This window comes from Dermacentor silvarum, chromosome 10, assembly GCF_013339745.2.
Source record: "Dermacentor silvarum isolate Dsil-2018 chromosome 10, BIME_Dsil_1.4, whole genome shotgun sequence".
Lineage (NCBI taxonomy): Eukaryota > Metazoa > Arthropoda > Arachnida > Ixodida > Ixodidae > Dermacentor > Dermacentor silvarum.
In genome coordinates this window covers 92,740,477-92,812,565 of record NC_051163.1, presented here as the reverse complement: position 1 = coordinate 92,812,565, position 72,089 = coordinate 92,740,477, and the positions used below count along the sequence as shown (strand labels likewise).

Genomic DNA, 72,089 nt, shown 5'->3' with positions numbered 1-72,089 from the left:
TGAATACGACAAGAGCGGAGCAGCTCTTGTATCACGTTGGACAAAAACACACGGCCTCTGTCGCTCAGCAGTTCCCGTGGGGCTCCATGACGGAGTATGAAATGGCGCAATATGAAGGAAGCGACGTCACGAGCACCAGCCGCAGGGAGTGGAGCGGTTTCTGCGTATCGCGTCAGATGGTCCACCGCGACAATTATCCAGCGATTTCCAGCAACAGAGCACGGAAGCGGTCCATAAAGGTCGATTCCAATGCGTTCAAAAGGGCGGGCAGGACATGGTAAAGGCTGCAGCTGACCGGGTGTATGGTTAAACGTCTTTCGTTGTTGACATGCGGAACAAGACCGTATATATTTACGGACAAATGTGTACATCCCACGCCAGTAGTAGCATTGGCGGAGCCGTTGATACGTTTTCAGCCCGCCAGCATGGGCATGTTGCGGATCAGCATGGAAGTATGCACACACATCGGCTCGCAAGTGCTTGGGTATGACCAGCAGCCATTTACGTCCGTCCTCCAGGTAGTTGCGGCGGTACAAAAGTGAATCGCGTATTGCGAAATGCTTGGCTTGTCGACGAAGGGCACGGGGTTGGCTAGTGGGTGAAGAGGCGCAGAGAAATTTCAAGAGGGACGCGATCCATGGGTCCTTGCGCTGTTCCGAAGGCATGTCGGTGATGGTCAGAGCGTCCAGAGAAAAGTCTACCGCTGAAGGAGGTCCTGCTTCGGATTTGACGGGTGAACGAGAGAGCGCATCCGCGTCAGAATGCTTGCGCCCGGATCGGTAAACGACGCGAATGTCGAATTCTTGAATACGAAGAGCCCATCGACCGAGACGACCAGAGGGATCTTTGAAGGAAGCCAGCCAGCAGAGCGCATGATGGTCGGTTACAACATCGAAATGCCTGCCGTACAAATAGGGGCGGAATTTTCCTAACACCCATACAATCGCGAGGCACTCTTTTTCGGTGACCGAATAATTCGCTTCCGCCTTGGTGAGGGCGCGGCTTGCATAGGCCACAACATACTCAGGGAAGCCGGGCTTGCGTTGCGCGAGAACTGCACCAAGACCGATACCACTGGCGTCAGTATGTATTTCGGTTGGCGCAGCAGGGTCATATTGTAGTGAAGAAGAAGAACAGGGAGCAAGCAGTAGTGGGGCGCTCTCATAGATGTAGGGCGCGAGCGCAGATCACGAGTTCAGACACGGTGCGTGGGTCCTTGGCCAGCAACATCTGAAAGGCGTCGTCGTCTATGCGTTTCATGATGTGCTTTATCCTGTCTTGCTCAATCATAGAAGGATTCACGCGCTTGCACAAGTCAATGACGTCTTCAATATAGCTCGTGAAGTTCTCGCCCTGCTGCTGCGCACGTCCGCGTAGACGCTGTTCAGCGCGAAGCTTGCGCACTGCGGGGCGACCGAACACTTCCGCGAAGCTCGTCTTGAAAGCCGTCCAATTGGCGAAGTCTGACTCATGGTTACGAAACCAGTGGTTTGCGACGTGTGTTAGGTAGAACAGGACGCTGCGTAGTTTTGTAGCGTCGTCCCACTTGTTGTGCGCGCTCACCCTTTCAAACGACGTTAGCCAATCTTCTACGTCATAGTCATCGGTGCCGCTAAAGAAAGCGGGATCGCGCTGACGCAGCGCGCTTGACACGATGACCGATGGAGCTTGGGCCGCGTCTTGCTGGTTGGCGTCATCAGGCATTGTCGGAGCAGTGGTGCGCAGCGTCCGGCTTCGGAGTTCCAGGTTTGAAGGGGGTACCCAGCACCTCCACCACTTTGATAAGGAGATTTACTGACGGCAAGCGGCAGGCGAAAAACCAGTTCAGTCGCCAGAGAGCAACGGTCTCAACGCCAAGAGCTCGTGATCTGCGCTCGCGCCCTACATCTATGAGAGCACCCCACTACTGCTTGCTCCCTGTTCTTCTTCTTCACTACACTTGTAGTTTCTTGCTACGCAACACAAATTAAGGCTGCCTGAAACAGCTACGCTGTTAAAATTGTGAGCCATGAGCTAACCGGGACAGAATGGTGTCAAATTTTCGTGCTCAATTCAACGTGTGTGCTTGGGATGCGGTTGGTGGTTCAGGTGGTTGCGTTATACTCATAAGAAATAACTTGGGCATCTGTGTGCGGTCAGTGTTTGCGTGTGAAACTGGGCGCCTCTTAGTTGCTGATATTTTTTCTTGCGATTTGCGTTGCCGTGTCACTTGCGTATATGCTCCAACTATTAAAACGAACTGGCGATCTTTATTTGAACACTTTGAGGCGTACCTAAACTGCCACAAGTTGGTAATACTGCTGGGTGATTTTAACCACTTGCATTGGAAGATATCGGTAGTGTTCTTGCCAGCGGTACCCATCGTCAGTGTACCCCCTTAAAGCGTGATAGCCACACTCGGTTAGATAAATTATGCATCACCCATATTAGTGCGCTTGTGTTGTGAATATGAATTGCAACCTATATTATATAGCGATCACTGGTAAACTACCACCTTTGGAAAAAGCCAGAGCAAACATACCTCTAACTGAGTTCTCTGGAAATTGAACACGCAGTTGTTGGATGGCAATGTTTTTGTCGATGCTATTACGAAGGAAGTAGAAAACCTGATTTCAATCAAATCAGCAAGCTTTGCCATGCAATGGGAAGAACTTAAACAGAAATAGAAACAGTGGCCATTGAAAGATGCAGTGTCCTTCTGCATAAGCTGAAACAAGCAGAAACCAAGCTTGGCCAGCAAATGCAATTTTTCATCAGCATGGTAAGTGTCCAGCCTGGTGTGTATGAATAAAGAAAGTGAGAACTGAACTGGAAAGTAAAGATTCTGAGAAGTACAAAGCGGCAGTTGTGAGATAAAGGTTTGAGTAGCTGTGGGTGGGAGAAACGCAAACAAAACGTGCTCTCTCAGATGTGAAAATGTCATCATCATCATCATCAGTCTATATTTATGTCTACTACAGGACGAATGCCTCTCCCTGCGATCTCCAATTACCCCTGTATTGCGCTAAGTGATTCCAACATGCGCCTGCGAATTTACTAACTTCATCACTCCACCTAGTTTTCTGCCGTCCTCGACTGCGCTTCCCTTCTTTTGTTATCCATTCTGTAACTCTAATGGTCCACCAGTTATACATCCTACGAATTACACGACCTACCCAGCTCCACTTTTGCTGCTTAATGACAACTAGAATATCGGCTATCCCTCTTTGTTCGCTGATCCACACCGCTCTCTTTCTCTCTTAACGTTAGGCCTAACATTTTTCATACCATCGCTTTTTGTGCGGTCCTTAACTAGCTCCCGAGCTTCTTTGTTAACCTCCAAGTTTCTGCCCCATATGTCATCACCGGTAGAATGCAATGATTGTACACTTTTATTTTCAACGAGAGCGGTAATCTCCCAGTCAGGATTTGGTAATGCCTGCCCTATGCCCTCCAGCCCAATTTTATTCTTCCATAAATTTCTTTCTCATGATCAGGATCCCCTGTGAGTAATTGACCTAGATAAACGTACTCCTTTGCAGATTCTAGAGGCTTACTGGCGATCCTGAATTCTTGTTCTCTTGCCAGGCTATTGAACATTCAGGCTATTGAACATTATCTTTGTCTTCTGCATAATAATCGTCAACCCCACTCTTACACTTTCACGGATAACGTCCTGAATCATTTGCTGTAATTCGTCTCCATTGTTGCTGAATAGGACAATGTCATCTACAAAGCGAAGGTTGCTGAGATATTCGCCGTTGATCCTCACTCCTAAGCCTTCCCAGTCTAAGAGCTTGAATACTTCTAAGCATGCAGTAAATAGCGTTGGAGAGATTGTGTCTCCTTGCCTGACCCATTTCTTGATAGGTAACTTTCTACTTTTCTTGTGGAGAACCAAGGTGGCTGCAGAATCCTTGTAGATGTTTGCTAAGATATTCACGTTTGCCTCCTGTACTACTTGATTACGCAATGCCTCTATGACTGCTGGTATCTCTACTGAATCAAATGCCTTTTCATAATCTATGAAAGCCATATAGACAGGTTGATTGTACTCTGCAGATTTCTCGATTACCTGATTGATGACATGGATATGATCCATCGTAGAATATCCCTTCCTGAAGCCAGCCTGTTCTCTTAGTTGGCTGAAGTCAAGTGTTGCCCTGATTCTATTGGAAATTATTTTGGTAAATATTTTATACAATACTGAAAGCAAGCTAATGGGTCTATAATTCTTCAAGTCTTTAATGTTTCCCTTCTTATGGTTTAGTATAATGTTGGCGCTCTTCCAGCTCTCTGGTACACTTGAAGTCGTGAAGCATTGCGTATAAAGGGCCGTAACCTTTTCAAGTATGATATCTCCTCCATCCTTGATTAAATCGACTGTTATTCCATCTTCTCCAGCAGCTTTTCTCCTGGTCATGTCTTTCAAGGCCTTTCTAACTTCATCGCTAGTTATTGAAGGGGCTTCTGCATCCTGTTCATCCCTACTTCGAATGAAAGTAGCTTGGGTGCTCTGAGAACTGTATAGGTCAGTGTTGAATTTTTCCGCTGCTTTTACCATGTCATCGAAATTGCTGATGATATCACTGCGCTTATCTTTCAGTGCCTACATTTGCCTTGTCCTATGCCAAGTCTTCTTCTCACTGATTTCACGCTGTGTCCATATTTTACTGCTTCCTCAATCTTTTCCACGTTATAATTTTGGATATTTCTTACTTTCTTCTTGTTGATCAGTTTTCACTGTTCAGTGAATTCTGTCTGACCTCTCGAGTTTTACACTTTCATGTTTTGCTATTTCTTTATTAGGTCCTTTCTTTCTTGGGAGAGCTTACCTACTGGTTGCCTTGGTGCCTTACCTCTCACTTCAATTGTTCCTTCTGAGAACAACCTAGTTACAGTTTCATTCATTGCCTCTATGTTGCCCTTATCTTCCTGTTCTAAAGCTACATATTTGTTTGTGAGCATCAGCCTGAATTGGTGTGCTTTTACCCTTACAGCCTCTAGGTTGGCCTGTTTCCTCTTGATAAATTCCACTCTTTCTCTATTCAAATTGAGAGAAATCCTACACCTCACTAACCTGTGGTCACTGCACTTTACCCTACCAAACACTTCTACATCCGGCACTATGCTGGGATCGGCAGAGAGCATGAAATCTATTTCATTCCTTTTTTTTGCATTTGGGCTTTTCCAAGTCCACTTCCTGTTGCTGCGCTTCCTGAAGAAAGTATTCATTATTCGGAGCATCTTCCTTTACGCAAACTCTACCAATATCTCCTCCTCTTGTGTTCTTATAATCGATGCCGTAGTTGCCAATTGCCTGCTCGCCAGCCTGCTTTTTCCCCACTTTTGCATTGAAGTCGCCCATGACTACAGAATACTGAGTTCGCACATTTGTCGTAGCTAATTCCACATCTTCATAAAACTGTTGTTTTCTTCATCATCGTGACTGGGGGTTGGGCGTAGGCTTGTACAACCTTCATTCTATACCACCTATTCAGCTTTGTAAAATAAAGGATCCCAGACTGGTCAACTGTTTACTGATTTCATTCGATCCTCTTCTTCTTCTCTCTCTTCACTTTCTCTTCTTCTTTTGACCAGGACGTTACATTCTCCGGGTCTCTTATTGCCATCCTTCCGCGGATGGTAAGGCACTAGGTTCTTCTTCTTTCTGGGGTTTTACGTGCCAAAACCAGTTCTGATTATGAGGCACGCCGTAGTGGAGGGCTCCGGATTAATTTTGACCACCTGGGGTTCTTTAACGTGCACTACAACGCAAGCACTAGGTTACCTACAGTTGTAACTTCTGTCTTGCCTGCTGGTCCTTCAAAGTGCACAGACTTGAGTATACCTTGCTCCTTTACCATTTTGAGGACGACATAATGGCCCGTGAAAGCAGTCTTCGAACGATCAACACCTTTTCGTACTAGCACCATGTCTCCAGGTTGTACGTTGGGCATATGTGTTGCATGGCGCGAGTCGTAATATTTCTTCATGGTACGTTTATACATATGGTATTCTTCGGACGTCTTCTTGCGTTCTGGAATATGGATCTTCCCTACTATGCCAAGTTCGTGATCTGCTGGTAACCACGTTGTCTTCTGAAAGGCAGCAAACTGAGGGCTACAGCCAAGTCCAGCTGGGTGGGATTGATTGTGATGCCTAACCGCTGCCTCAAGAGCACACTTCCATCCTCCACGAAATTCTGCGTATATAGAAATGAAGGTCTTCAAGTCACGTATGAGACGTTCTGCTAGAGCATTTCGTTCCGGGTGATATGGTGCTGAAAATCTCAAAGTGATACCCTTTTCTTCTGCCCACCGACGGAGCCTCTCGCTGCGGAATGCAGGTCCATTATCAGACACAATCACCTTGGTGTGTCTTAATGCCTCTCTTTCCATCACTGCAATCACACTGTTTGCATCTTCTTTTCCGGGCTTGGCCGCCGCCATACGTGTGCACTGGTCAACAGCCACCATAAAAGACTGAGTCCGGCGCACACCCTCCTCTTTCTTTTTATTTCAGCGAAATCGAGATGGACGACTTCGAAGGGGACATCTGAATACAAAGGAATGACCATTTGGTTTCCTTTTGGGCGGAACTTGGCTTTGATAGTCTGACATTGATGACAGGTCTTCACATAATTATCTACATCGGCTTTCATGTTCTTTCACGTAAAACGTTTCTGAATCTTCCAGTAAGTCCGCCAAAAGCCATCATGCCCCCCTGAGTGTGGACTGTCATGATAGAGCCGCAATATTTTGGATATGCAGCTTTGAGGTACAACAAACTTTCCGTCGGTTAATTTTAGTTCTTCAGTATCTTCTCATACACTTGCGACGTGTGCCCCTTGGTCGTTGTTTATTGGTGGTATGTGCAACCTTGATAACGCGTCCGCGTCAGGTAGCTTTTCACCAGGTCTGTGGCTAACATCAAACGTGAACTGCTGAATTTCGCTAATCCATCTTGCCACTCTTCTCTTCGGTTGTGTAAGGCTCAGAAGGTATGTCAAAGCCTGATTGTCCGTGAAAAGCTTGAACCGACAACCCTCCAAATAACTCCTGAAGTATTGTAACGCCAGCACTACTGCTAGGGCCTCCTTTTCCGTGGTGGTGTAATTTATTTCCGCTTTTGAAAAGGTGTAGGAGTAATAGCCAATGACCTTTAACTGGTGGCTTCTGTCTTGGCTGGAATCTCGTTGGTATAACACTGCTCCTGTGCCATAATTGGACACGTCAGTGCAGAGTTCGAAGGGTTTGGCGAAATTAGGTAATATCAAGATTGGATCTGAAGATATTGCGCGCACCAGTTCTTCATATGCACGGTCGCACTCGTCGCTCCACACAAAGGGAACTTCCTTTTGAGTGAGCCTTGTAAGACATCTGCATATCGCTGCAAAGTCTTTAATGCAACGCCCGAAAATGTCCTGCCAATCCCAGAATACACGCAGGGAGTGAACATCGTAGGGCTTATGCATTTTCTTGATTCGTTGGACGGACTGTTCCTTTGTCGTCTTCGTGAAGCCGTCCAGGACTCTGCCAAGGAACACCACCTTTCTCTGAAAGAATTCACTTTTCTTCTTGTTTATTTTTAGTTGTGATTTGCTCAACGCTTCTAGTATTTGAGAGACGTGGGAACAGTGCTCTTCCTCGGTACGGGAGTAAATAATGATGCCATCGACATAAACATTGCAGAAATCTCCGATGAAATCTTTAACTACCCCGTTCATCATGCGCTGAAACCAAGTACTCGAGTTCTTCCAACCGAATGGCAGACGGTTGTATTCATATATATCAAATGGTGTTATAAATGCCGTGTACTTCTTTGATTTTTCTGGAGAGGTACCTGCCAGTAACCTTTGCACAAATCGATTCGTGAGAACCATTGGCATCCTCCAGTATCATTAATGATGTCGTCAATCAAAGGCATAGGGAATGGATACAGTTCCGTTTGGGTGTTGATTTGCCGATAATCAGTACAAAGTCGCAGTGAACCATCTTCTTTGGGAACAATAGTTATAGGAGACGCAAAAGGTGACGTTGAGGGCCTTATTATTCCAGCGTTCAGCATTTGTTGTAGCTCTTGTTTCAGCCATACTTTCTTTTCATGAGAAATCCTGTAGGCTCTCTTCCGTACAATAGTCGTGTCGCGGAGTTCAAAAGGCACTTCGGGTACAGAAGCTGCAGGTGAATATGTATCGAGGCAAAAATTGTCCATATGTCATTAGCGCATTTGCCAGTCCTCATCTGTGGCGGTGTCTGGACATTTGAAACCAGGGAGTCTAAAGTCACTTCATCTTTCCAAGAAATGTTCATTCGTAGCTTCTTCATGTCGGGTCTTGAAAGTATAAACAAGAATTCGACATCACGCATAACCAGCGCTTCTGCTGTGAAGTCCTCCCCAGCCACATGTATACTGACTCTTGTCCAAGTGTGCAGTGTTCGAGATGATCCATCGTAGCTCTTAACCGTTACCACTTTACCTTGTCGCACGTCATCTGCTTTTACCATGGTTTGATTAATCAGACTTACTGAAGCTCCTGTGTCGACTAGGGCACTTACTTCCTTTCCGTTAATAAGCAGTGCCGTTTGTAGAACGTTTGATCGAATCAAGTAGACAGCCTCGTTTTGGTTACACGGGTGGGGCTGTGCACCCACGTTTATTCGTTTTTTGTTTCCTTGACGTCTCGGTTGCTAGGGAAATAGTCAGAAGCTGCGCTTCTGGTAGATGCTGTCATTGCTGTCGCTGTATTATCCGGATGAACCCTGGCTGGATAGATCCAATTGTGCTGCGCAACGGGCCCTGGGGTTTCATGGTAAACGTCCTTAAGACACCCCAGTAGGTTTTCAACTGTCTTAGGCGACCTTATTTGCACTTGCTTTTGGCATTCCTTTGTCATACCGTGGATGACTAACGGTACAATAGACGACTCAGGCAAAGTAGGATCTGCTAACAGCAACAGCCGTCTCTTCTCGTAGAAATAGTCAATTAGTGAACTTGAGCGTTGTTTGAAAAATATAGCTTTGTCCCATCGGTCGACCTGGTTCTGATCAAAAGCCGAGATAAAACTTGCTCTCCAGTGATCCCAGGCGTCGTCCGGATGGTCTGTTATGCGGAGCTCATACCATTTCTTGGCATTGTGTACAAGAAATAGTCTCATATTTTGCACTTTATCCTGTGACGTCAACCAGCAGTTCTTTTCACAAGCATATTCAAAGAACTTCAACCAAGTGGTTGCCGACGCCGTCGTCCCATCGAACATATCCGGCTTCACTAATTCAGCTTTGGGACCACTGTTAGCGCGCAGTCTCTGTTAGCACAGCAAGCAATTGTCCATGTTGCTCAATTTGAGACGCCTGCACTTTCAACATCCGCTCCATAAGCATAGCAATGTCCTGGCTATTATCATTTTCAAAGGGCTTGCTACTTGATAACTGTCTGAAGTGCTTTTCATAGTCGGACATTTTGATATTAATCTTCCACGTACCTCGGCTGACGAGATCTGCCTCGGTGACTTTAGCCTTACTTGCGATGAACTGGAGCAGGCTCGATCGGTGACGTCGCTGTCTCTTGGACTTCGACTTGTTCTTCATCTTCGGCTTGGTATGACGTGACGTACGGTTGTCCCGCTGTAGTAGTACCAACTCGTACTTCTATCCACATCCTGTCGGGCTGCGCCAAATGTAAAATAAAGGATCCGAGACTGGTCAACTGTTTACTGATTTCATTCGATCCTCTTCTTCTTTTCTCTCTTCGCTTTCTCTTCTTCTTTTGACCAGGACGTTACAAGCTTTATTGCGATGACTGTTACCCTTTCTATAATGCTGTAGGATTCATCAATGTTGCCCGCTATGTCCTTATGGACTAGAAATCCTACTCCGAATTCTCTCCTATCTGGAAGACCTCTGTAGCAGAGGACATGGCCGTTAGTAAGCGCTATATAAGCCTCACCAGTTCTCACCTCACTAAGGCCAATGTTGTCCCAGGCAATAGCTGACAATTCTTCAAATAGCCCTGCTAAACTAGCATCACTCCGTAGGGTGCGCGTGTTCAACGTTGCCAGGTTCAGTTTCCATTGGCGGCCTATCCGTACCCAGAGATTCTTAACACCCTCTGCCGCGTAGCAGGTCTGACCGCCGCCTTGGTCAAGTGCTCCGCAGCCGCTGGGGACTGAAGGCAATGGGTAAATTGTTGGAGTCATTGTGGAGGTAGCGGCCGAATACTGCACACACATGTCGAAAGTAAAATACGAGACTTAGCTAAAGGCAAGGAGATTACGTCCGACAAAACATCACTTTAAAGCATTGTCAGGCAATCCAAGATGGCTACCAGAAAGAACTCCTGGAATTGATGACAAAGCACGATGAAGTTAAAACACGGCTGGAACCGCCAATTACCCTGAGTGAGTTTGAGTGCGCAATATGCGAGTTGGCCCCCGGTGAAGCGCCTCGGCCTGATGGTTTAAGGGCCACTTCCTATAAAACGTTCAAGTCTGCGCTGGCTCATGTTCTTCATCTGGTTATCAACGAAGCCTATGACCCAAACTGATTGCCTTTGTCCTTCACAACCTCGCAAATCGTGCTAATCGCGAAGGGTGATGATTAAAAAAAACGTTCAATGCCTAACTATTATATATCTACGAAACTATTCGCGAAACGACTGCAAGGTGTAATGAAAGCATTGGTAGGGCCGTACCAGACCTGTGGCATTAAAGGCCGCAGTATTGCAACAAATGTACATATGGCTCGAAGTGTGCTGGAGTGTTGGAATGCGATTGGCGATAACGCCGTGGTAATGCAGATCGATTTCGCAAACTCCTTCGACCTCGTCCCGCGCAAGGCTTTGCTCTGCATCCTTGAACAAGCGAACGTTGGCACAGTCAAGACGGAAGGCGTCATGACGGCGTACAAAGCCTGATCAACGCGAATCATTGTCAATGAAGAACTCGCCGATAGCCTTAGCGTGCTGTCATCGATCGGTGCTGCAAGGATGCCCGCTGCTGCCCCTTCTGTTCGCTGCTTATCTCGAGCCACTCTGTTTGGCTATTAGAAATAGTGAACGTATAGCACGCCATTGGCTGCAGGCAGTACACGTAAAAATTTTGGCGTATGCAGAAGCCATCGTGATTTTGTGCACACACAAAGAAAGAATTAAAGAGGCAACTACTGTCGTTGAAAAATATTGCACGAACACTAAACGTTTAAAGTATTTCGGGCGGCAGCAATGAGTGGTTCACACGAAATGTGGTATAGGTTATTTTTACACATTTTAAGCATTCTGCCTTAATTGCAAGATCTGAAAAGGCAAAATGAAACAAAGACGAAGATGACAGCCTTCTGCCGTATCTTCCATAAGCAAAATTTATTGCTTTAACAAACCTTCTATACATCATTTAGGCTGTTATGAAAAGGTAATACATGACAGAATAACTCCACAAAACTTACATTGTCGAGACGCGGTAGGAACATGAGTGACGATTCAACAGGGTCTTGTTCTGGTTGAGTTATGACGACCACGCACTCTTCGGTGGCATAACAGCCGTCGTGATATGCGCACTTACTTTCGTTAAGAACAGAATGCTCAATCCTATCCGAGCACGAGTTCCAACGAACCACTTTCTGGAAGCAAAAGGAAGCTTGGTAAATGGTGGCATATTACAAATCACAGACACGATTTAAAATACTTCCGTCTGCCTACCACCAAATGCATTGCCGTTATGCACAAACGAAGCACGTGGGCTACCGAATAAAACATGCTGCTGTTTCCGTCACAAGTGGAACAAAGTAATGACACAAATTACAAACAGATGTGTGAACATGTTTGAACCGTATTAAGTCGAATAAATGTTTACTGCGTCAGAGATGAGCATTGTGGCAGAATGTGGCGCACTGTGTATACAGTGTTTGTATTACGTGACATGTACCAATATTTTACATTGTAGGTAGACATCAGCAAGAGCATATAATTAGCAATTTTTTTATTCACTCAGAGTCAGCATGGTAAACGCCGCTAGGGGGCAGCAGAGAGCGGACGCTCTTCGCATGGGCTCCGCCAGCTTTCAATGATTGTGGCGGAAATACGCACTTTTGGACAGCGATATTATCACCAACGATTCGGGAAGGTCAACGAACCTCAGCGACACCAACAGTTCATTCAGGTGAGCCAATTTTAGGCCACTACAACTACTTTTTGTTGGTGCCACGTCGACGGCAGTGCTAACCCTAAGGCACGACTAGGCGGCGCCGTTACTCCCGCCGCAACTGCGACCGGAGGTTAAACGTAACGCGGGGAGTGCAGGCCCCCTTACTCGCCTCGCAGCTTTACGCAATGAACGACGAAGACGAACAAGTTGAGGGAGAAAAAATCTCTTCAAAGGAAATTCAAGACGAACAAGGGTGGAAAACGATCCATGCGCGTAACGAGAAGAATCGGGAGCCCGATGAGGACATTAACCCAGACAGGCAAGTGGACGCCAAGTCAGCAGACGAGGTGGCGTATCAAAGAAGAGCATTAAGGAACATCAAAAGGATGAACACGACACCCAAGAAGCCGCACTTGCCGAAAGAAGACATCAAGATCATTATCCGACCCAGGGACGGCTTTAACACAGCAAGATACAGCGTTGCCCAGATTGGCGACTGCATACTGAGAGCAACAGGGCTGAAACCCGAAGAAGTGGTCAAGGACTCCATTCGCATCAACGAGAGGCAGAACATCATCGTAGTGAGCGCGCCCACCCTCGAAAGTTTCGAGAAATACAGTGCCCTTAAGGAGCTCCGCATCGGAGACAAAACATACCAAGTCACCGCGTACATGACGGCGCCAGAAGATACATCCGAGGGATACCGGACTACGATACTCCCGAAGACATAGAGAGAAGCTTAGTGAACGAGAGGAACCCCGGCTTATTACACGCCAAGAGAATGGGTCGCACTAACCTCGCGATCACTGTGTTCCGGGGGACGTACGTGCCGCATTACGTCTACTACAGGAGTTATGAGTACCAATGCGTACTGTACAAGAAGCAATACGAAACATGTTACGCATGCAGAAGACTAGGACACAGAGCGGACTTGTGCCCACAGCCGCAAGTAAGGAGGTGCCGCGGATGTGGCAGCGCTGAGCCTACCGACGATAATCGGTGCGAGCCCAAGTGTCTCCTCTGCGGCAGGGACCATCCGACTGGCGACAGGAAATGCAAGGTCAGGTTCAAGACCCCGTACTTGGTCAAGAAACGCCAATGGGAGAGAAAGCTTCAAGACGAAGAAACCTTGAAAGAACGACAACGCTCGGAAAACGCAAATCGCGACGCCGACGGCGCCGGTATCAAGAAAGACGACTTCCCAGCGTTGGACGACGGACGCCAGCATCGGTCTCGCTCGCGTTCCCGCTCCGGCGCCCACTCTCGGTCGAGAAGCCGCGAGCTGACGGATCCAAGCCAAGGGCCAGTTCCGAACCCAGAACCCGGCGCAGGTCAGCCTCCCGGCCTGGAAACAGACCACTGGAAACGAAAGAAGCAAAAGCAGAGAGCGGACACCCCAGACCGTTACAGGCGAGCTGGGCAGACGCTGTCTCCGGCGGGCGCTCGAGGATCGAGGCTGCTCCCCCAACGCGACTACCGAGGCCAACAAGGAGTTAGCGCAGATTAAGCAAATGCTTCTGCAGCTTTCTAAGGACAACGCTAAATTGAGGGAGGACATTAAAGTACTCAAGGAAGAAAACGCTAGACTGAGAAATGGAGTCAAAGACAGCAAAGAAGTAGCACAGATCGCCAAAGATACGGAGAAAATATTCGAGGGTGAGGACGAAGTGCCCGTACCCACAAAACGAAGGGCTATAGAAGTAGATTCAGACTGCAGTGAAATGATAACATATAGGCGAGAGAGTAAGACCAAAAGACTGCAGGAAGAGTTAGAACTTAGAATGGAGGAAGATAAGAAAGGACTTGAAAAGAAAATGGACGATATGATCGGTCAGATCACTAAATTAATGCAACAGCAATTTGGCACGATTCAGCAGCAGATACAGGAGCAGTTAGGCTCCATGCAAGCGCGCGTGGGAGAGCTAGAAGCGAAATTATTGGTGGCAGTCAGTCTACCTATGAGAGCCTCGCAAACAAGCAGTTGCGGCCCCATTAAAACGGCTGGCAAACCGTACAGTCGGCCTGCGGTAACAGAGACCAGCGAGATCGCCGGAAAACTTTAACACCATGGATAAACACAGCAGATACACGATCTGGCAGTGGAATTGCAGGAGTTACGCTAAAAAAGGATGTTATTTACAGCAATACCTGATTAACAAAGAAAATCCAGACATCATAATATTACAAGAAACTAACGGGAAGGGATAATTATCGGGCTACAAGTCCTACAGTGGCGCCGCGGGGGAGAAATCGGCCGTTACAACGCTGGTCAGACGAAATCTCACGGCCGTCTAACACGACACAGACATTAAGGGAATTGAACACGCTTTAATAGAAATAATACCGACTCGGAAAGTACCTAGCAGCACTTTCGTTCTCAACGTCTACAGCAGTCCGCGATGCAAACACAGATTCCGCACGCTCATTCGGAAAAGGATCGCTATCGCGAGCAGGCAGGCGGTACTGATTGCTGGGTACTTCAACGCTCAACACACCGCGTGGGGTTACAAATTCGAAAACGTCAAGGGTAGGAACCTGTGGCTCGACGCGCAGCAAGAGGGGCTCACCCTCGTTACGAATCCCTCCTTGCCAATGCGCAGAGGTAACAGCGTTAGCGTAGACACCACACCGGACCTAACTTTTACGAAAAACATTGGCGATTCGCAGTGGACTAACACGCAACAGGACCTCGGTAGTGATCACTTTATAATAGAGATTAGAGTCACGGCGGGACCGCGCGAGATCAGAGGTAAACAGCTCAAATTGGTCGGGTGGGACAAATTCAGAAACATTAGGCAGACGGAAGATTCGCAGGAAGCAATTCAGGACACCGGGGATTGGACCGACGCGGTGAAGCGGGACATTGCCGCGGCGACACGAACGGTCCCACCAGAGGCGCAACTCGAACTCATAGACAGCGGACTCTTACACATGTGAGAGGCCACACAAAGTTTGCAGGAAAGATGGAAAAGGCAAAGACACAACAGATCACTTAGGAAAAAGATAGCGAAACTAAACAGGGACATTGAGAGTCACACACAACAGCTGTGCAAGCAACAGCGGGAAAACACCTGCAGTAACATGGAGAATCAGCTAGGGCTCGCGAAGACGTGGAACTTGCTTAGGTACATGCTTGACCCAGAAGAGACGAAAACCGCGTATAGACAGAACATCAACAGAATCATACATGCGTATAAAGGCTCCGAACAGGAGATCTTACGGGAGATCAGGGAACGGTACATTAGTTCGGTCCCACCGGTAACGCATCCAGAATACGAAGGCGCAATCAATGAAGAGCTAGACAGACCGATCGGCGAGTCCGAGATCAGGGCAGTGTTACATAAGCTCAACACTAAATCGGCGCCCGGGCCCGACGGAATCACAAACAAAACGCTCAGGAATTTAGACGATAAATCCATAAAGAAACTGACGGAATACGTCAATGCGTGTTGGGAAACCGGACGCGTACCGCAGCAATGGAAGACAGCGCACGTCGTGCTGATACCGAAACCGGGCAAGCGACTGCAGCTAGAGAACCTCAGACCGATCTCCCTGACTTCGTGCGTGGGGGAGGTAATGGAGCACGCGGTCCTCACAAGGCTGACCAACTACCTCGAGGACCGCGACCTGCTCCCCCACACTATGTTGGGCTTCAGGAGAAACCTCTCTACGCAGGACGCGATGCTACAAATCAAACACCAGGTCATAAACAGCCCGACGAGGTCCACTAAGGCCACACTCGGCCTGGACCTGAAGAAGGCCTTTGACAACGTAACGAACCCAACCGTACTGGCCAAACTGCAGGAACTCGGCCTTGGTGAACGAACGTACAATTACGTTCGAGACTTTCTGACGAATAGAAAGGCCAAGCTTACTCTCGGGGCGCTTACTACCGAAAAATGTGGTTGATCCCTCTTATATAGGAATCGGTATAGAACACGAAAGTGAAACGTGTCTTCACAGAAGTAGTGTAATGTTTATTGCACATTGATATATAATGTCTATTGGTGTTTTGTGGCTAAAGCGCCCTTAGGCGTTGATGCACCCACGTTGACGCCTGGTGGCACGTCTCCTCCATCACGACTACCAACGTCGATGACCATGAGCAACCGTCGTGCATATGGAAGCTGCACTACGCTGCACACGCTAGCACAACGCGAAAGACGAAGCACGTAACTGACACACTAATACAACGCGCAAGACAAAGCACGTAACTGAATCGTCACCGAGTCAAATCAGCGCGTACAGCGCGTCGTAATTGCAGCCTCCGCGATCAACTTCAGAAACATTTTCAGAGCTAATTGCGGAGGCCACGCTCCGCTGTGCTGAGTACGGTGAACGCCACCTAGGTGGCGTTGGTAGTGCTTCTTGATGCCAGCGTCCCTTCGAATGCTGGCATCGAGGCGTCGTAGTGCTGAGACCACCGAAGCGTTCACTGTCGGTGCGCGTTAGTGTCATAATGCAGTACTTCTCTTTTCTGCTCGTAGGCGGCGGCACCGCCCCGAGCAAGAGCGCGGGTACACGGAGGAGTGTTAGATATATAAGGCGCGTCTGTGTAGCTCTCTGCAAATGCGTTTGTGGCGCAATGGGTTAAACGCTCGGCGATCTATCGTCGCGGACCGAGAGGTCGTGGGTTCGATTTACAAATTTTGCATGTTTGTGGAACCTTTTCTTCTGGTTTCTTTCTTTGTATTATGTTCGTGTACATTGTAAGAACGTCATTCCGTATTTCCGTATGACGTATTTCCGTGACGGAAATACGTCAGTGAAGTCTTGGTGGACCCCGGCATAAAACACTTTCGTGTTAAAAATAGAGTTGGGTAGCGCCGGCCCCCCGCAGGGATCGGTGATATCGCCCATGCTTTTCAACCTAGCTCTCGTGGGGTTGCCGCCCAAGCTAAACGAAATCCAAGGGCTCAATCACACCCTCTACGCCGACGACATTACGTTGTGGGTTGCCGAGGGGTGCGACGGCCAGATAGAACACACGTTGCAACGTGCTATCGAGACGGTCGAACAACACTTGGAGAACACCGGACTGACCTGCTCCGCAGAAAAGTCTGAACTGTTAGTTTACAGACCTACGCGAAGAGGCCGCAAGCCGAACGGCGAGACGAACGACGAGGATCCCGGTAGGGACATACGACTAACGACGTCCGACGGGCGCCCCGTACCCAGGGTAGATAGCATGCGGGTTCTGGGCTTACACATCGCGGCCAATGGACATAATGGCGAGACCATCAGGAGACTGGAAGGCGTGGTCGCACAGACCGTCAGGTTACTTAGACGCATATCCAACAGACACAGCGGGATGAAAGAATGGTAGCATGATCAGACTAGTTCAGGCCTTCGTAATTAGCCGAATAACGTACGTGGCACCATACCTCAATTGGCACGTTGCGGAGAAGGCAAAGATGGAATGCTTAATCAGAAAGGCTTACAAACAGGCAATAGGGCTACCGATCAACACAAGCACGAACACGTTACTGGATCTAGGTCTACATAATACGCTGGGGGAATTGATAGAGGCACAGAACATAGCGCAATACGAACGTCTTTCCAAGAGCAGGACGGGCAGATACATATTAGAAAAGTATCATCGGGTATCACGCTCAACACGGCATCAAAGTCGACGTACCCAGCAGCCTCAGGGACAAGTTGGTCGTCCCTCCGCTACCAAAGAACATGCACCCAGAATACCACAGGGGTAGAAGAGAAAAGAGAGCGCAGGACGTACAGAGGAAGTACGGCAAATGTGAAGACGCGGTGTTCGTGGACGCGGCCAGGTACGCGCGCAGGCGCGCCTTCACGGCCACGGTGGTAGATCACGAGAACACTTGCAAAACTAGTGCCACGGTACGCACGGTGCACGCGGAAACAGCGGAGGAGGTAGCCATCGCGCTAGCGGTGGCCACCACCGAGGCCGAAGTGATCATCAGCGACTCCCAGACGGCAATTCGCAACTACGCCAACGGCCGCATCTTCCCCGAGGCGTTACGAATACTACTCGCGGGCAAAACCGGGAATAAAGAAGTTTACATCGTATGGGCACCCGCCCACACCACACCACTCGCCGGCAACGAGGCGGCGCACGGGGCGGCTCGAGGGCTTACGGACCGAGCCGCCAACCACACTACCGCCGCCTCGGCCACGACATCTGGTGAGGGGTGGGAGTGGGAGGATCGCCTGACGAGTTTTAGAGATATAACGCAACACTACAGACTCGCGAGGTGCAAATTTCCGCCACCACACCAGAAACTGAACAAGAGACAGGCGGTCGCATGGCGACAGCTGCAGACAAGAACGTTTGTAAACCCGGTGATCTTGAATCTCTGTTACCCAGAGCTTTATTCGTCCAACCAATGCAAGTTTTGTGAGGCCAGGGCAACCCTGGAACACATGTTATGGGAGTGCAAACAAGGGGGGGTGCCAGACGGGGACGCAGCCTCGAGCCGAACGCGCTGGGAGACTACGCTGCTCAGCTCCGCCCTCGAAGACCAACTCTGGGCCGTCCAGCGGGCCGAGGAAGCCGCCAGAGCTCAAGGGCTCCTGGCCGACACCTAGGCAAGGGTATTCGCCCAAATCCCCGAATAACTCGCCGGATTATAAATAAAGTTATCATTCATTCATTTAGAGTCATCATCAGCCTATATTTATGTCTATTGCAGGATGAAGGCCTCTCTCTCCCTGTGATCTCCAACTAACCCTGTCTTGCGTTAGCTGAATCCCCAACTTGCGCCTGCAAATTTCCTGACTTCATCCCCTCACCTAGTTTTCCGCCATCCTCGACTGCGCTTCCCTTCTCTTGGTATCCATTCTGTAACGCTAATGATCCATCCTACGCATTACATGGCCTGCCCAGCTCCATTTTTTCCTCTTAATATCAACTAGAACATCGAATCACCCTGTTTGCTCTCCGATCCACACCACTCTCTTCCTGGCTCTTAATTAACGTTAGGCCTGACATTTTCGTTCCATCGCCCTTTGTTCGGTCCTTAACTTGTTCTCGAACTCCATTGTTAACCTTCAAGTTTCTGCATCATATGTTAGCACCGGTAGAAAGCAATGATTGTATACTTTTCTTTTCAACGACAGTGGTAATTTCCCAGTCAGGGTTTCGTAATGCTGCCGTATGCACTCCAACCAAATTTTATTCTTGGATATATATTTTGGCATGGTCAGGGTGCCCTGTGAGTAACTGAACTAGCTATATAATGCACTCCTTTACACACTCTAGAGGCTGACTGGCGATCCTGAATCCTTGTTTCCTTGCCAGGCTATTGAACATTATCTTTGTCTTCTCCATAATAATCATCAACCCCACTCTTACACTTTCTCGGTTAAGGTTGTCAACCATTTGGCGTATATTTGTCAGCATTGTTCCTGAATAGGACAATGTCATCTGCAAACTGAAGGTTACTGAGAAATTCGCCGTTGATCCCCGCTCCTAAGCCTTCCTAGTCTATGAATACTTCTAAGCATGCATTGAATTGCATTGGAGAGATTGTGCCTCCTTGCCTGGTCCATGCCTCCTGTACACCTCGATTATGCAATGCCTCTATGACTGCTGGTATCCTACTGAATCAAATGCATTTTCATAATCTATGAAAGCTATATAGAGAGTTTGATTGTACTCCGCAGATTTCTCGATTACCTGATTGATGGCATAGATATGAGATACCGTAGAATATCCCTTCCTGAAGCCATATTCTCTTGGTTGAATTATGTTAAGTGTTGCCCTGATTCTATTGGAAATTATCTTTGTGAATATTTTATACAATACTGGAAGCAAGCTAATGGGCCAAGAATTCTTCAATTTTTTAACGTCTCCCTTCTTATAGATTATTATAATGTTGGCGTTCTTCCAGCCCTATAGTACATTTTAAGTCGTCATGCTTTGCGTATAAAGAGCCGCAAGCTTTTCTAGCATGATATCTCCTGCAGCTTTGAATAAATCGACTGTTATTCCGTCTTCTCCAGCAGGTTGCCCCTGGTCATGTCTTTCAAGGACTTCCTAACTTCATCGCTAGTTATAGAAGGGGCCTCTGTATACTGTTCACCACTACTTGGAACGAAAGTAGCTTGGCTGCTCTGGATACGGTACAGGTATGTATAGAATGCTTCCGCTGCTTTTACTATGTCATCGAAATTGCTTATGATATTACCCTGCTTATCTTTCAGTGCATATACCTTGCCTTGTCCTATGCCAAGTTTTCTTCTGATTTCATGCTGCGTCCATACTGCTTCTTCAATTTTTTCCACGGTATAATTTCGAATATCCCTTACGTTCTTCTTGTTGATCAGTTTTGACAGTTCAGCTAATTCTACCTGGTCTCTCGAGTTTGACACTTTCATATTTGGTCGTTTCTTTATTGGGTTCTTGGTTACTTTGTGAGAGCTACCTACTGGTTGATTTGGTGCCTTACCCCTCACTTCAACTGCTGCTTCTGAGGTCAGCCTAGTTACGCTTTCGTTCATCACCTCTATGTTGTCTCATCTTCCTTTTCTAAAGCTGCATATTTGTTTGCGAGCACCAACCTGAATTGGTCTGCTTTTACCCTTCTTGCGTCTAGGTTTGCCTGCTTCTTCTTTACTCGTTTTTTTCTTTCTCTGTTCAATTTGAGAGAAATCCTAGACCTCACTAACCTATGGTCACTGCCCTTTACCCTGCCTAGCACTTCTATATCCTGCAGTATGCTGGGATCAGCAGAGAATATGAATTCTTTTTCATTCCTTGTTTCTGCATTAGGGCTTTACCAGGTGCACTTCCTGTTGCGGCGATTCCTGAAGAAGGTATTCATTATCCGGACCCTATTCCTTCCCGCGAATTCTACCAACATCTCACCTCTAGTGTTCCTAGAATCGATGCCGTAGTTGCCAATTGCTTGCTCGCCAGCATGCTTTTTCACCACTTTTGCATTGAAGTTGCCCATGACAACTGTCTGCACATTTCTCATTCTTAATTCAACATCTTCATAAAACTGTTCTATTTCTTCATCATCTTGACTGGCGTTAGGGCGTAGACTTTAATACCTTCATTCTGTACCTACTATTCAGCTTTATTACGACGACTGCTACCCTCTCAATAATGCTGTACAATTCATCAATGTTGCCGGCTATGTCCTCATGGACTAGAAATCCTACCCGAAATTCTCTCTTACCTGGAAGACCTCTGTAGGAGAGAACGTGACTGTTAGTCAGCACTGTATAAGCGTCACCAGTTCTAACCTCACTAAGGTAAATAATATCCCAGGCAATGCCCCATAATTCCTCAAATAGCCTTGCTAAGCTAGCCTTACTCGATATGGTGCGCGTGTTAAACGTTGCCAGGTTCAGTTTCCAGTGGCGGCCTGTCCGGACCCAGAGATTCTTAGCACCCTCTGCCGCGTCGCAGGTCTGACCGCCGCTTTAGTCAGGTGCTCTGCAGCCGCTGGGGACGAGGGCCATGGGTTAATTGTAGGAGCCATGAGGGAGGTAGTTGCCGAATACGTCACCAGGGAGGCCAATTCCTGTTTTGGCGAGGTAGTTACTTTGTGGAAGCTTAACGGGCCCTCCTAATTTGGTTGCACCTGTACTACTATAGCCCCACTAGCTCACGGTGGTATACATACACACACACACACACGCCCACACACACACACACACATATATATATATATATATATATATATATATATATATATATATATATATATGAAGGAGCTGAAAAGATAGTTGATTGGTGGAAGATTTTAACTTACGGCCTTCAGATTAGAAGCCGGGTGGTTGCACCTCTTGTCCGCACCCCCATTTCCACCACCCTTCCACCACTTCCGCGTTCCCCAGGGCCGGACGCTTATTTCGGATACAGTAAATTGCCGCTGGGCGGACCTATTCCAATTCACTTCAGAGCATCAGATGACCTTCTTAAGGGGAGACACTGGTCTGGGAGGCCGAAAAATTAAAAAGATATTTGAACAATTTTTAATATAATCTTGAAGGGCTAAAGACGCTATTTATAAAGTATTGTTATGGAAGGATAAAAGAAGAGAAAGTAAGAAGAAGATCGCGAGGCGCTGGCCGCTGCGTGTTGTTGCTGGTCAGCCATCTTGACCACATTAACTCTGATTCTATATATAGTACGATGAACGGAAAGAAGGTGACATTAACAAAAGGAAGACGATGACTCTGGCCGTTGCCTGAACGCCATACACGGTACATCGCTTTTAAATAGAGATTATTCTACGCTCGGGGACCTGATTTCTTCCTTCAGCATTTTCCTGGAAGGTACAGGGTACAATCACGGAACTTTGCAGGGGGGTCATCTACTTGCCGCCACAATGGCAGGTCAACCGGCACAACCGACAACGCCTCACCAGTCCATGCCAATGGTCATCCCCACTCATCCGCGGGACCCGGAAACATTTTGTGGCACGGACAACGCCGACGTCGAGGATTGGCTTGCGATGTACGAGCGAGTGTGCGACAACAACAGGTGGGACCCAACAATGATGCTAGCAAAGCTGATATTTTATCGGAGAGGAGCTGCTAAGCAATGGTACGATGCAAATGAAGCTGACCAAACGAGCTGGGATGTCTGCAAAGAAAAGATGCGAGTCCTGTTTGGCAGACCTGTCGGTCGTCAGTTGGCAGTAAAAAAAGAACTTGCGTGCCGCGCTCAGACGTCAACAGAATCGTATGTCGTGTGCATACAGGATGTGCTGGCCCTCTGTCGCAAGCCTGATAACATGACCAAGGCAGACAATATTGGTCACATACTAAAAGGTATCGCAGACGATGCGTTCAATTTCCTGATGTGTAAGGATTGTGGCACTGTGGATGTAATTATAAAGTATTGCCGGCACTTCGAACAAGCGAACGGCCGCCGCATCGCTCAAACTTTCGACAAATTGCCCAATACCTCCGCGACAGCTTCGTGCGAAGACCAGCCACGGTTTGTTCAGCCGACAGGACCGGACGAGATAACGTGCATAGTTCGCCGTGAGCTTGAGGCCATGACTCCGGCTCCAGTTCGTTCCGACTGTCGGGAAAGCGTGCCCCCCTTATACAAGCGGTCGTTCTGGAGAAAACAGCGAGTTTGGGCATTCCACCTATCTGCTCGGCCCGCCGTATGAACACCTACCAGATTTCTCCTGCCGCTCGCTCGCAGACACAAAGCTTTCCGCCCCTCCGTCACACCGCAGCTGACTGGCGCAACAGCGGATGATAGATCCATCTGTTTTAATTGTTACGGCATTGGACACATCGCCCGTCATTGCCGCAACCGCTGGTCGTCGCCTCCTCGGTGGTCGTCTCTGAGTCACTACCGCCAAGTGCCAGAGAATCGCACTTTCTCGCACTAAACACCGACTAGGGGACATCAGCACCGACAGTGCTCTACCAAGATACAGTCGCTCCCCGTCTCCGCAAGGTCGTCGGTCCCGCTCGCCTCTCATTCACCGCTCTTCGTCCCCGTCTGCAACCGGTCGCTTCCCTTCGGCAAACTATAGGCGGTGCAGCTCCTGGAGGTGAAGCTGCAACTCCGACCTGGCCCACTAATCCCCTGTTGACCCTGCCTGCACGTGGAAACCTACTAGTCATTGAAGTTTATGGTATGCCTGTAACACGTCTCGTTGACACAGGAGCGCAGCTTTCAGTTATGGGCGCTGCTGTCCGCCAAAGGCTCAGAAAGGTTCTGACGCCCACCCTACCGTGCGCTGTGCGAGTCGCCGATGGGAGTACTTCACCTGTTCTTTGAGTGTGCACAGCACGTGTGACCAATGGGGCCGTTATGCCGTTGTTTCATTTATTGTCTTTGAGCACTGTCCGCACGATCTGATTCTCGACCTCGACTTCCTTTCGAAACACTCTGCCCAAGTTACCAGCTCCACAGGTGTTGTACAGTCGCTTCCTGCCGAAGCCTCAACTTGTGCTTCACACCGCTTATATTCTGCTGAGTTGGCAAGGCTGTGTCCGCAGGCGGCTACAAATGTCCTCATGACGCCCTATCGTCCCGTACCTGATGGTACGTCGTGTCGCCGCTTACTGACGTGGTTGTGTCGCGCAATATAGCCCTACCGAGCACCATAATCTGGATGCTCAAAAACTGCGCTCGCGTGCCCATCCACAATTTTGGATTTTCGACGCATATGCTGCCAAACGTTATCGGCATAGCGCATATCACCTCTTTGTACGAATTTGAGATCCCTTCTTTGGCTTCTGAATCCTTCCACAGTACCAACGGACCTTTGTTACCCACTCCTTCGTGCTCGACGCCTGCGGATGATGTTGAGAAGATGATTGCCCCTGACGTTCATTACAAGCAAACAACAGCTCTTCGTCACCTTTTTTAATCTTATCGGGATATCTTCGATTTGTACGACTGTCCTGTTGTCACGCAATTGCATCAACACCGGTGACGCCAGCCCCTTTTTTAGGCGGCCCTATCGTGTCTCCGCCACCGAAAGGACGATCATACAGAAGAAGGTCGACAAGATGATGGACAAGGACATCATTGAAATTTCCAGTAGCCCGTGGGCATCACCGGTTGTCTTAGTAAAGAAAAAAGACAACTCGTGGCACTTCTGCGTTGACTACCATCACTTCACAGCAGGATAACGAAGAAGGATGTTTATCCACTGCCTCGCATTGACGACGCTCTTGACTGCCTTCACAGATCCCAATACTTTTCATTAATTGACTTGCGTTCCTGGCTATTGGCAGATTAGCGTCGATGAGATGGACCGCGAGAAAACTGCCTTCGTCACACCGGATGGTCTTTACCAGTTCAAAGTCATGCCCTTTGGATTACGCAATGTGCCAGCTTCATTCGAGCACATGATGGACTACCTCCTGCACGGCTTCAGGTAGTCTACATGCCTCTGTTACCTCGACGATGTGATTGTGTTTTCGTCGAACATTCAGAGATACCCGGGGCGCCTCACAACCATACTCTCCGTGTTTCACAGTGCGGGCCTTTAGCTAAACTCCTCCAAGTGTCATTTCGGTCGCCGTGAAATTACCATGCTCGGCCATCTCGTAAACGCCACCGGTATCCAACCTGATCCACAGAAAGTTCACGCCCTGCGAAATGTTCCTGTACCTTGTTCAACAAACGATTTCCGCAGTTTTCTGGGCTTGTGCTCTTATTTCCGGCGATTTGTGAAAAAATTTGCCGACATCGCTCGCCCTCTCACTGACCTTCTTAAGAAAGATGTCTCTTTTTCATGGGGCCCACTGCAGGAGAAAGCGTTCCCTACCCTCAATGACCGGCTGACAACCTCCCCAATTCTGTCACACTTTGATCCTTGTGCGCCCACTGAAGTAGGAACTGACGCGAGTGGTCAAGGCATCGTGGCTGTCCTCGCTCAGAGCCAACAGGGCCAAAACCGATCCATGGCTTACGCCAGCCGCCTTCTTTCCACGCTCGAGCAAATTTATTTCATTACTGAGAGCGAATGTCTTGCGCTCGAATGGTTGGTCGCGAAATTTCGACCGTACTTTTGCGGTCGGAGCTTCTGCGTCGTAACCAATCATCACGCCCTCTGCTGGCTCTCCTCTTTGAAGGACGCCACTGGACGACTTGCACGTTGGGTATTGCGTGTACAAGAATATACATTTTCTATTATGTATAAATCAGGGTGCCTGCATAAAGACGCTGACTGCCTGTCCCGTAATCCCGTGGATCAACCGGACGATCCCGATGCAGACTCGGACATCAGTATTCTGTCCCTCTCCGGCTTTCTCCATATTGGCGATGAGCAATGCCAAGATCCAGTTCTTCGAGCACTTATGGAACGCCTAAGCTCCTCCCCCAGTGACCCTTCCCTCCGGATGTTCACCTTGCGCGATGGAACTTTATACCATCGTAGCGTTCGCCCTGATGGCCCGGAGCTCCGCCTAGTCGTTCCGAACCACCTCCGACTGGTCATGCTACAGCAACTTCACGACGCTCCTACTGCTGGACATGTGGGCATCACTCTTACTTACGACCGTCTGTGTCACGCCTTCGGGCGCGCCATTTATTGCTCTGTGCGCCGTTATGTCACTTCGTGCGACTTGTGTCCTCGCCGGAAGACGCCTGCTATGCCTCTTGCTGGTTTGCTTCAACCAATTGATATCCCTACATAGCCTTTTTTTCGTGTGGGCCTCGACCTCCTTTGCCCCTTTTCAATTCCCATGAAAGCAAACAAATGGATTGCTGTAGCAACAGATTATGCCACGGCATGAGCGATCACACGAGCGATGCCAACCAGCTGCGCTACAGATGTCGATCGCCGACTTCTTATTATACGACGTCATCCTGCACCACGACGCCCCTGCCAGTTACTTACGCATCGAGGCCGCTACTTTCTATCGAATGTCATCGATGATCTGCTCCGCTCCAGTTTTACAAAACACTAGATTGCTACCGCATACCACCCTCAAATGGAAAGCCTCACCGAACGACTCAACCCCACACTAACTGATATGCTGGCCATGTACCTTTCCGACGATCACCGCGACTGGGACGTCGCTTTACCATGCATCACTTTTGCATATAACCCGTCCCGTCACGACACCACCGGATTCTCACAATTTTACCTTATGTATGGGCGCGGCCCCACCTTGCCCTTCGACACATTGCTACATCTCGTAATACAATCACCCAGCACTGTTTACGTTCGCGATGCTTTTGCCTTAGCCGCCCAGGCCCGAGAGGGCGCCCGTCATCGCCTCACAGTCTCGCAAGCTTCTCAAAAGCAACGCTACGACCTTCGGCACCGAGGCCACCATTTTTTACCTGGTTCCCTTGTCCTTCTCTAGACACCTTCACGTCGCGTCGGCTTGTCGGAAAATATACTTTTGCGTTATTCTGGTCCGTACCGGATCTTACATCAACTTTCTCACGTGACATACGAGATCGCCCCAGCAGGTCAGTCTTCATTGCCTCCCAACGTTACCAGCGACGTTGTTCGCGTCACTGGGCTCAAGTCCTATGTCCCCACATTAAGTTGAATCTATAACCAGCACTGGGATGCAGCCAACCCCACCGAGAGGGTGATCTTACGGTGAAGGGAAAGAAAAAGGTGACATGAATTAGAGGAATACGAAGACTCTGGCCGTTGCCTGAAGGCCATATACATAGCTTGTAAATATAGATTATTCCACAATCGTGGGCCTTCTTTCTTCCTGCAACAATATATTGTAAATACATTCTGTCTATACTCCCAACACCCTCGCAACATACTGGTGGGAAGTGCTGGGCACCACGGCTGGAAACGGAGCTCCGCAGTGGACGTTGCATCACCGTTAGAGCACTGCACGGGCCGATTTTTTCAGCCCGGGCCCGGCCCGGGCCCGTTTTTACGTTGGGCGGCCCGCCCGAGCCCGATCAAAACTTTTATGGCGAAATAATCTACGTTACCCGCCTGGCCCGGCCCGCTACCCCTTTACCTTAGGCCCGAGCCTGGCCCGAGCCCGACTCGAAACCGGTCCGAACCCGGCCCGAGACCGAAAAATATTGTTCTCAGAGTTGAGACGCCCGAGAATAACTCGCTGCACGTCACATGCACACCACCAGAAAGCCCGAGCCCGGCCCGGGCCCGCGTCAAAAAAACCCGAGCCCGGCCCGGGCCTGGGTCAAAAAGCACGCGCCATGCCCGAGCCCGGCCCGAGCCCGTGAAAAAACTGTTCTGCCCGGTTCGGCCCACGGGCCGGGCCGGGCTCGGGCTTTCGTGTAAGCCCGAGCCCGTGCAGTGCTCTAATCACCATACTCACCATGACTGATGGTAAGCGCGCGAAATCAAAGTCATTGCCGCCTCCAACGTCACCATCACTAGCTACGTCGCCATACCCATCGGTTGTGGATCTGCAACCCAAGGATCCTAGAACATTCTGGGGGACCGATCGCGCCGACGTCGAAGAGTGGTTGGCTATGTACGAACGCGTGACTGTACTCAACAGATGGGACCCTGCGCTTATGCTAGCTAACCTGTTCTTGTACCTAAGAGTCGCGGCATAGGTGTGGTACGAAAACCACGAAGAGGAGCTAGGCAGCTGGGACGAATGCAAAGAGAAGTTAACAGAGTTGTATGGCAAACCAGCCGGCCGTAAAATTGCCGCTAAGCAGGGACTGGCCTCCCGTGCCCAAGCCCCCACGGAGTCCTATGTCTCCTACATCTAGGACATGCTGGCGCTTTGTCGTAAAGAATATCACCACATGACAGAAGCTGAGAAGGTTGGGCACGTGCTGACGGGAGTTGCTGGCGACGCCTTTATTCTGCTCATATGCAAAACTTGCTCTACAGTTCATGCTATCATCAAATAGTGCCGACAATTCGAGCAGGCCAAAAGCCCACGCGTCCTGCAACCATTCGCCAGACTTCCCAATACTGCCGCAACGTCGACGTGTGACGATCAGCCTGCACAGCAGCATGCGTCGCCATTAGAGGACGTGGTACGAATCGTTCGACGTGAACTGGATGCGATGGTGCCCATAGCTTTCTGTTTGCGTAGCCCTGATGCTATCCCTTTTGCCATTTTATTAGGGAAGAAGTTGCATTCCCAAATTTTTCTGGTGCCGTCAAGAAACAAGCAGCCTAGTTGTCTGGAAGAGATTATCTCTTATTCTAACCTGTTCTTGCTTTCAACGATTCGAAAGACGCATACGGGATACGAAAAATACATGATTGGTGGTTTGAGGTTCCAGCGAAATGTTTTCGGGCGCCTTTAGAAGAAAATATACCCGCTTTTTCGCTGCAAATTGGTTCAAAGTGTTACGATTGAATTATTTACCATTATAGCGGGGGATTCTCATGTTCGCATCGAGAATGCTGTTGAGGCTAGCTCGCTTACACTGCATTTTAAGGCTGAACGTTTTCAAGCTATGGTGGTAGCTTACGCTGAGCCGAGCTGCTAGAACCGTGTGCTCAATTCCTTCCTATTTACCGCTCTGCCAACTTTCGACATTTCACCTCCCTTCCCCACGCTGCCAACATGGCAGTCGACAGGCTTGCCCCTCTTTTTCTAACGCAACAAATATCTCTCTCTCGCTCTCTGTCTTTATCTGTCACTCAGTCTTGGTAGATAGGCGGACTTCTACTAAGTGCACCCATTATTGAAAGCACTGTTATTCAAAGGCACGAGTGCACAGCGACCTCATTGTAGAAATTTAGTATTTTTTTTGTGCCGGTGGGGGGTGGCGGGGAGTTGACCAGTCGCCTCAAATGGTGCATGGTGCTAAGCAGGAAAACGCCCTTGGGTTCGCGTGGCATTCGAACTCACGACACTTAGGATAGCGTGCCAATTGTAAAAATCACCGTACCAACGCATTAACATTGAAGGGTTGGCACAACAGGATACCGTTTTTCTGCTCGACGGACGTGTGGCAAGGTAACTAGGTATGCCATTTGGTGCCTGCTGCATCGAAACACTATCTCGAAGAACGAAATTACACGCACTACGCCGTGCCGTTTCAAGTTTCGTAAAGCCAGGCGCGACAGGGAAATGGCGGCTGCGAGGATTCAGTTGCGCAAATTTCTGCAAGCTTCGCGAACAACTAAAGTCCAGCATAAGCGACCATGGAGTAGTTTTCATTAGTGTGACAGGCAGACTTATCTAGCAATTAAGAATAAACCACAATTGTTTGTCAGAGGGAATGTCAATGCCAGTCAGGGAATTGATATGGTGCCGGTACACGTTTTTATTGAGAAGTAACTTGACATTTGGTCAGGTCATCTCCTTTCTTCACTATACTGAATAGGCAAGCTGACCGTAGTACATAAGCAATGCAGTGCGCTACACACAAAAATAAAATGTTGGGAGCCCACCTTATTACAACACGGGCAGTAGGACAGAGGGTACTTCTCGTGTCCTAAGCGCCCGTACTCATAAAAGACACCGTAGCGGAAATGGGCCCATTCATTCACGAAGGCGTAGGCTGAAATGCAAAAGAACACATACTTAAACGACCAGGTATTCCGTTTGGTGCGGTCGAAACCATATGCTGCATTTATACTCCTACAAATTCTGCATGAAGTCGCGCCTGACACCGACAAAAAAAAATATCGCCGAGAACTAGTGGCGCTATACTACTCAACGTGCAACCAAATTAGGAAGGTCCACTAAGCTTCAACAAAGTCACTCCCTCACCAGTACAGGAATTTACCTCCCTGATGCAGTATTCGACCGCTACATCCCTAATGAGTCCTACAATTTACCCATGGCCCGCAGTTCCCAGCGGCTGTGGAGAACCTGACCAAGGCGGCGGTCAGACCTGCGACGCGGCAGAGGGTGCTAAGATTCTCTGGGTCCAGACAGGCCGCCAATGGAAACTGAACCTGGCAACCTTCAACACGCGCACCCTATCGAGTGAGGCTAGCTTAGCAGGGCTATTGGATGAATTATCAGTAATTGCCTGGGACATTATTCGCCTTAGTGAGGTGAGAAGAACTTGTGAGGTTTATACAGTGCTGACTAACGGCCACGTCCTCTGCTACAGAGGTCTTCCAGATAGGAGATAATTCGGAGTAGGAATAATCAGTGTTGCCAGGTTTGGTTATATATAGCCAAATTTGGCTACAGGAAAAACATTATGGCGTCGAATTGGACGAGTTGGCCATGTGGCTATATTTGGGCTACTGAAAATCTGCGTCTTGGCTTTGTTTGGGCTATAAGTGGCGCCCTAATCCATGTTCCAGTACGTTCCAGAGGTGGCTCTGATCGGGTAGAAGCAAATCTTGAAGGCTATGTTTTAGCTGGCTGAGCCGGCCGCGTGGATGTGCATGTGTGCCTGTGCCAAATGACCACTCCTCCCCTTCCCTGTCTGCGCTGTTGTCTGAGCCGGTGGCTTTGATCTTTGATACAATTAAACTTACACTCCACTTGACCGTTATGCAACCGATTCCCGGGCATCGGGAAGAACCAGGGGTAGTGGGTTTTTCACTGTACTAACATGGCTATGCTCATGCTCAGGAAGGGAGAGCCATAACATAGGGTCGGGGCTGTCGGGCGATCTTGGCGCCGACACGAAAGAAGGGAAGCACGGGTGGATGACACACTCCAGTGTGTTCATGGCCATGTCTTCTGGGTGAAGTATCGCGCCGGGCATAGCTTTCGACCTACTCCACGTTTCTCGCGCGAAGCTTTACCGCCACTTTCCTTCCACTGCTAGATTAATTTTCGTTCGTGCTTACATTCGAGATACATTTCGATCGGTTGGACGTAAGATCAGATCCTCCCCAGAGAGGAGAATCCAAACAAGGAGAAGGGGGCCAAGTATGCGAGAACGTACAAAATAGAATGGGAGCAAGATACCGAGCCAAAGGTGGGTTCTGGTGATTTTACTTCTAGATGGTCTGCCCTTAACGTCACCGATGCAGCTATTCATTCTGCTAATATTGAAACATGTTTGCCACGATGATATCAGTGCACCACGTCACATGAACTTCACCCACCGTGTTGTATTAGCTTGTGAGGTGTCGCACTGCTGGCTCGAGGACACGGGTTTGATTCCCGGCCCTGGCAGCCACATTTCGATCAACGCGAAATGCAGGAACACCCGTGTACTTATATTTAGGTGTACGTTAAAGAAACTGAAGTGGCCAAAATTCATCCGGAGTCCACACTGCGTCATCTCCCAATCATATTGTGGTTTCGGCACGTAAACCCCCAGCAATTATTAGAGACTTTTAGAATAGGGGCTTCAAACGTTTTGAGGCCCCAAAGAAATAGCGTTGAAGCCACTGAGCATCCGCAAGACGCAAACTGTGCTTGGGTTTTGCGTCGGGCACGCTATTTCATTGATTTAGCGGGAGCCCCAAAAGCTTTCATCAGCAAACATGGCGGCGCCCATCGAAGCGACGACTCAAACCTAGCACCAAACTGGGCTCGATTCGTGTAACGCGTGAAGTTCGTAAGCTAGGCGTGATTGCGGTTATGGCTTTCTCTCATCTAACATGTGTAATGAAGATTTATTCATTAGACGCCGCTGATTCGGAATTCAATTGTCGGTTTCATGGCTCGTACGCCTAACGCAGATTGAATTGCCTGGGTGAAGGTACGTAAAGTTGGATACTCAAAACTAAGCGCAACAAGTTGCTTGCTGCTAATAGAATAAGTTCAAATTGTAGTTAAACGCGAAAACACGAAACTCTAAGTTGCTCTTCTTATAAAATGGTATACTTTATTTTAATGTTTATAACAGCTTTTCATTGCCGCCGTAGTGAAGCTGCAAGCGCAACACGCTATCCGCAAACTCAAAACGAACGCCTATTCTAAAACTCTTCACTCCTGCATGCCCCAACGCTCACACCTGCAAAGCCCTTTGGGGCCTCAAATTTTGGGGGCCCCTAATCTAAAACTTTATTAGTACATTCACATGGTTTGCTTTTTGACAGTAGCTGTTTTCACATCCCAACCACTGTTATCAATTTGTTGTTTACCTTTGGTCTTTGTGCGGCGTCGCAGCTTTTACCATTGCGATCGAGTTACGTTCGGGACATGATCGTCGCCGAATACGACTGTGCGCTTCTTATATTGGGGTGCTGTTTTGAGCAGTAATCATTTAAAGCTTCGCTTACAGCGATGCAGACAGTGAGTGGCTTTTGTTGTCTGTCACTTTATTTTAACGCATGTTCTTGCCCTCCTAGAGACCTAAGATGGGTGCCAGGTTGATGTACATGAACAGTACATAGAACATGTAGCAGCTAACCCGGGCCAAAATAACTGAAAAAAAACGAGAAAACAAGATTGGACGATTAGACATTCAGCACGATATATCATAGCGCGAAAGACTTGTTTTAGCACGTAAAAAAGACGCCGTGAGCACGTCACCGTCGCAGATCGCTGAGCAGCTGTACTTCTTCGCCGTAGGCAGAGATGACGTGATAGATCGGTGATGTTGAACATTATTTTGCGTTCACGTCAGCTAAAAAGCAGAGTTCGTAGTTAATATTACTGTACATAACTGAAACTAACAACTTAGTACTATCTGTCATAAAATAAAAACACGAATAACACTAATTTCGACCTCTGCAGCGATTCGCTGGAACGTAAGAGCTTTATGGGGCCAACCGAAAGTGTTCTGTGCAAGCATAATGTCGCTGTTGTTGATGTCAAAGGCCGACCGCCACGGCGGCACGGACATTTTGTTACGACGGGTTGTACAAAAAAAAAAGAATTGCCGTAGTCGAATGCGAAATTGTATACACAAATAAACCTGCAAATAAAAATGTCTATATTTGTCTACAAAACGTTTTGTACTTCTTTTATGTTTGGCTTAGAGCATTGCACGGGTTCGGGCTTACCCGAAAGCCCGGGCCCGGCCCGGCCCGTGGGCCGGGTCGGGCCATCTAGGGCAGTTTTTTCATGGGCTCGGGCCGGGCTCGGGCAAGGGCATGTGCTTTTTGACCCCGGGCCGGGCTCGGGCATTTCGACGCATTTTGCGCTATTTGAACCGAATGTAAAAGTCCAGAAAGACCGAAGTCACCTCAACCCAAAGGATGTCATTGTATTTCTTACCTAAATCAATGTAATTAATGCTTCCAGCGCGGTGTAAGCGCGTTCGCGACTTGCTGATTCTTCAAAAACGAATTGGTAAAACGATGACTGGTTAGATAAGATAATTCGTCACACGCCTGAAGTATGGCACTGCATCCATCCATGATTGCACGCATGTTCTCAACCAGCCGCCTAGCAACAGCGCATTACGCTGCACCATGGAGGAACGAGAAGCTTTCTTTCTCTATTGACTCCATCCATGCGCTGCGCTCACGACCGGTCGTGGCTACCCTTACGAAAATGTCAGATATGGACTGATATGAAAATGGCCATATATGGGCATATTAAAAATTGGGCAGATATGGCCATATATGGCATATAAGGGCCATATATGGCCATATCTGCCCAATTTTGAATATCCCCATATATGGCCCCCTTATATGCTATATATGGCCATATCTGCCCAATTTTTAATATGTCCATATATGGGACCCTTATATGCTATATATGGCCATATCTGCCAAATCTTTAATATGCCCATATATGGGAAATTTCTATATAAGCCCACTTCTAAAGTTTTAGTATGTCTATATATGGCGCTCTTATATACAGGGTGTTTCAGCGAACACTTTCAAAATTTATTTAAGGTGGCCTGTGGCAGATAACCCAATTCTAGTTAAGGAGCTGGCCTACTCGAAGAGGCGGACATTACTTGCACAAAAAATTGAAATGCATAATCGACTATAATCAACAAAATTTCGCTAATTCACTTTTTAACTAATTACCTGATGGTCCATATTGCAATTTACAAATTGTAGCCGGGGAGTTCGCAAGGCGGATCCACTTGGAACGAATTCTCGGGATGACACCAGTTTCGGGATATTAATTCGCGAACTTTGCGGAGAAATGCATTGGCGTTCCAGTTAATTTGGTGCTTCAATGCATAAAGCAACGATTTGTTAAGAAACTAACTGGAACGCCAATGCGTTTCTCCGCAAAGTTCGGGGAATTTATATCTCGAAACTGGTGTCATCCCGAGAATTTGTTCCAAGTGGATCCGCCTGGCGAACTCCAAGGCTACAATTTGTAAATTGCAATATGAGCCATCAGGTAATTAGTTAAAAACTTAATTAGTAAATTTCTGTTAAATATTCGATTATGCATTTCAGTTTCTTGTGGAAGTAATGTCCGCCTCTTCGAGTAGACCAGCTCATGAACTAGAATTGTGCTACCTGCCACAAGCAACCTTTAACAATTTTTGAGTGTTCACTGAAACGTCCTGTATATGGTCATATTTGGAAATTCAATCAAATAAAATCTGGGTTTTTACATGCCGAAACCACAATTTTATGATGAGGCACACGCTGGTGATCGAGGCATTCCGAATTATTTTAACTCCCTGTGGTTTTTAATGTGCACCCAATCCATATAGCACATTCATGCATCTAGTGCATGAATGTATCTAGCAAATGCATCTAGCGCATTTCAATTCCATCGAAATTCCGCCGCGCCCGGGATTCAATCCTGAGCTTTCAGTTCAGTAGAGCAATGTACGTACGCCTTAGCCACTACGGCGGGTCTGGAATTTTCTATGAATATCTCCAGTAAAAAATTCCAACCAGCTATCAGCTTACATGTCTGTTGGCTAACCCTAATTTCAGACCTTGATGGTCTACTAGCCAATCAGCATACAAGTTTACAGGTCTACAAGCCTACTACCTGTCTACTACCTATTCTACTGTTTGTCGGTATGCCATTGTACCGGAGACCACTGTTCAAATGTGTATTGTTTATTGAATTGATGAATTCTGACTGTGATTGCATTACAGTCTTGCAGTCTTAATTAGAATATATTCAGTGCCTTTGAACTCTAGAGTATGCCAGTCGGTACTTAAGATGGCTCACTGCATAAATATGCCCACCATTCCATCCAAAACTTCAGGTCATGGTATGTGTGTGACGTGGAAATCACATTTATAACATCTCAAAGCAATCTGAACAGGGATAAAACTTTATTGCAAAGTTCACTACTACAGCACATTACCCAATTGCTGCACTGATTTCACCAGTGCACTGCTTTCAGTCTGATTGCCATAAATTCCTTTGACACGGTGTCGTCCGCGTTGTGAAAACAGCTGCACAAACAAATGAACCATTATTGCCATACGACAGAAGACTAAGTACAATACTTGTGTTGATTAATACACTGAGAAATGAGGAATTGAGCATAAACATTAAAAGACTAACAAGTGGTGAAAGCAGTACAAGTAATATTTATGACTGTTTTGAAGCCGGCTTTGTGGCTGGTGAAGGGCCAATTGGAAGCAAATGCATATTTTCAAGTAATTGTAGGCCAGGCACACCAAGCTGTTTTCATTACAGAGATTCCTATTGAATAGCAGCAATAATCCCGACATAGGCCTTACTGCATACCTGCTTGGTTAATTAATAATAGAACACACCGTAAGTTTGCACATTATGAAAATTCACATATTTTTCCCCCTCCCACACAATGACCACACTTGCAACTCAACACAGCAACCGGTGGCCTGGTTTTGACTTCCACTGATGATAATGGCCAGCTGCGGATGCCAGTGGCAGTACCAGCACTGGAGCTATCTAGTGCTATATGCACAAAGCTAGTATTTTTCCCTTTTTTTGTAAGTCTAGACAGGTCATGCCGCGCATGCATGGAGTAATCAGACTGCTAGCGTGCCACATAAGGTCGCAAGCTAGCTACAGCACCCACTTCAAGCTCAAAGCATCTCAACATGCTTTGTAGAATGGCAGTCGTTAATTGAGAAGGTACTTCGGCGTCAGCAAAGTACACATCTGCCGTTAGAGATGGCCGCATGAAAAGCTGAATGCTACCAGCAAGGCAAGCAGGAATTTCCGCTGACCCAAGACTGATTTTTACTCGCAAGTAGAAGTAGCAGTGCTTTATAGCTCAGAAGCCTCTGGACAGCTGTGCTGTATAAATGTAAATGATACAGAAGGAGGCTCGCCGACTTACAAGGAAGCAGGGCATTCCAGCTACAAACTTCAATGCAAGCAGCGACTGGATGATGTGCTTCAAGTGGCGGCATGGGCTTCATGAGTGTGCTGTGTAAATTTAAATGATACAGAAGGACGCTCGCCGACTTCCAAGGAAGCAGGGCATTCCAACTACAAACTTCAACGCAAGCAGCAACTGGATGATGTGCTTCATGTGGCGGCATGGGCTTCATGAGAACATGTCAGCAGCTGCCTTCTACATACAAAGAATCACAGACTTCCAGTATTTGTGATCATTCCCTGACACCAGGAGGCAAGTTTAGAAGGCTGCCAGTGGAACTGTTGTGTCCATTGGTCCTAGAGGCACAGAACATGATTTCTGATGACACTGTCATCCAAAGCTTCAAGAGAACTGGCATCTGAAGCTCAACTGACACCACTGAGGACCACCTACTATGGGACGACACTACTGAAGTTTAAGAAACTGGAGGGCCAGCCAGAAGTGCAGATTTTTCAAGTTTAAATACTTATTTGAAATGTATGTTTTCAAGGTTCGAAAATAAGACTTGTCCATTCTTGTAAGTTACACCTTTGTTTGATTCTTTGGTAGCTGGCTTTTCGACACAATCTTAGTGTGCCGTAGATTAGGCTGAACTAGGTGGCTGTGGAAATTAACTTAAGATTTTACCCTGCATATAACATAGCCTTCCACTTTGTGTCATTTTCTTAAGTGTTTAAAATAGAAATAAACAAATGCATAAAAGATACCTAGTGCGTATGCTCATTCCACAAGAAGTATGCTGCAAATTATTAGCAGGACTGGTATACTGTAGTGATTCCTTTCCCTTCATTCTATATTCCATTCTTATCAGCCACTGCACATAGCCAGCCAATCATGATCATGTAGGCAGAATGCTACCCTTACAACGCACAAGACAATTCCAATAGAATAATTACACTATCCCAGCCCTAGATGCTTTCATAAAGTGTTTATGTAGCACATGGGCATCATACATGAGCTAAATATTCATGTATCTGTTCACAACATTTTATAAATGCTGTAACCACAAGGAAGTTTTCACATATTCTGAAAAGTTTTCACAGTTGAAGTCATGATAATGTTAAATTTCTTTAAATACATTGGTACCTCTGACCAAATATTAATGGCAAATCGACAATAGAATGGATTTCAATAATACTTTAGAGGGAATGTGGGTGGCCAGCTTCGAACTTGAGCGCCATGCGACATTAGCATAACTGCAGCATGAATGCATCCTGTGTTGTATCCAAGTTTTTGTGATTGAGCCTACTTCAGCAAGTTGTCTAGGGGGATGTATGAGCTGAAGCAAGAGGCCAGAACAGGGACTGCTTGCACGAAGCCATTTACTGATGGGCAAACTTACCAAGCAGTAGAAAGGTACTTCAGGCTTCTAATTTTGTTGCACTGTGTCCGGCAGCGCCTGAGGCAAACACATAGCCGAGCTTTCAAGCGACCTTTTACTATTGGCCTACTCATTCACATAGGGTCACAACACAATTACCTGCCTGTCTCCAGTGGGTGAAACTTTCCCAAGAGAATTTTTTGCCCTGCTACTTTGGTGAGTGCATGAGCTCACAGTTTGTCTTGTCAAAATGGCTCCCGCTACTTCACATGTAGAGTGCATTTGTTTGATTGCCCTTGTAGATTGCCCTCTTCGGCCGCAGGAAGTCGTACGTTCAATTTCTACCACCGCACGGCGCCCACTGATTCAAATGGACACAAGTGTACCCCAGCATGGCGTTCGGCTTTCTTCAGGGAGAGGAGCCTATGCTCTAAATACCAGTCAAAACCTTCATGAGCACAAAAAGAAGTAGGTCTGGGCCATTCCCAATAGTGGCAATTTCCCATGTGGTGCCCCAAATTTCCTTTCCAAGCGCTGAGGTCCCATAATGGCCAAGCACCAGGTGCAGTGCAAGGACCTTATAAATGTTGTTAATGTGTGTGGACTGCTTGAAAACTCTTGAGGACTGTGAATCAAGGAAGAAGAAACAGAAGGCGAGCCAGGCGCAGATTGCGTGCTTGGCAGTGTTCAGAAAAGAAACAATAGAGAAGGAAGAAGAGAGGTGGGTGCCAAATGGGCAGAGGGGGCTAGCAACTTAGAAGACGCAGGACCAGTGCGCTGTTTCGAGAGCTCCTGCCGCGGTAGCTGAGGCAGCCCTGGGGACAACGCACCAACCTGTCGGTGCAGACGCAGAGTGGCGCCTGGCGTGACGCCGTTTCGAGCAGGCCTGGCTGTAGCCTGCTCGTAGCCGCCTGTTGGAGCATCTTTAGGCTGTGTCAGGGGTGAGGCCTAACCGAGGCCTTTGCTTTGAAGCCGCCTCTTGCTCGAGGTGGCATGTGAGGTTGTGGCGGTGGAAGCAACCCGCCCGACAGCCGTTCGAGTCCTCGGGCCACGGTAATGCAGCCGTCGCCTGCCTCATCTGATGACTATTGCCGTCACCCTGCCTTGGCTGGCCTTCCACGAGGGTCATCGTGCCTTGGGTCGCCTCCAACGGAAATCATCACGACAGCTCAGACGATCTACCACTGATCGACGACACCATCAGGAATGTAGCCATGAGACGTACTTGCTCTTTTCTTGAACGGTGCGCGTAGGACTTAGTGTAGACGTGTTTGTTTTAGGGACCTTTGCTATGTATTCTGTGTTTAGTGCTTGTCTTGTTACAGTCTTACCATCTTAAATTTTGGTTCACATCGGTTCGCGCATCTCTGACGTTCATTACTGCTTGACTGCACACAGACATACGTGCCAAACAACTATCCATCACACCAGACCGGGAGCATGCTTGTACATATTTCACCGGTAGGTACCTAGCGGCTGCACTTGCCTCAAGGCAGCCGAGGCTGATGCTCTTCAACAAGGCCATCTGTCGTTGGACAATAAGTGCCCAGAGAGCACGCATGAAATCTCTTTCAAGATATGAACCCTCACAAGAAGCTGAGCACCAGGCCAAGGGACATCTCTACCCATCAGAAAGAAATGGAGGGTTTCTGGCGGCATGGGGATTTGAACTCAGTACCTCCCACATACGAGGCGGATGCTCTACTGCTATACCACTACTGCGGTAGATTCATCCAGTTGAAATGGTTAGTCATGAGGATCTGAGACCGCTTTAGCATCCAAGAGAACCAAAAATTGGGCAAGCTGTTATGTATTCATGGTTGAAATGTTGAAAGCGGCATGGGCAAACGCAGACAAAGGAGTGCTTGCACTCTCTTCATTTCTCTGCCCCTCAGTCTGCATTTGTTTTTTAACTGCTTTAAACATTCTAATCGCTTTAGCTGTACCCATGACAGTGTTATTTTCATTGTCGACCTATTACAGCACCTGGCATTGCGTATATAGCACAGCATGACTAACATGGGAGTCCCAATGTTGCTATAAGTGACTGCCATGTACTCAACAGAAAAATTTATGGAGGCGTAATGGAATAAGATGAGCGTCTACAGCTCCAACAGTATCCCATATTATTATTATTAAGCCCTTGTCTTCAAGTAGCCTACTGCATAATTATTAGGATAGGAACTTTTCCTTGTGTGTGTTGAGGGCTTTACTAAATGCATTAGGAGCAAGTTTGAATTTTTTTCAGGCTACAGCACCAAGTAGTTCACAAGAAAGTTTCTCACCATTAAGCAACAATGGGAAAGAAGCATTGTTGCTAATATTCAGTAACAGTGACGCACGCTGTTTGCGGCGGTATGCATGAGGAAACAGTTCCCTTTCTTTTTGCTTTTTAGTTTCGCAAGTTTGAATTTGACTGTAGCACGCTGATGCCTACAAGATGAAGAGAAGATACAATAAAGCTTGCTCAGAGTCAGTTACTTTAGCGAGCCCTGCTCAGATTCTGATCGAGATGTATGAAGCTATGTATGGACTAAATGTACTATCACATATTTCTACTACTAGCACTAAACTTAGTACTAAGTTAAACAGAAAGATACTAAAGAACTGTTCCCTGATACCCAACAACAAACAGCATGCTTGTGTGTGCGTCACTGATGCAGAATGTAACTAACACTTTAATTGTGTTGCCTCAAAAATGAACTTTTTTGAGAACTACCCAACGCTCCGTCCCCAAATAAGGTACGAAAAAAGCAACCTCCTCCCACAGTGGCTAGTAAGGCTGCAGCTAAGCCCTTAACGATTACAATGAAAAGCATGCAAGTTATCAATTGGCTAGATTGTCATGCAGAGCATAATACAGGATGCCATTGACCCCTGGACGAAAGCCGTATACCCTGCCGCGATGAGTGCTACAGGTGCTGCAAATGACATCGCAAGCAATTATAATGCTGACACTGCCATCCTAGACACGCTGTTCTGCGTAAGTAGCTGAAGGGCCTCCTGCAACAACTTGGCATTCAAGACAATGCCATCACTGTGGAAGACAAATTGGAGTCAGATCTATCACCAAACTTGTCAAACGGGTGATTATGGTCTCAAAACAAGCACTGGTGTTGCAGTTTTAAGGCAAACCAATGAATGCACACAAATTGAGAAGCAGCAGAAAGTTCGAAAAACTGAATTGGTAAACTTGATTCAGGGTATCAAGGTAGGAATATGCCACCAACACTCAAGGCAGTCAGATGGATTTGTTTTGTGCCCATGTGAACGAGCGAGCCTGATGCACAAGATCGCAAAAAATGCTCGACCAATTCTGTTGCCTCAGATGCTGCTGGACGCAGTGCAGTGGCAAATAAAGACCTGAAGTGCCTTCAGAAAACCAACTTACTTGGTTGGTTTTGCTTTCTCGTTTTTTGATCTGCTATGTACTCCTTCCGAATAATCATTATAGATGCAGCATCTGCTTTTTAAGTCTTGTTTTTCTTAGGTTATTATTTGTTGGGCCAGCGCACATGCTTCAACCTACCTTCACATATTTTTAGAGGCAAGCGTCATGCTGTGCGATAATCTGGATTGTCTCTTTATCACCTCTGGTATACTAGGCCGTACCAATCTGTCATGGCACATAGCTATGATGTGGTTGTATTAGGGGGTCCTGGTGACTCCAATATTTGGTTGCTTTATCATTAATGTGATGCCCCATGATGGTCTTGTTCAGTACTTATAAATATCATTTCTTCAGTAAACTGCAGTTGAAAGTAAGCGCTAAACCCGCGTTTACGCAAACCGATCTCTGCTCTACCATTTTCCAGTGATTATGCTCTCAGTAACGTGCTTAAATACATTCCCATTTTCTACAGAAATTGTTCATGTGTGTCACAATGGCTCATAGAGAGATTCAGGTATACCTTTGCAATCCTCCACCTTGAAATCCCTATTCATCGGCTTACGGTAAGAGTCTTAAAATCGATTTCGCTCCTTTACAGACACTTTCACCCATATTTTCACTGCACATGCTTTCGCTCTTTCCTTATATCCTCACAATTTTTAGTGGCCCCATGACCTGCGCAGCACTCTACAAGTGAAACAACTTATTCCATACATTTGCACTCAGTAATTTCACTTCTGTAAGTTCTCTACTAGGCACTAGCTAATTATTTTATTCCTTAAAAATTTTATTTCTTTCATAGCAATTACTCCTGCTGCTATTAGAAAATAGCAAAACATTATTTTTATAATGCCTTCAATGAATCAACCTTCAATGATTTAGCCTGCATATCATGTACAGCATGCAACTCTTCTGCAATGTTTCACCTTAATCCAAAATTTAACTATCTCGATCTAGATGCAGATGCTTGCTATGCATTGCCCTTCTTGTGATTACTTTTATATGTGCACCTATGATTCATCGCAGTGTTCTTAGAGTGTCACGGATGAACATCAGTTCTTCCTACTTATGGAGGTGGTGTTATGCAGGCACAATTCTATATGAAGGAAGAATAGAACCTGATCACCTTTCTTTCTCATACAATCACCCCCAATGAATATATAAACAAAAGAAAAACTAAATTTTCTTTTAGTTATATATAACCTAAGAGTAACTCACTACTCATTAGTTTGCTGAGCTATCTACAACTGAAACTGTTGCAGCATGTCAGAAATGCTACAGTGCATTGCACATTATGTTTATCATCAGTAAATGAGCATTTTCAGGCATTAAGCTCAGCATATCAAAGATATGATGTTGGCCTTTGGGAGGTTAAAATGTCCACAATTTTGGCCATCAATTCCATCCCGTATGATATAGGCCACATGACAACACAAAGGCATCTAAATAAGCTAACATGTTGACATCTTCAATGCCTATAAAATCATCAGCAACTTTCCATTTGTTGTTGCTTATATGAAGACCAAATTTACATGTCCCTTGCCTAAACTTATGGCAAGAATATTATGATCACAAGTATTATTTTGTATAATTATGACTTCAACTCACTCTAAAACATCATCTAATAAACGTAGCACTGACATATATACATACCTGGCCAAAATATACCCAGAGCCTAACTACAGTGTTGGCCAATTAAACGAGGAAATATAACTTATTTCACTTCTTAAAATATAGTCTGTGGTACTTTACCCAAATATGACTCGAAGGAAACTGCACAAATCTGAGTGGCGATGTGGGCTTGTTGGTTCATGTTGAAATGAGCGAGTTGTAGCGCGAACAGGGAACAAAGATATGAGAAGGCACAATGAAGTGCTATGTGTGTGTATTCTTTGTGCCTTCTCATCTATTTTTCCCTGTGCGTGCTACAATTCGCTCGTTGCACAAATCTGTTACCAAGCTTCTTATCGTCCTTTATTTCATCTTTAAGGGCCTCTGTCAGTGCATTACGTTAGGGGCGGCATATTCATGCAGTCTCTAGCATTCACTCAAACCATTACCAAATGTTCACACCCTAAATGTATAATTGCTTTTAATGATGAACAAGTCTGCAATTCTATTGTGTGCGAGCATCGACAATACATATCCTGACCTCTGCAGTGACTGATCTGCTACAAATTATCTTTGAGGTTCTTAAGCTGCGTGATTTTGTACTTTTATGTTTAATAATGCACTACGTGAGACCATGAGTATACTTTATATGGCTTCGTTTTCAAATTTAAGTAACTTCAGGGTGATGAATACACACACACTTATGGAAACATGAAAATGAGAACCAGAGGGTGTTTGAATTTACCATGTTTTTTTCCATTTCCTGTGGATAGCCAGGAGGTGCTCCAGCAATGACGCTCCCCTGTCTGCACCGCCCCATGGAGGCCAGCTGCCACTGAGAAAACACGGATTATTATTATTACCAGATATTAGCTAGCAGCATCACATATGCAAGCCGACTTGTGTAGAACAGTGCAAGACAGTTGAAGTGACATGTACATTAGGTGAATATTCATTTAATACACATGTAACTGCAGTCATCCGTGTTGCTGACTGCATGTCTCTGCAGAGTAATGCAAATAGGCGTGCAGCTTACATGATATATGAAGCTCAAGTGCACTGTGTAGGTTATCAAGTTAGGTGTGGTTGTCTAGACGTCTTTGTGATCAGTACACGTGATGCCATGTGCAATGAAATGTGATGGTAACGATACGAGTGATCCCAGTCATTCCATGAACTCAATACTATTGCTGCAGCTGCGTGATAGCAGAAAGCTGTATGCACTAGTTCAAAGAGCTACCTAAAACAGGGTGCATGCCATAATTGATTACATGAATCATTGGAAAAATGTCACTTGGTGGCTGCCACTAGACATGGGAATGGTTAAGTAGCACTGCAAAGTGCTACTCACTGCTGGTTCCTAATTCCTTACATAACATTCACTACGTCAAAGAACAATGTCACCAAGTCCTGACCTGTCTGCCATGCAAATAAAGGTTACGCATTGCTGAAGTTGTGCTTGCAGGATGTGAAAAAAAAAAGCTGTCCAAAAGAGAATTAGCACGTGGACAAGAATGTCAAAACGAAATCTAACGTCACTAAAGTTGTGGTATAGTGGCGACATTTCACACAATATTTCAATAGAACCATGAAAATTTGTTAAATTGAAAGCTTGCCTATATTGTTGTGTTGCACCCACGTATTAGTGCTATGACAAATGAAGGATCTAAGTTGACAGATGAAGCGACAAACTTAAAATGTCCACGTGCATACATGCTAAAAGGCAGTTTCCCTGTTTCATTACATTTTCCAAACTCTTGCAGAGCTGTTGTATACTCTACGAGTACAAAGCATGGCTCGATAATAGAATAAACCGCACAGTATGTGCTGCCACGCTAACAAATTGGTAAAAGAAAAACAAGGAAAGCTTCTGCTGTCTTGATCTTACCATTAAGTGGGCTCAAATACTACACGAACACATATATCGAGAAAAAAAATTGGTTTCAACAAATGCAAGCAACGTGTGGAGTCAGCCCTATTATAACAGTTACCAACTCATGTGAGCAGAAAAGCAGGTGAGAGCACACTGGCTCAGGCTGAGCCATTTGCCTTTCCTGTAAATAAATCCTCACACTCTGAAGCTCATATTGATACTCCCTTCAGTCACGGTGTACATATTTGTGTGCACCACTTATTTTTGCCATTTCTGTGCAGCTGTGTCAAGGAAATGACCACAAAAACTAATCTTAGGGTAAATTAAACATTATGGTTACCTCAAGTACCTTCATTTCACTTCTGAGGGAAATGTATCGCTACCGAAGATAGCTTTGGAGAAGGCACTACAGTGTTTGACGGAAGGTGTGATGTGGGACATTTCTGTAGCAATTGCAAAACAATTTTCTCCTTTCTAGTAAAGCTTGCAACCAATAATTAACTTGTGCAGGTAACTCACACTAGTGATTCAGTAATTTTTTATGAAGAGACCTATCATTACAGCGTGCACAACAATTAGATACTTAATCACTCTGTCATTATGGTGAATCATCATAATATGCAGTCATTCTACCATCTTGACTTGCTCTTAATGGAGTCTGCAGCACCTTGGCATATATTTATGTAAATTTCATACATTTATCCACAGTCAATCATACTTCGTCACTGAAGGGGTTAAGTGTAATAGGGCAATTTTTTCACGCCAGTGTGTGAATCGGGAATGCAGAACTTCAACGAGTTCCACTGAACACAGTGTAAAGAAGGTAAGAGCAAATCACAACATTAAAAAAACACAATGCCCCCCCCCCCCCCCCATGCCACAAAATTGCTGCAAAACCAGAAAAATGTTGGCTGGTATCAAAGTGGAGCCAATGCACACGAACATGCTTGATAATAATCTACTGGTAAGAGTTCGTGCAATTTCTTAGTCCCGATGATAGATTGATGATGATAAATAATAATTTAGCCTATAAACACATCCATGTAAGTCCCGAACAACTTGAGATATCCGTGAATCTAGCTTCCTAGATCTTGCGTTTTACTCATCTATACCAGAAGAATACGCCACATAAAAGAAAAACCTGCATGCATGCCGGCATCTCTATGATACGAGCACTTGTCAGTTAAATAATAAATCGCACAGCTATAATTTCAGTCAATACAGAAAACAAATCAAGGTAAACACGGTTTTTTCAATAAGTTGTCCCAGACTGACCAAGGTGTTCTGTACTAACGATAAGCATTGGTGCACACGCTTCTTGGACAGCCCTGGGCAGTCCGGGGTGGCCAATCGAAGAGCCTAGTATACATATTGAAAATCAGTCTGCACTTCAGTGAGCTATACATCCGGAGAGAAAAAGATCTCTATTTGTGTTCTCCCTATTGACTGCTCCAACTGTCTTGGCAGCTAAATCTTCGTACACCTTGCTGGTTTGGCACATCCCATTTGCTTAGCTCACTGAGGAAAGACACTGCATTAGAACGTTTTCCTTGTCGTTTGAACTTTGCCCTAGAACAGTTCATTGCTGCACATCTATGCAGCCGACATCACATGAAAACAATTTAACACTTTATCAGTGACAATCTCTCTCATTTTTGGAATGTTGAAGTAATCTTACAGTTGCATGCAAGCAACGGCGTAAAAGTTCCTTCACTGCTAAGAATGACTGTTGGCAAATTTTACGCATAACAGTTATATCCACTAGAGAAGAAAAAAAAAACTCATGATGCAAACAGCCACAGCTATGCTGTGTAAACATTTGTATAGCCTTTCATATGAGAGTACCGCACAGTTGAGGCCACCTAAAAATACTGACAAGGAAGCTGTGCTGGACAGCTCTCTAGCTAGCGGCATCAGCAACAGCAGCACCAATAGTAATAACGAAAGTTGATAATTAATAATTGCATTTAGTATTGTCACCAAGGTGATTTGGAGGTCCGCCAGCATGACAAAGCCCACTAATATAAACGAAGTTGGTTAAAATTCAGCTAGACGAATCGCCTAGCAGCCAGCCAGGTACACTCCGTCTCTGCAAAGACTATTACAAAGTGCCGCGCACACCACAGTGAAATAAATGCAAATGATATAGCTACATCTAGCTCCAAAACTACAACGCTGAATTCAAACACATAAAATAATACAAGATATTTCATAGCGTGTAGCATAGCATGACTCGAAACAAGGACGATCGATCGAATAACGCAGACCTTCAATCAAATTAATATTACAGTCAGCCTCTGTGCTAGTAGATCATTCGTACTTGTAATTGGGTTGACAGGGTCCGATGTACATACGTCACGAACTCCAAGGCAAACATAACAATAATAGGGACTGTAGACAAAACTGAAGGAGCGGATTCGCCCGCTTGTGTTTTAAGCCCAAACCGCATTCACGCGATTTTGTGCGCAACGGCGACGAGCGACAGCTTCGAGCGACGAAACGGGCCGTCGCGCGAACAGATCGCTTGGTCTTTTCGCTCAATCGCTCGGTTCTAGAAATCTAGAATACGTCGCTCGTCGCCCGGAAGTGCTATGAGTGACTAGCCAATAGCGCGAAGCCGGAACTGGATATACATCAGTCAAGTACTACCGATTGTCGCACGGAACGAGCAAACGACTACATTTTGATACGTGCAAGGATAATAATGTAGTGAATTATTTAGAAATATTTATGCTGCTCTTTACACTAAAGCCCGTTAAATTAATAAAGCAAGCGTCACGCCAGTTTCGGCGAGTATTTGCTGCCCTCATAAAGGCAACACCGGGGAGACGTCGCTCGTCTCGTCGCTTGCATGCTGTACGACTTGTAGGCGACGAACGAACGCGACAGCCATCTCCATCGCGTCGCTTGTTGTCGCGCGCAAGATTGTGTGAATGCGGTTTATACTTTACGCGGTATCGCAACACGCACTGCTTCAAAATTATGCAAATAGCACATAGCAAGAGGGGGGGGGGGGATTGTACGTACCTTTGTAAAAGTTGCGACTGCAAGTGACAATCGCCAGGCACGCATTCTCTTCAGAAAAGGTCTTCTCGGGCGCCGCCGTCTACGTACGTGGCAGCTCCATCAGCAGTGACGCGGTTTGTGCAGTTTCACGATGAGCACTGGCATATAATCATCACTGCACTGTGACAACGCGCAACCACGGTATTCAAAAGTTGAACCGTGCGCGCGACACATACAAACAAAGCGATCGCCGAGGGCCGCGCTGGTGAAGGCGCCCGCTGCTTCCCTTTACTTACAGTCGCGTTAAACTGCGTTGATGAGAACTCGTTCCGATTGCGTTCACGAATAACACACAAACCGCGGAGAACATTTCGTTAACACGGATACACGAACGAAAATTACACACGAAAACAGGCCTCGGTATCTGACAGCTGCCGTCCATGTGCTGCCCGCGCAGCAAGCTTACCAGTGTTGCCAAGCGATACATTGCATTGGCCATTCCACGTTTGGTTTTGGTTTGGATTTCACTGAATGTGTCAAAACTTTAGCTTGGTGGTAATTTTTGGTAGTATTTCATTTAATGGGGCTTGAATAAAGTATCTAGATTGACTGATGTAGCAAACTTTTTTGTTTGTGCTTGTGCAGTAGCTGATATAACGAATAGGAATTCGTGCAGCAGGTTTCCTAACTCAGGCTTTAATATTCCCAGGCTGCTTTACATAGGCCGGTATATATGATTGCAAAAGTATATGTTCATGTTCTCTCTCAAAAAGTAGACATATTCATCGGGTGTGGTTGTGAGCCAACGTGCAAAACGATGAGTTGAATGTGTGTGTTTCTGCGACAAAATTCACTTCAACTCGTTACTACCTGCTCGGTGCAAGCACATTCATTTCGATCGAGATGCTTTGCCTATAGCTGCAGTGCAAAGCATCGCATTTGTTACGTGCAGTATAGCTACATCTCGTAAATAAGGCCATGCTGTCCGGCAGGCGCGGTGCTAATAACCCATACTAGACGGCAGTAGCGCACCCAGGATCTCTGCCAGGGAGGGGGGGGGGGGTACATTTTTGTGTGTGTGTGGGGGGGGGGGGGAAGCAAACACTTTACATAATATGTAATTACCTTGCTTTAGCCAGAGGAATCCAACAGCAACTCAAATGCCTAATAACTATAATATAAAAAGTAATTATAATAATAAATAATAATTATAATAATTATAATTTTATATATAAGGATGATGAGAATGTTTCTTTCTTCAGCGTTTTACTCAAAGTAATTTAAGAGTGAATGAGTAAATAGAAGACAGTAGGTGATAGAGTGTTTTTGTTAATCCGGAAAATTCGACCTCAAGTCATCTCCTGAATGGTAATGACAGTGTGCACAGAGGGCTGAAGGTGCACGTTGGACTGGTGGGGCTGGACGCGTGAGTGGAGGGGGAGGGGGGTTACAACTACAATTTAGGTATACTTTTAAATCCTTATATGGCAATATAAGGCGCTTACTTGCAGCCATATATGACAGTAGAACGCCTATTTGTACCCTTATATGACGTTATAAAGCCTTACTTGCAGTCATATATGGTAGTATTAGGCCATATCTGGACCATTATATGGCAGTATAAGGCCATATCTGGACCCTTATATGGCAGTATAAGACTATATCTGGACCCTTATATGGCAGTATAAGGCCATATCTGGACCCTTATATGGCAGTATAAGGCCATATCTGAACCCTTATATGGCAGTATAAGTCCTTACATGGATCCTTATATGGCAGTATAAGGCCTTATATGGGCACTTATATGTCCAAATATGGCCATATATAAAACATATAAGGGCCATATCTGACATTTTCGTAAGGGTACGCTTTGGCTAGAGTGTACTAGAATACGGTTGAGTAGGACGAGCGGCTGGGGCGGCGCATGCTTTGCAGTGAGGCGCCCGACTTGGAAAATACTGTGGCGGCGCTGCGATAGAAGTGGATTGGGCCACATCAAAGTCACGCCGTTGGAAACTGCTGGCGATACTGCTTGGCAGGGACATTCGTACTACTTCGCGTGCTGATATTTGCGTTCAGACCGCTCAAATGGTGTTCATCATTGCATATGACATGTATTTATGTCTTAAGAATAAATTTCTTTCATTCTCTTCTTTATTTTATTTTTATGCCACTCGGTGATCTTTTTGGTCTCGGGCCGGGCTCGGGCAGGTTTCGAGCCGGGCTGGGCCGGACTCGGGCCTAAGCTAATGGGGTGGCGGGCCGGGCCGCGCGGGTAACGTAGATTATTTGCGGGCCCGGGCCGGCGACGGGTCGCACCATAAAACTTTTGGTCGGGCTCGGGCGGGCAGCCCAAGGTAAAAACGGGCCCGGGCCGGGCCCGGGCTGAAAAAATCGGCCCGTGCAGTGCTCTAGTTTGGCTACATTTGAGCTACAATTACTCTAGCTTTTGGCTACGCCGCCTCGTCGGACCTGACCACACTGAGTAGGATTTGTAGTCCATAAGGACATAGCAGGCAACAGTGATGAATTCTACATCATTAATTGGAGGGTAGTAGTCGACGCAATAAAGCTGAATCGGAGGTATAGATTGAAGGTTGTATAATCCTACGCCCAACCTCCCGTGACGATTGTGAAGAAGTAGAACAGTTTGATTAAAATGTTATATTAGCCATGAGAAATGTGTAAACACAGTATACTGTAGTCATGGGCGACTTCATTGGAAAACTGCGGAAGAAGCAGGCTGACGAGCAAGCAATTGGCAACTGCGGCGTCAATTCTAACACCACTAGAGGAGAGATGGTAGAATTCGCGGAAAGGAATAGGCTTCGAATGATGAATACTATCTTCAGGCAGCGCAGCAAGAGTAAGTGCACCTGGAAAAGCCTAATGGAGAAACAAGGAATGAAACAGATGTCATACTCCCCGCCGATCCCGCCATAGTGCAGGATATAGAAGTGTTGGGTAGGGTAAAGTGCAGCGACCATAGGTTAGTGAGGCCTAGAATTTCTCTAAACTTGAAGAGAAAAAGAATAATATTAGTCAAGAAGAAACATGCCAAACTAAACGCAGTAAGGGTAAAGCCGATCAATTAAGGTTGGTGCTGGCAAACAAATATGCAGCTTTAGAAGAGGAAGATGAAGACAACATAGAGGTAATGAACAAAACCGTATCTAGGCTGATCTCAGAAGCAGAAATTGAAGTGAGAGGTAAAGCACCAAGGCAACCAGTAGGTAAGCTTTCCTAAGTAACAAAGGACCTAATGAAGAAACGGCAAACCATGAGAGATCAGACAGAATTCGCTGAATTGTCGAAACTGATAAACATGAAGAAATAAGGGATATCAGAAATTATAACGTGGATAAGATTGAGGAAGCTGTAAAAATGGACGCTGCCTGAAATCAGTGAGAAGAAAACTAGGCATAGGACAAGGCAAAATGTATGTACTGAAAGATAAGCTGGGTAATATCATCAGATATTTCGACGATTTAGTAAAAGCAGCGGAAGAATTCTATGCTGATTTGTTCAGTTCCCAGAGCAGCCAAGCTACTTTCATTCGAAATAGTGGTGAGCAGGATACAGAGGCCTGCTTTATAACTAGCGGTGAAGTCCGAAGGACCTCGAAGGATAGCACCAGGGGAAAAGCTGCTGGAGAAGATGGAATAACAGCCGATTTAAGCACAGATGGAAGAGATATCTTGCTTGAAAAGCTTGCGGCCGTCTATACGCAATGCCTCACGACTTCAAGTGTACCAGAAAGCTGGAAGAACGCCAACATTATACACATCCATAAGAAGGGAGACGTTAAATAATTGAAGCAATATAGACCCATTAGCTTGCTTTCAGTATTGTATAAAATATTGACCGAGTCTCAAATAGAATCAGGACAACACTTCACACAACCAAGAGAACAGGCTGGCTTCAGGAAGGGATATTCTATGATGGATCATATCCATGTCATAAATCAGGTAATAGAGAAATCTGCGGAGTACAATCAACCTCTCTATATGGCTTTCATTGATTATGAAAAGGTATTTGATTCAGTAGAGATACCAGCAGTCATCGAGGCATTGCATAATCGAGGAGTACAGGAGGCATACGTGAATATCTTGGCAAATATCTACAAGGATTGCACAGGAACCTTGTTTATCCTCAAGAAAAGTAGAAAGATACCTATCTAGAAAGGCACCAGGCAAGGAGACACAATTTCTCCAATGCTATTCACTGCATGCTTAGAAGAAGTATTCAAGCTCTTAGACTGGGAAGACTTAGGAGTGAGAATAAATGGCGAATATCTCAGTAATCTTCGGTTTGCAGATGACATTGTCCTATTCAGCAACAATAGGGGCGATTTACAGCAAATTATTGAGGACCTTAACCCATAAAGTTTAAGAGTGGGGTTGAAAATTAACATGCAGAAGACAAGGACAATGTTGAATAGCCTGGCAAGAGAACACGAATTGAGGATCGCCATGCAGCCTCTACAGTCTGTAAAGGAGTACGTTTATCTAGGTCAATTACCCTCAGGGGACCCTAATCTTGAGAAAGGAATTTATAGAAGAATAAAATTTGACTGGAGTGCATACGGCAGGCATTACCAAATCCTGACTGGGAGACTACCACTGTCATTGAAATAAAAAGTGTACAATCATTGCATTGAACTGGTGCTAACATATCGGGCAGAAACTTGGAGGTTAACAAAGAAGCTCGAGAACAAGTTAAGGACTGTACAAAGAGCGATGGAACGAAAAATGTTAGGCCTAAAGTTAAGAGAGAGGAAGATAGCCCTGTGGATCAGAGAACAAACGGAGATAGCCGATATTCTAGTTGACGTTAAGCGGAAAAGGTGGTGCTGGGCAGGCCATGTAATGCGTAGAATGGATAACTGGTGGACCATTAGGGCTACAGAATGGACACCAAGAGAAGGGAAGCGCAGTCGAGAATGCCAGAAAACGAGGTGGAGTGATGAAGTTAGGAAATTCGCAGGCGCAAGTTGGAATCAGCTAGAGCAATACAGGGGTAATTGGAGATCACAGGGAGAGGCCTTCCTCCTGCAGTGGACATAATATATAGGCTGATGATGATTGGAACAGACAAATAAAATGTCAGCGTACTAGAAGTCGCGGCTTGAGTGCTATTGTGAACAATCATTAGGAAGAATTCGGAAGCCATATTTTTTGTAACTTGTTTGGGCTGTAACTAGCGTACTTAATGTGGTCCTGTACAAAAGGTTGGGGCCAGAGACCGAATTTTCTGAAGTTTTGACTGGTTTCCCGAATGTTCTCGTTTGAGTGCCCGGTTTATCTCGGTTTGTTACCCAGATGTTCTCGTTTGTGTGTCCCGATAATGGCTTTGGGGTTTGGCTCAAGGTCACTTGAAGGTCGCCGCCAACGGAAACTAAAAGCATTTCATGCCTAAAAGATTACAGTGACGTTTAGCTTCGTGAACACAGGTTAGGCGCAAGCGTATGGACGCCGCCAACGTGAACATCGAGTACCACGGCAACGAAGCCCAAACATAAAGGGCGCGAATGCGGCGATTTTCTTCTCCATCTCCAGGCGCCTTCCTTCTCCGGCGCTCGCTTCCCTTACAGCGACAAACATATTCTCGCAGATTTGACAGACGGGGAATCTACGCTTGCGCGTGAAAGTGGCCACGGCCAGGATTAAAACCGCTGCCCCACCACCATTGCTACCACTCCGTAGACGAGCTCGCTAACGACTGCGCCACTAGGGGGCCTACATGCAAGCGCTGTTTAGAACAGCGCTTGCATTAGGCTTCCTGTGCGCCACTGCTGCATTGCGCCACCGTTGCAACCGACAACAGTGATGAATGCATTCGGATCTGCGCCCGTGGTTGTGCTCTGCACGGCGGGAGATTCACTAGGTGGCAGAGCGATCGGCTGCGGAGCGAGCACGGCGATTTGCAGCCGCTCGCTCTGCCTTTCGCGTTGCCAAGGACCTGCAGACGCCGTCGCAGGAGCCCATACACAGTAAAAGTTTTTACACCCAGAAGGGTGTAAATAGGCTTGTCGCAGAGACGACACCCTAAGGGTGTAAGTTTGCACCTATTTTACAAGGTGCCTTTTCGGCACACCCTAAAACAAGGGTGCCCATGTAAAGAAACTGTAGGGTGTTGTGAAAACACCCCAACCGATGGGTGGCAGCTACACCCTTCATTTATTTTTCCTTATTTAACACCCACTGTGGAGGGTGCCAGATGGGTGTCCAGCCCCTGTACCAGATGTCAAATAGCTTAAACCGAACTTTAAAGTGGAACACTTTATAGATGAATGAGACCTATGGTATATTGCTTACAGTTGCCTGAACTTAAATGTTTTTTTAAGTTAAATTATAGTTAAACAATATATATGTATAATGCATGTGGAGATTTAAAATATTATTCCATGAGCCGTGCTTTGAAAAGTGCATGTTGTCTCATGCAGGAGTTCAATATGCATCATGGTCTCAGTCATCGGAGATGTATCACTTTTTTTTAAAAATCTGCTCAAGCTATAGAATTCAAACACAAGTTATACGTATCGTACACATGCACTATACACACACAAAAACATCACATTTAGCATGTCTTAGATCTCTGGCTAATATGTATTCTGCTTCACTCCATGGACATGCAAAAGAAGTCACTGCTGCATTCGTACAAAAATGCAAAGCTTAACTAAATGGTGAAGCATATATATGAGACCTATATGTAACAATTTGAAAAGAAAATGTGAATGAACTTTATTGTATTTCATACAAGGAGCAATAAAATACAAACATTATTTGTAAAGTATCACTGCTGTTAACAATAAATAGTTTGCAACTGATCACAGTAATTCACACGGATCACAGTATATCTGTGGTATAATATACGTGTATACCGAGTACAAGTGAGAGAGTACGAGTGAGTAAAAGCAGAGCAGCCATTTGCAAAAAAAAAACTGCGTGGTGGCCTTCACACAAAAAAAATTATAGTACATTAACAGAGGTGACACCACGTATATATCTGCTCTTCATCTGTGCATATTTCACCTGAGTACACAATAAGATTTGTTCAACAGTAATATCACACAACTCTGTAAGGGTGTTTCTACAAACACATTGCTGATATGTAAAAACAGCCGTTCTGAAATAAAACAACGGTTCCTTTGGAGACATGTCACCAGCAGTGTCGACCACGAGGTTATGGGTGATACATGGCAATTAGTTGCTAAATAACAAAAATAAAATACCTTTTATTTTTAGTTTGAGTGGACTCATTGTAATCAGGAAATTGAAGCAAGCTCTCTGCACAACGCATATAGACTAGAATCTGGAAAAAATGCGATTACCCACACAGCTGCAGCACGATGAACTTTGGCTATCACAGCACGCGAAACTGTACCCGAGGCTGCAGTGAGCACAAAGACGCGCCCTTCGAGGGGACGTTCTGCTCACATCACCCAGCAGTGGGCAGCAATAGGGATTCGTGCAGTGTGCTGGTAGCCCGCTGCTGGGCGACGTAAGCAAAATGTTGCCTTGAGTTTCAGCAGCATCTCAGTTTCAGTTTCGCGTGCTCAGACAGCCTAAATTCATCACGCCACAGTTCTGCGGGTAATTGTATTTTTCCAGATCCAAAAGTTCACACGTCTTTTGCAGAGAGCTTGCTTTAATTTCCTGGTTACAATGAGTCTGCTGAAACTAAAAGTAAGATATATTAGATTGTTAATGAGCAACTAATTACCAGATATCAGCCATCCACCCATGGTCGGCACCACTGACAGCATTGCTGTCTTCTAACGAGCCGTCCTTGTACTTCAGAACGGCGATTTTTAAATATTACGTAAATTCTTTGTAGAAACACCAGTATATGTAGTATATAAGCGACTAGCTTTCACTCGGATGAGGCATTGGCAACACATGTACAAAAAATAAACGAGCTAAAGATACTACAGCCTGCCAGCAGATTCATAAAGGTTAAGCAAAGGCTGCCGGTATTCATGACAATGTAACAGTACTTCAGCCTGATAATTGTTCCACGCAACATTGTTTTACAATCAAAAACTTGTAAAAACCTTGTAAAACCTTATAAAAATTGGATACTCTGTTGCGTTTTGACTAGTATGTCAGGCCTCAGCTGCAAAGTTATACATAATAAACATACAACATAGTTCATAAAAGGACACTCAAACCACAAAAACTTTCACTTGTCTTGGGTAGGTTACACAATGCAACACATGCGCAAAATATAAAATATTGACCAAGCAGCATGTTACGAAAAGTTGAGCACTGGCTGCCAGTGTTTATGTGCCCTATAAGGGAATACAAACGTTAACAGTTGTATCATGCAGTACTTATAAGCTGGAACATTGTTCCCTGGCTGGCAAATAGGTTTCATAAACAAACTATGTTAAGGAAGAGCGAGCAAGCTACAATCTTTGTATAAAACTGCTGACAATTGTTTCACACACATTAATGTTAAGGCAGACCTCATTAGAACTAGACGTATTGTAATCTTCTTGTCAGCACATAGCAACACCCAGCAACGTTTTCGATAAGTACGTGCGACTACAGTACACCACGTTTGTTTTTTGCTGACCTACACTTGGGCACTATTACATTGACTGTCAAGTCATCAGAACAAAAAAAGGTGCAGTCTATAGGTGGTTCGCACAAGCAGCGGAAGAAGTTACTGGATCATGCTATTATCGTGATCAAAAAGAAAGAAAATGATACATTAAAAATTGCACAAAACTATTGCTCAAGCTATTGCACAAAATTGTCAGGCTAGCATTCGTATGGTAACGTACATGAACCTCGGTGTCGCATTGCCTGCACAACTCTGTTCACAAACTTTGTAACAACCACTTGGCATTATTACATTCAAACCAAAACACAATCGTTCCAGTACTGCACTGGTGTTGAAGTATTTAGGCCGATATACTACGTTCAATACAAAAAATGCACTCATGATTGCGATGACCCCTTCCTCCGCATTTTTCACCATGAACAGCCGCTCCTTGTCGACACAGAGGTGGAGAAACTCTGCCTGTTCCAGGTTGTGGCCAGAATACACCACACAGGGGGTGAGTGGAACCCTCTCGTCCTGCAATGACAACAAAGAAAGCTTACTGATCATGAACGTATATTAATGCTTTTGTGTAAGCACAATATAAAGGGATTGCTATGCTTGTCACGGAGCGGCATATTTTCGAGAGATTTCGAGTGGTTTTGACGCCAATTAACGGCCGCCAAAAAAATAATGTCGTGTCCTCACTGTGTGGCGTATAATTTCGAGAAGGCGACAGGCCGATTAACGGGCGTCAAAAATGTCGTGGCCCCACGGGGTTGCGTCTCGTTTAGACATCGACATGCCGATTAACGGACCTAGAGGTGTGCGTCCGTGTGGTGCATGCAGTGCCGGGGCTCGACCTTGGAGAGAGGGCAATCTACCATCCTTCGTCCATGCTGAAAGGGGCACGGCCAAGACTTTTGGGGGGAGTCATGAATTAATTAGATGAACTCTGCATACCGGCAGTTCCCCTACATAGGGAACTAGAGAAAGGAGAGGCTATTTACGCGCACGTTTTGGTCCCAGCTAATTAGTCTAGAAGCTGAACCTATGTGCTGCTGAGAAGCCATCAGGGGGCTAGTGCCGTCTAGTATCTCCTGGGCTGCCTGGCCACGTCGGAATTCCGAGGAACTAGTTGACGCACGAGACTACAAACCAACGTCTGCAACGAAGCTCACGGTAGATCGCCTTAAGTTAGCTCAACCTGCTTGAGAGAAGACGTCAAATCTAGACTCCCGGGAAATCCAGCCCAGCAAATGCAGCCACCTCAGCAAGATCGGCCCGCCAGCATTCTTCCGGAAAGCTTCGCGCGCCGACTTCACGGTTTATGGTCTTGCTGCTGCCCGGCCACGCGTATGACATCGTTGTTTTCTTTTGAACATTATTTTAGTGAAATGCTGTTATGTGTTATTCTTGTATATTTGATCCGCGCCCTGTTTCATATGTATATGTATTGTTAATTGCTCATCACATTTCTCCGTCATCATTGTGTTACATGGGCGCTATAACGTAAAAAGATTCCAAACTGTTTTGATTCCAATTTCTGCAATCAGCCTCCACGATTGGTCAAAACATTTTCAAGCCACTCCCAACTTCGCCTGTCTGTCACGTCACGTCACGAAAACCGCGACAGCTCCCCATCTGATATAACGTGTACACACTGATTATGCATGATTAAACCGCACAAAAGAAAAATAATCATTCCTGATTCGACGCCTTTTCACCATTAGCCCTCTGCTATTATCCAATGTTTTCTGGATACGCCCACTTCGCCTATCTTTCACGCGACCTCACAAAACTGCGAAAACTCACCACGTCAAAGTGACGTGTATGCGAAAAAAATCAATTATGCCGAATAAAACGGAAAATTTCTCTTAATAGCCACAGACTGCCCCATTCCGAAAGGAATAAAAGATGGCTGCCCGCGGATCACTCAGGCTCTCGCTACTCGTACCTGCCGGTGAGCATTTAATTATTTGCGCATGATAAACATTTTTGTTTATGAGTAAAACGTTATCAAGCCTTTTCGCCATGCATACAACAAAGCCCTGCCAACTCTTCTTTGCTGAGGATTCGTTTTAGCGGCATTCTTATTCTTCCATTGCACGCTGCCGCAATTTTCGACCAGCCACCGCAAGCTAAGTAAGGCGAAGCGGACCAATCGGAGAAGCTGGCACCACCCTCTTCATGCGGTTATCTTTTTTCACTGTGCTGGCTCGGCCCCATCGAAACCCTCTCCACTAGAGCGTGGTCCTCTTGTCAGCCAATTAGGTAAGAAAAACCGCTGGGTATAAGCAATGTTATTGGTTTTCAAAGCAAACAAAGGTGACCTCCTATAAACGAGGAGAGTGCTTGATTGAGTTGTTCAGACAACGCCACGGGTCACCGCCCGATGCTTGCATCGGTGGTTATGTAAATTTGACATCAGGAGTTTGCAATCAAAACTGTTTGGAATCATTTTACCTTATAGCGCCCCAGGTGTGTTTGTATTGTGTCTTTTTTATTATTTTATTTTATTAATTGTGTATACTTATCTGGCGATAAATATCTGTTTTTTTGTTTACTCCCGACTCTGACTCTTTCACACTGTTCGCTTGAGTACGGAAGACCAACCGCCTTGTATACCCCATCGATTGACTTCGCCCCGACCATGAACGGGTGACAGCTATGACACTTATGCAAGGAAGTATAATGTCATGAAGCCTTAAGTGCAAACAATGTAGGCTGTAGAGAAGCTTAACACAACCCAGCATTATTCGAATAACCCGTGTCATCCAAGCAAGGTCATTTTTGCAGCATAGATGCGCCTCACATCGAGTGCAAGAGCAGTTCAAAATTGTTCGTTTGTTGATCCTTACGCTTTGTATATTGACGTATGATTTAATTGCCGTTTTTTTATTATTTATACATGTATTGTTGTTGTTCTTCCTAACATGTACAGAGCTTATTATTCATTGTATCGCCTCCCCCCCCCCCTATGTAATACACTGCCTTTGAGGGCCTTTACCGGTAGCATGAATAAATAAAAATGAATAAATAGCTGGTGAAATTAGCTAGCATGTCCAGTTCACATTTAAAAAAAAACCATCTGGATCTTTATACAGTTGCCACACTGTTTCTACGATTGAAGCCATTTGAGGAATTACAGCATTGTTTAGATCTGATTTCATTAACAAAAATGTGAAGCAACTTACGTCCTCATGTACAAATAGCGCTGGCACTGCTGGTTGTTCCTTCCCATTTGAAGCAATTGTCCTCAGAGTTGAAACAGCAAGGAGGTCTGTAAACAGATGACAATTCGTGTTAGCTTCAATGGTCGCACGGACATATGCAATACAATTGCACAAAATTCTTGCTCTTTTTTACTTGTAAAACCTCTGTTTACCTTTGATTCAACAATATCTTTGTTTTATAAAAGTGCTGAATATAGCAATCACAAAGCCAGAGGTTATAATCGTCACACAGAAAATTTCGATCGCGATCGACGGGACCGCACTACCATGTAGATCAAACGTGGTAAATTCCTCGTTGGCGTAACCTATTCTCCGCGCACAGGCGCGGAATTTCGGACAGCCATTCCCGCGCCTGTGGGTCAGCCATGCCAGATTATACTTTTCTCACGCCTTACGGCGCTCTACCTTAAAAATACCATCACTGATTTTCCCGGGGGAGCAGTTTAGGCATTTTCTTTCAGTTAATATGTTTTGAAAAGTCACGGAGAGCACACAGAATGACCAACCGGCTTGTATACCCCGTCGATTGACTTCGCGCCGACGACGAACGGGTGACAGCTGTGACACTTATGCAAGCAAGTATAATGTCATGCAGCCTTAACTGCAAACAATGTAGGCTGTAGAGAAGCTTAACACCAACCCAGCATTATTCGAATAACCCATGTAATCCAAGCAAGGTCATTTTTGCAGCATAGATGCTCCTCACATCGAGTGCAAGAGCAGTTCAAAATTGTTCGTTTGTTCATCCTTACGTTTTGTATATTGACTTATGATTTAATTGCTGTTTTTTTATTATTTATACATGTATTGTTGTTGTTCTTCCTAATATGTACAGCACTTATTAATGATTATATCGAAACCCCCCCCCCCATGTAATACACTCCCTGTGAGGGCCTTTACCGGTAGCATGAATAAATAAATATGAATAAATAGGTGGTGAAATTAGGTAGCATGTTCACATTAAAAAAAACATCAGGATGTTTATACAGTTGCCAAACTGTTTCTATGATTGAAGCCATTTGAGGAATTACAGCATTGTTTAGATCTGATTTCATTAACAAAAATGTGAAGCAACTTACGTCCTCATGTACAAATAGCGCTGGCACTGCTGGTTGTTCCTTCCCATTTGAAGCAATTGTCCTCAGAGTTGCAACAGCAAGGAGGTCTGTAAACAGATGACAATTCGTGTTAGCTTCAATGGTCGCACGGACATATGCAATAGAATTGCACAAAATTCTTGTTCTTTTTTACTTGTAAAACCTCTGTTTACCTTTGATTCAACAATATCTTTGTTTTATAAAAGTGCTGAATATAGCAATCACAAACCAAGAGGTTATAATCGTCACACAGAAAATTTCGATCGCGATCGAGGGGACCGCACTACCATGTAGATCAAACGTGGTAAATTCCTCGTTGGCGTAACCTATTCTCCGCGCACAGGCGCGGTATTTCGGACAGCCATTCCCGCGCCTGCGGGTCAGCCATGCCAGATTATACCTTTCTCACGCCTTACGGCGCTCTACCTTAAAAATACCATCACTGATTTTCCCGGGGGAGCAGTTTAGGCATTTTCTTTGAGTTAATATGTTTTGAAAAGTCACGGAGGGCATACGGAACGACCAACCGGCTTGTATACCCCGTCGACTGACTTCGCGCCAACGACGAACGGGTGACAGCTGTGACACTTATGCAAGCAAGTATAATGTCATGCAGCCTTAACTGCAAACAATTTAGGCTGCAGAGAAGCTTAACACATACGAAAAGGCTGGCATGAGCGAAAATACTGCTCCAGGACAGTAGCCCCGGTCTCCACTACGGCCCCTACTGCTCCCCCGGGAAAATCAGTGATGTTATTTTGAAGGTAGAGGCGCGAGAAAGCTATATAATCCGGCATGACTGATACAGCACGAGCGCCACAGGCGTGAGTATGTCCATCCGACGTAACGCGCCCGTGCGAGAATAGGTGACGCCAACGAATAATCTACCCCGAACGTAATCCTTTTTCCCATTCACGCGTCCTTTTTGCCGTAAGACGCCGTTTACTGGCATTTTCTAAACAATATTTCTGATCGCGACGCCGGCTTACCACATACAAACAAGATGACAACGGGCTTACCTCGTGAGCAAGTTACGAGCACGTAGACTGTTGAACATCCGTTGAGGGGGTAGCGCTGAGCCAACACGGCTGAGCTCAGCGCTACCGTTGAGGGCAGGCTTTCCGTATCCAAGCATGCACATACGTGCACCTGAACACACCACTTCTTCGATGCCATTGCGTGCAGAGTTTTGTAGACGAAGTGAAACACATTCAGCACAAATATCCCCGCGCTATGACGGCACATCGCGAGCACACACGCGCACGTCACACAGCGACAAATTCGGAACTTCGCCATTTTGAACATGCCGAGAGTCAACCAGCGTAACCATCCATCGCTTCTGTTCTTCGCTCCCGTTGCGTCAATCTCTGTTCCTTGGCGCCTTGCTTGCTCCACTCTTGAGTACAAATCAAGACATATTTACGGTGAACTAACAATCTGCACAACATAAAACGATAAAAGCCGACTGATTACACATTCGCAGCTGCATCAACCGCTTGTTAGATGGTTCGAGACCGGAGGCGCAGCGCACAGTGCCACCTGGTGCCGCGCTCTGTGAGCACGGAGAACAAATCAGATTCGGTTTCGTTTTCCAGTTTATGCTGTAGTTGCAGGAACTGTAAAATTATTACTCGACAAATTATTTAACTCTGAAAGAGGATAACGGCTCCTCTTCGACAAGGTAGTGCAGTTTGTTCAAAGAGATAGAAAAAGCAAGGAGAGGAAAGGCAAGCAAGTCAACCAGACAAGCGTCCGATTTCCTACTGGGGATGGCAAACCCCAGTGCCCCTGTGTTGCAATGCAGTGCACTGCAATCTATTTAGTGTAGTGCTAATTTGGGGTGGTTGGTGCATGTAATGAACGGGTAAATAATGAGTTGTGTCATAACTTTTTATCAATGTTGGAACGTATATTTTACGAGGACTGATATCCATAAAAGTACTTTTTCATTAATATAATGATAGGGCATATTGTTATTTCAATATTGAAGCGAGACAATATGTGAAGTTTAGCCATTTGAGGGAAATACTGTCAGCGGCACCAGCCTCGCAAAATATACACCTGAATAGTGTCGCACAATGCACTGGTGTTCCACATATATGCCCCAAAAAGCTTTTCTCGAAAAATAGAAAGGAGAACGTCATGCAAGCACTTTTCGAAGGAATATCTTAAAAACTTGATTCGCTCACCAAGTTCGCACTTACTGGGTGCATTTTGCGTACAGGCTGACTTGAATTTTGTAATGAAAGCTAGCCGATTGCAATAAGTACATATGGATTTTAATACTTTACGATAGATACGCTTAACATGAATTGCCTTGAACACTGTATTACCGAATATAGGGCCTTTATTATCACCAATGCTCTGGGCATGTTATATATAGCCTTTGTCGAAGACGTATGCGCACACATCTGTGTACGCATACATATTTGTGCGTCACTTACACCTATTACACCTACTTACACCCTTCTTGAGCATAAAGAAACACCCTTGGTGCCAATCGGAGGGTGCCAAAGATGTACGCACCCTATATATAGGGTGTAGTATTGTAAAATAGTGACAAAAAGGTGTGAAAGGGTGTAAGCAAGGGTGTTAAAATCAAAATACACCCTTTTTACACGCTTTTGTGTGTAAAAACTTTTCCTGTGTAGACGACGACGACAACGACGACGACAACGACGACGACGAATAAGATACAACGGGATTCAGGTCCCCTTCAGACGAAGACTACGACATCCCCACAGACTATGAGGTGGAGTTCGCCTACGATCCCGATGAAGAAATGGAGTGTCAACACCATGATGTTGCTCGGAAAATACCGTCACGTCGTCTCGAATAGTACTTTTTAAGTGCACGAGTACGAAAGGCTCTGTAGCTGTTCTTGATCTCTATATTGATCATTTCATTGATTATCATTAAAAATTATATTGTCATTATGAATAACATTACGAACACTCCACCGTGCACAGAATACAGTCGTTATAATGCTTATTTTCAAGATGTTTATATTTTTCATAACGCGCTTCATGGTTCTTTTCCGAGTTTTGCGCTGTTGGGTCATAGTTTCACTGTTCAGCTACCTTACTTCTCCTTTTTGTTTTCTATTCGCCTTGCACCTTGTTGTATGTACAATCTTCAAGACTGTCCCTTTTATTCCGAATTTTCTTTCCTTATATTCCCCTGCCCTTTATTTCAACAGCGGAGCTGTTGTAGGTCGAGGCTGCGCTGTCCGTCCGCCAGTGTCACGCAAGTCACGTGACCAGGAGAGGATGAGAGCCGCGCTGGGGAGTGTAGGTCACGTGACCAGCAGAGGAGGAGAGGAACTGAGGGAGGAGGCGACCAATGAGAGGGGGTGCGCTGGGGGAGAGGCGACCAATAAGGTCGCACCAGGTGCGAGGAAGAGAGGCCATGGGTACAAGAGAAGGTGTCAGCGCGGCGAGCACTTTCGGATAATGCGCGAGGCGCAGAGCTACCGCCGACGCAGTTCACGTTTCCCCGAGTTTGCGCCGAACGCGCGCGGTGTACGTCACTGCAGCCGATGCCTCTGGCGGTGGCATGGCAGGTGGCGACCAGATTAATTTTTTGTTATATTGCCCCGCTGATTTTTTATGCATGCGTGCGCCAGCATTCAGACCTCATGGTTCTATCTAGTCACGGCAAACAAAAGATTCATTATTATCATTGTTATTATTATTTCTTGCTTTAAAAATAAGAAGTTCCCGTACTTGCGTCGTTGAGGGCCTCCGTTGAGTTCAGCTCCGCCAGGACGTCGGCCGAAACACGAATGAAGTCGCCGCGTTTTCCGCACCCTCTCCATAGTTTTGTACTAAAAGAATCTTCTTTGTGAACACTTTTTAAAACTTCAACGCGGACATCGCTCTTTGAGAAGTAAGATTTGGGCGCGCTGCGCGCTGTGATCCTCTCCGGCCACGCTAGCGGGAACTGGATAACGACTTGCTTGAAGAAGACCCGATTCCCAGTGGCCTTGTGCAGGAACTTCGATGATGATTGTAGCAGGGCCTGCATGTTAGAACACAGCGATTTCTTCTGGCAAGGCGTTACTGACCTTTGTAAATACACGAACCACCCAGGTGTTAATCCGCTGTCGGTTTCTTATTCACTCATTTATTCATTTAATTCATTTATTAATTTTGTAATTGTCTATTAACACACACTGGCTTGGTGATAGACCACATTAACAAAATAAATAAATTAACAAATAATTGACGAATGTAAACAATATCAAACTGCAATCAAAACTGACAGTAAGGTATAGATCACAAGTGGGAAGTGCGAAGGTTCAGCATCCTGCGTTTTAATGTTAAATACAGACGAAATTAAGTAGCTTAGCCAGCAACAAATGTGACAAATTTTATGCTGTCCATTTGTTACGCCGTGTTCGTGCGTATGGCAATGCGCGAAGTCAGCGCCACATAGATATGACATACACTTACGCGCCTCCTATAGATTCCAACCTCACGGCTATGAACACATAGCAAATCCTGTCCCGTTATGAGGCGTTTACCACCACAAGGCAACCCTATTGATTCTTGGCCCCACAAGGAGGTTTGTATTGCTGTGTATAGTATAAACGCAGTTTACAACAGCTTTGCACAGTGCTACCCCCATCCTCCTTATTATCTCTGGAGCATCGTGGTCACCGTACCGCATTCACAATACCGCCCCCGCCAAGACCCCGCCCGTTGTCTTACTCCCAAAAGCCACCTACGGAGAAAAACGCACGGCCCTTAAGCCACGCTGATTCTGACATCATCATCAGCCTATATTTTATGTCCACTGCAGGACGAAGGCCTCTCCCTGCGATCTCCAATTACCCCTGTCTTGCGCTAGCGTATTCCAACTTGCGCCTGCAAATTTCCTAACTTTATCATGCCATCTTGTTTTCTGCCGTCCTCGACTGCACTTCCGTTCTCTTGGTATCCATTCTGTAACCCTAATGGTCCACCGGTGATCCATCCTACGCATTACATGGCCTGCCCAGCTCCATTTCATCCGCTTAATGTCAACTAGAATATCGGCTATGATGCACACCGCTCTCTTCCTGTCTCTTAACGTTAGTCCTAAGATTTTTCGTCCCATCGCTCTTTGTGCGGTCCTTAACTTGTTCTCTAGCTTCTTTGTTAACCTCCATGTTTCTGCCCCATATGTTAGCACCGGTAGAATGCAATGATTGTGCCGTTTTCTTTTCAACGACAGTGGTGAGCTCCCAGTCAGCATTTGGGAATTCCTGCCGTATGCACTCCAACTCAATTTTATTCTTCTGTAAATTTCTTTCTGGTGATCGGGGTCTCCTGTGAGTAATTGACCTAGATAAACGTGCTCCTTTACAGAAGCTAGAGGCTGACGAGCGATTCTGAATTCTTGTTCCCTTGCCAGGCTATTGAGCATTATTTTTGTCTTCTGCATATTCATCTTCAACCCAATTCTTACACTTTCTCGATTAAGGTCCTCAATCATTTGCTGTAATTCGTCTCCATTGTTGTTGAATAGGACAATGTCATCTGCAAACCAAAGGTTGCTGAGATATTTGCCGTTCATCCTCACTTCTAAGCCTTCCCAGTCTAGGAGCTTGAATACTTCTAAGCGTGCAGTGAATAGCATTGGAGAGATTGTGTCTCCTTGCCTGACCCCTTTCTTGATAGGTAACTTTCTACTTTTCTTGTGGCGAACAAAGGTAGCTGCGGAATCCTTGTAGATGTTTGCTAAGATATTCACGTATGCCTCCTGTACTACTTGATTACGCAATGCCTCTATGACTGCTGGTATATCTACTGAATCAAATGCCTTTTCATAACCTATAAAAGCCATATAGAGAGGTTGATTTTCCGCCGCAGATTTCTCGATTACCTGATTGATGACATGAATATGATCCATCGTAGAATATCCCTTCCTGAAGCCAGCCAGTTCTCATGGTTGGCTAAAGTGTAGTGTTGCCCTGATTCTATTTAAAATTATGTTGGTGAAAATTTTATACAATATTGAAAGCAAGCTAATGGGTCTATAATTCTTCAACTCGTTAACGCCTCCTTTCTTATGGATTAGTATAATGTTGGCGTTCTTCCAGCTCTATGGAAGTTGTGAGGCATTGCGTATAAAAGGCCGCAAGCTTTTCAAGTACGATATCTCCTCCATGTTTGATTAAATTTACTGTTATTCCATCACTGCAGTAGCTTTTCCCCTGCCATATTCGCACTTAAACATACGGATATCAGCCGATATTGCCGTATAGGCTCGTGTAAGGGCCGCACTTTTTCGCAATCTTGACAAGGTGCGGCTCTTAGACGGGACCGAACCATTCGGTTCGTTTCAATATAAGGGGCACTACTAGAGGGCTCTAGTACTATACGCTGCTACTAGGCGACTCTCGCTGTCTAGCACTGGCACACGAAAGTGCCGAAGTGCGCACGCGACATCCGAACACCGAACGCGATTGCTTCTCCATCGGAACTTTTGAGTCCCCAAATTTTGGCCTGTCAAATTAAAGGTGCGGCCATTACACGGGTGCGGCGCACTCAAACGAGTATATACAAAAAATGTTTACTCCCTCGACTGTACCCAATGTTGATAGCCTCGCCTCGGATTCCCTTTTTATCGATAACCAGTTCCTTCTCACCAACTATTCTTAAACGTTTCGTCAAATAAGAAACCTAATACTTCCGGAATCAACTCAATAGGTCCTTCCTTCCCTATTGCAAAACTCAGTACCCAGTGTCCAATGTCATGCCGCATTTTGGGTCCAGTGTCGCGAACTGGGTGCTGGACTGCCGGACAGAATACCTGAGGGTACTGGTTACTGGCGCGAAAAGCAGCTCTAAATAGAGAAAAACGCGGTGCACGGCTACCGTAGTTATTTTTTTAATAAAGACAGCAACAGAGAGTAATTTAAGGCAATAAAAGATAGAGAAGCAATAAAAAAACAGCAAGATTCGATCCTACGGATTGAGATCACAAGGTGAGCACTGTACAACAACGCCACGCCGAAACCTGGTGTTTGGCCGCTCATTCATCATGTCAATTGCTAGACGCAGTTTAAGTTAGTGCTAACATGTGTAGCACATACATGGTGGATGCGCTTTCGCCCCGAGACGAGAACTTACGGCTATATCATCAAGAAAATATTGTCCGCATTGAACACTTTGCCTTTTAATTCCACAACACTGATTTTACAGCGCAGCTGTATACCTCTACCGCCCGGTGGGTCTAGGCCCAACGTGTCCGTAGGCAAAAACTCAACCAATCAGTGGGATGCGCGCGCCACGCGCTTCGCTGGGTTCCTTGTAGCACCACAAGATAGCGCTAAAAAAAACCCCAGAAAGCTCGTCTTCGCGCATAGCGTCCGCCGCAAGAGCTCTCGGTCAAGATCTGGTTGCATGAGCTGGACTTGCCGCTTCCCGGCACGTACAGCGATGTCTTGCAAGGCAATGTTGGAAGAACCGCACTCGATCGCACTTGCTGCTCAAAATGTTCGATCCTTAAGCGTGCACTGCAAGGATCTTAGTCACGACTTCGTCATCACATTGGTAGCAGTGTTGTGTCTTTTGGAAACGTGGTCGGAACCGTTCCACGAAGCGAAGGGTATACCGGAATAGTCAGTGCAAAGCGCGTGGACAACCGTGCGGCAGGCGTCGCGATTTAAGGAAACAATGAACTTGTGTCGAATCGTATGAGCTCCAATCAGACCAATTCGCCTGAAAGGAAGTGTGTTCCGCGACGGAATCTTAATTTTCACTGTCTACATCTCACCGAATGCATCCAAATGTGACATCGAGTGCTTCATGCGAACGCACATCTCCTCACTGGCAAGAATCACGCCACACTGGTGAATTAATGTAGTCATTTCAAAGCTGGAAAATCAGTGATTCATTCAATCGTCACGGAAGCGTTTGCACTCATGTGTTTCACCGATGCGGCCCAACCAACGACCATTCATAGATCATGCATTGCCACCCCCCCCCCCCCCCCCTTAGGAATCTTTCCACACTGAGAACGGAAAATCTTCAGTCGTGAATGTCGTTGCAAAGTAATAAAGAGTGTGGTTAAGAGCATTTCGCTAGTCAGTGCTCCACTTTTTGTTAGTGCACAAAGTAGCAGCAAAATCCTAGTCGCAGGACGCTGAAACGGCTTTGGTTCTAGTTATCGTTTACAGCTTCGCTATCCAACCAGCCTCACAGCGTGGGTTAGATACCAATATTTTTCGTTTACGATTGTTATTTACACTTCGAAGAAAGTCTGAAAACAGCTCACCCGGGACGCTGTACTGGATGTTGCTGCGGATTTTGATAGCCGTTGCTATCAATCGTTGCGTGTCAGTCTACACGTCCGTATAGTCATGTATTGCGGTCAGAGAAGCGTCGGTTAGAGCGGCTGGCAGCCTTCGGCAACCACACATGCTTATAACACGTCACATTGGCGCTCATTGTTTCTTGTGCTCACACTGTACGCACTATAAACTGGATTATTCAAGAACACTGATGCGAAAGCTGAACTATACAGCGGTTTTTCCTCATTATCCTCGTTTATTCCTGAGCCCAGACAGGCCGATGGCGTGAAGACGGAGTGTGCGGGTTCGCTAGGCCCGACTTTCGGAAACCGGGGAACGGTCTCAGCACAGGTACTTGGCGAATGGTGACGTGTTTGTATTTGAACCTCAGAATCTTTTTACTATTGGTTTTAGTGGACTATTGGAAAGTGGAAACTCACGTATCGCCTCAGCTTTGTTATCGGTCCGATAATATCAATCGGCAGCAGTCTTTCAGGAATCTGTTATCGAACGCGTCCGAACGACTGCTGGGTTTGTTTATTTCCTGTCGACTCCAATCTCCACAGCACTGCGACAACTCGCAGTCATCGGTTGCGTACTCCGGTATAAACAACTATTAAATGACTACAGAAACACGTCGCGCAGCTGGCACAAGAATTGCGGTGAACTTGCACGAAATGCAAACATGCACTGCTGCTGAGCGATTAGTCCTCGCTGACGCCAGATTAGCAAAAAAACAAACAAACTAAATAAATAAGTAAATATCCGTTACTAGAAATGGGTCGTTATCTGCGTTTGCGTGTTTTCGTTCAAGAGCACAGCTATCCGCTTAGTCAAAAGGAAAATGCAAAAACAAAAGTTATCTTCATGCAGTGGGACATATGCATGTATAAACGGAACAGCTCACGCACCTTTATTCCAAGCTACAACACCAAAGAGGCATTTCTGACTTGAAAATGTAGTGCTATTTCGGACAGGATACTAGTATCTCTGGATAAAATTGTATCAAACATTTGACATTGAACAGTGAGTGAGTGAGTGAAATAACTTTTATTACAGGTCCGGCGAGGACGCGAACTCGTCGCGCACCTGGCTAGTCCCACGTCGGGACCAGCAGGTCTAGCCCACCAGCCCGGTCGCGGGCACACCGGACAGCCAGGATTTGCTTGTCTAGAGCGGGGCTACGCAGAAGCGAGTCCCACTCATCCTTGCTGAACTTGGGGTATCTCGACCCGCACTCCCAGAGCATGTGTGCTAGAGTGGAGGTCTGCCCACAGGATGGGCAGGCGTCGTCGCGATATACGTCAGGGTAAACTTCGTGCAGAACGGCCAGACACGGATATGTGCCGGTCTGTAAAAGTCTAAGCGAAACAGCTTGCGCCCTATTCAATTTGGGGTGAGGGGGTGGAAAGACCCTTCTGGACATGTAGAAAAATTTTGTCACCTCGTTGTGAGTAGCGGGAGCATCCCTGTGGCCGTAGGGGGGAGGGGTGTCGGCTCTCCTTACAGAGGAAGCGCGGTCGGTGAGGTCGCGCGCAGCCTCGTGAGCAGACTCATTGAGGTTCGGGGGAGCACCCTCGACCGACCCTACGTGAGCGGGAAACCAGTGAATCGAATGATGCGTGAGAGCATCCGGATTGGAGACGCTAAGAAAACGAGCAGCCTGCTCGGCGATGCGACCCTTCTGAAAAGCCCTAACTGCCGTTTTGGAATCGCTGTAGATCTCAGACCCACGACCGTCTAGCAGGGCGAGGGCGATGGCGGCTTGCTCGGCGACTTCGGGGTCTGAAGTGCGAATTGAAGCGCTATTGGAAAGCTTGCCGCTGGAGTCGACCACGACGACGGCAAAGGTCTTTTCATCGCTGTACTCCGCGGCGTCGACGAAGCGTGCTCTGATGCCTTGTTGATAGATCTGTTTCAGAATTGCTACTGCTCTCGCCTTGCGTCTGCCCTCGTTGTGGACGGGATGGACGTTTCGAGGCACGGGGGCCACTTCGAACTTGTCTCGAATGCACCTAGGGATCGGGGTACTGACCCTCGAAGATACCACAGGATGGTAACCCAGCTCTTCGAGGATGCGTTTACCTGCCGCTGTGGTGGTCCGGCGAGCGAGTTGCGCGCGTTCTTGGGCTTCGGCAATCTCCTCGGCGGTGTTGTGTACCCCCAGCTTGAGGAGATCTTCGGTATGGGTCCTAATGGGTAGCCCGAGAGCCCTTTTGACTACTTTGCGGATGAGAGCATTGAGCTTGTCTCGCTCCGCTCTGAGCCAGTTGTGCATAGAAATCGTGTACGTGAAGTGGCATAATACGAAGGCGTTGATAAGGGTGAGGAGATTGGCTTCCTTCATGCCTCTGTGTCTGTTTGCGATTCTGCGAACGAGGCGGAAGGCGTTGTCCGTCTTTGCGATGATCTTGCGGAGAGCCGTTCCGTTCCCGCCGTTGAATTCGACAAACATGCCCAGGACCCGAATGACGTCGACCCTGGGTATCACCCCTCCATCACAAGTGTGAAGACACATGTTGCTTTCGGAGACTGGCTTCCAATCGTTCGGTCTTCTTCCCTTCTCTTTTCTGTAAAGCAGAAGCTCCGACTTGGCGGGGAAGCACCGCAGTCCGGTGGGGCGGAGATACTACTCGATCACGTCGATCGCCTCCTGCATGGCTTCTTCGACTCTGCCCTCGCATCCCCCGGCGCACCAGATGGTAATGTCGTCGGCGTAGATGGTGTGTCTGACGTCCTCAACGCATGCCAACCTCTCGGAAAGACCAATCATACAGATGTTAAATAGTGTGGGGGAGATTACGGCGCCCTGAGAAGCGCCCCGTGCTCCGAGGGGCACATCTTCGGAGCGGAAGTCTCCAATGCGAAGATTGGCCTTCCTGTCCGTTAAAAAAGAGCTTACGTAGCTGTGGAATCTGGAACCGATACCTAGGTCTGAAATGGTCTTGACGATAAAGGCGTGGAGCACGTTGTCGAAAGCCTTCTCGAGGTCCAGACCGAGCAGAGCCTTGACGTCTCTGGAACGGCCGTCCACGATCTGATGCTTGATTAGCTTCATTGCATCCTGTGTCGAGAGTCCGGCGCGGAA

General features: G+C 46.3%; 1 protein-coding gene and 1 long non-coding RNA gene across 3 annotated transcripts; both read right to left on the bottom strand.

The window, feature by feature from the left end:
* Positions 1-35,069: 35,069 nt before the first annotated feature.
* On the bottom strand, positions 35,070-48,257 carry LOC119431408 (uncharacterized). Its single transcript, XR_005188068.2, has 3 exons — positions 47,859-48,257; positions 43,704-43,793; positions 35,070-35,715 (listed from the first exon to the last, which is right to left on the bottom strand). It is a non-coding gene; the product is annotated as an uncharacterized LOC119431408 (long non-coding RNA).
* An 8,237-nt stretch (positions 48,258-56,494) lies between these two features.
* On the bottom strand, positions 56,495-62,101 carry LOC125940505 (uncharacterized). 2 transcript variants are annotated; one of them, XR_007463703.1, is made up of 4 exons: positions 61,740-62,101; positions 60,703-60,788; positions 59,585-59,670; positions 56,495-56,924 (listed from the first exon to the last, which is right to left on the bottom strand). XR_007463703.1 is itself a non-coding variant. In XM_049656723.1 (3 exons), exons 1-3 carry the CDS (start codon positions 62,023-62,025, stop codon positions 56,601-56,603), a joined length of 696 nt encoding a protein of 231 aa, XP_049512680.1. In that variant the 5' UTR covers positions 62,026-62,101; the 3' UTR covers positions 56,495-56,600. The 2 variants fall into 2 exon arrangements, 1 of the variants encoding a protein (XP_049512680.1); XM_049656723.1 differs by lacking the exon at positions 59,585-59,670.
* Between the last annotated feature and the right edge of the window lie 9,988 nt (positions 62,102-72,089).

Coding starts and splice junctions, on each gene's coding strand:
- LOC125940505 (XM_049656723.1), bottom strand. CDS start 62,025: ATGTTCAAAATGGCGAAGTTCCGAATTTGTCGCTGTGTGACGTGCGCG. Junction 60,789..61,739: donor GCTCGTAACTTGCTCACGAG/GTAAGCCCGTTG, acceptor ATCTGTTTACAG/ACCTCCTTGCTGTTGCAACT. Junction 56,925..60,702: donor CGCTATTTGTACATGAGGAC/GTAAGTTGCTTC, acceptor TTGTCATTGCAG/GACGAGAGGGTTCCACTCAC.